The sequence below is a fragment of the Nelumbo lutea genome, chromosome 1 (genome assembly GCF_056320005.1).
Source record: "Nelumbo lutea isolate HS-2025 chromosome 1, American lotus-T2T, whole genome shotgun sequence".
Classification (NCBI taxonomy): domain Eukaryota; kingdom Viridiplantae; phylum Streptophyta; class Magnoliopsida; order Proteales; family Nelumbonaceae; genus Nelumbo; species Nelumbo lutea.
In genome coordinates, this window is record NC_142684.1 from 182,950,793 (window position 1) to 183,022,881 (window position 72,089).

A 72,089-nucleotide genomic window follows, 5' to 3' on the forward strand; every position below is an offset into this window, starting at 1 on the left:
TTTTAGTAAACCCATAAAATATGAGGAATATTTTAGTAAATATCTCTTTCTATTATTTAGCTTTTCCTTAATAAATCTGTCCCATTCCCCTTCTCTCTTTTCTCGTTAAACCTCTCTCCTTCTTCATTTACCCTTTATAGCTCTCTCATTCACTCCCTTTCTCCTTCCCTTCTCCTACCCAATCCTCCCAATAGGCCAAGTGGGAAGAGACTTTCCTTTTCAAGGTAGGTCTCTATTTGCCAACTTACTTAACCAATTAGGAAACCAATTAGTAAAGGTCGCAATGGTTACAAAAGATTAACCTTCTCCGTCTTTTTTTTCCCTACATCTCACAAGTCCTTTCCTTTCTCCCGTTATTTTTTGTTTTTGTCGTTATTATGCGCCAAAAGAATTATTCAATAGAATCAATACCCATGCTTTAAATTACAAACTACTGAAACTAGCAGGTGTGTTACGCCAATATTCTGATTTTTACCCTGTTTTGAAAACAGACATTGCCATGTCTGCAACCAAGTTACACGCATAATTCTCATGACAACAGCAGAAGCTAGGAACTTTGAGCGTGCGAAGCCAAGGAAGGAAGCAGTAGTAAAGCAGACTAGCAGAGCAAAGGGATTGGAAAATAACCAGATAATGTAGTTAGAATTGGATGATTTTTCAGTGGAGCTTGGATTCCCAAGCATCCCTTCCGACTTCCTACAAGCTTCGATGGCTTTGTATCGCCAACAAATCGCCTTTCTCTATATCTTTAATAAATAAATCGCACTCAATCTCTAATCTCTGACAAATCCATTGGCTTCGAGTATCACTGAAAACCATTGAACTGAGATAAATCTTTTTGAGAAGGATCGTAAGAACAAAGGTATGATATGAGTGATTTCACCTAAAACACCTTCACTAAGGGCCATTTAAAATCACTTATATCATACCTGATACCTCCGTTAATCAGTTTTCCCAGGTAAGTCACTCAAAGCACATCGCCACCAAGTTTATTAATTTGCTGATTTATACTCTATCTCAGATTCCCAACGTAATTAGAATGCCTTATTTGTATTTCTGGTTGGTCATAATTTCCCCTCTGAAATTTTTCTAAGAAACGTTCTAACCCATTCGCAGTTGTTGTGTTCGCTTAAAAAAGAAAACACTGTAGAAGCTATTCGGGCAAAAGAGATGGTTTAAATGGGTTGGGTATTGGTCAAATCTGTGTTCTGTTGGATTCAGGTCCGACCCATTACTCTTAAGTGACGTGTAACCTTGAATAATTATTTATTTTATGATAATTTTGAAAAATTACAATAACTAACAATAATATAAATAATTGTTTCCACATATTTAGATAATTAACAATAAAATAAATAATTTTAAAAATTTGTTGTTATTGAATAAACTAAATAATTGTTAGTAGTATAGAATTATTGAAAATAAAATCAATAATTATTTTATGATAATTTTGAACAATTACAGTAATTATCAATAACATGAATATTTTTTTCTCAATATTATTTAGTTTATGATAATTTAGAATAATTACAGTAATTAAATAATTGTTTTTATCATAATTAAATAGTCAATTTTCTCATAATTAAATAATTAATTATTCAAAATTATTGTTAAATTATTAAGACAAACTATTGTAATTATTTTCATTCATTAGTAATTATTAAAATTTATTAATTAATGTGGAATTATTCAACAATAGCTCTCACTAATTAATTAATGTGAAATTATATTTAATTTCAATTGTTAGTATAATACAACTATTTAAAATTTAAATAAGTAATGTGAAATTTAATTTCATTTTGAAAAAAAAAATTTATTCAATAAATTAAATAATTGTTAGTAATATAGAATTATTGAAAATAAAATAAATAATTGTTTGATGATAATTTTGAATAAATACAGTAATTATCAATACCATAAAAATTGTTTTTCTCAAAATTATTTATTTTATGATAATTTTAGCAATTATTATATTTAATAATATTTATTTGAAAACACCACACTCATGTAATCTAGATTAATTGATTATTTATTTAACTTAAGTGGATCTTAATTAATTGCAATTCTACATTGATGGGTAAATAATAGAGTGGATAAACACAACCTACAAAATGATACTTGGGACTTGGATAGAGAAGGCAATTTTCCCCATCCCTGCTAGGTACTGAGGATTATGAGGACTAAAGTCCCCAAACCGACCCAACCCTGAATGTAATATATTAATATATTAAATATTTTAAAAATTGGGGTAGTTACTTAAAAAATTGGGGTAAAAGATGGGGTGTATGATCCCCACCTTGAACATGACCCATTGCCATTGCTATACTTGAACCAATTGGGCCCAATTGAGAATATTATATGGCTAATATTTATCATATTTTGTTGTTTATTTTACTTTCCTTTGACAAATCCCAAGCATCGTGCAAAGGTCCCTTAGTATATATTAAAACAAGGAAGTCTAGAATTTTTTTTCTTTTATTTTTTTATTTTTTTAATCCATGTCATTTTCTAAACTATCAATTAGAAATTTTACTTTCCCCAAAAAAAGTCTTCCTAAAATCTCTCTTTCTCTCTCTCTCTCTCTCTCTCTCTCTCTCTCTCTCTCTCTCCCACACACACACATGTTCCAATAACCTAAATAATCTAATATCCTAAAATTTCTCCTAAACAACCTCCCCCACTATTCCCAACTTTCTCCTAAGTTATCTCTAATTTAGTAGAGAGTTTCTCTCATAAATTATCTCTAATTTTTATTTATCTTCTCCCCGCTTTTTATCTACATCTATCTAAAGAAAGTTTGAATTAAAAAATTTAAGAATTATTTAAATATTACAACAAAATTATATAATAACTTTAAAATATTTATTAAAATGGAAAAAAATATAATCAATTTAATAATATTCATATTATTAATAATTATATATTTTACAAAACTCATCACGAAATTATGTCAAACAATATAAATTATGATTTCTTCGATTATTCACTCTAAATGTTATTCAAATAATAAAAATCTAACATTAAAATATGAAATATTATTTAAATATTTCAATAACTAAATATTAAAATTAATATTTCAAATAGTTATGAAATAACTTTCAATTATAATAAATAGATCAAGATTTTAAATATTTAGTTAAATAAATAAATATTTTAAACAATGAAATATTTAACATAACTAGATTTTAAATAGTTAAAATAACAAAATTATATATTAATAGTACTATAATTTTATGGATTACTAAATTCAACGAGTAATTAATATTTTAAAATTTAAATAATGATATTATTGCAATAAATAAATAATATTGTAAATAACTAATTTCATTTATATCAATTAATAATTCTAGAGAATAACTTTCAAAAAAATTAGTGTTTATTAATAATAATTTTAAAAACTTAATCTATATATATTATATGTTTATATATACTAAAATTAATATTTATTGTATTTTAGTAATTATTTATTGTTTTTGTGATAAATATATTTTCAATAATTATGTATAAATCTATTTTTGTTTCTTATTTAATAGAAAATTTTCAATAATTATTAGAGTTTGAACTACTCTTATTTAGATTTTTAAATTTAATTTATTGTGTATTTTTGCTATAAATTTTTAATAATTATTGGAGACTAAACTATTGTTCACTGGTTGGTTTGGTTTAGTTATAGGTTGTTTGGCCAACCAAATTGACCTAGTCAAGTTAGGCAGTTGGTCACTTAGGTTATATCGGTTTGGGTTAATTTTCGATTTAGTAAGTCGGTTCGAAAGATTTAAACTTAAAAAATTAAGTTTAAAAATTAACTTTATATTAAAAAAATACAATGGCATTATTAAAAAATAAATTTATGATATAAAATATTTTAGCCTAAGAAATATTAGAATTTTCCAACTTTCCTATTTTAAAAATATAAAATATTAATATATATTTATTATTAGGTCATTCGATTTTAGTTAGTTTGGTTAGTTGGATAGGAATGGCATGGGGCGGGGACGAGGAGCCTCTCCTTATCCCCGTCCCCAAGAAAATCCCCATCCCCACTAATGGGTACAAAGTTATCCACATCCCTATCTCCACGGGGATCCCCTTCCCTACGAGGATTCCCACTCCCCTTGATTATTTATAATGTCAACCATTATGTTTTTGTTTTTCATTTTATTTAAAAAATAATAATAAACTAATTAAAATTTACAATCCTATTAGAAAAGAATCAAACATATTCAACCATATTTTTAAAAATATTAACATATAGACAATAAATATATATATATATATATATATATATTAGCGGGAATCCCATGGGACAGGGATCGGGGTCCCCGCGGGCAAGGAGTGCTCTCCCTGTCACCGCCAACAAGGATGAAAATTTCCCCATCTCCATCCTTACGGGGGGGAAATCATCCCCATCCTTGCCCCATTCAAGGCAAATCCCCACGGGGGTCAGGGAAGTGGGGAAAATTGTCATCCCTACGTTTGTATTGTAAAAAAAATATTAAAAGTAGTATATAAAATATAAATGATTATTAATTATTATACATAACAATTGTATACTCTTACACATTTCTATTGTATCTTTAACTTAACAAATCCCCACTAGTACATACTAAAACATAATAGTCTAGAAATTTTCTCTTTTTTATTTTTTATTCCATGTCATTTTTTGAAACAACCAATGAGATGCTTTCCTTCCCCACAAAAAATTACCAAATCTCTCTCTTTGTCTCTCTCTCTCTCTCTCTCTCTCTCTCTCACTCACTCCCACACCTTCCCAATAACCTAAATTATATCCTCTCTTAAAATTTCTCCTAAACTACTTCCCCTGCTTTCTTCTAAATTTTCTCTAATTCCTATTTATCCCTCGAATTATTTCTAATTCCTATTTATCTCATAATTTGTCTCTAATTTAGAAGAGAGTTTCTCTCCTAAATTGTTTAAATTAAATATTCTAAAGAAATTATATAATAACTTTAAAATATTTATTAAAAAAATAATTATAATATTCATATTGTTAATAATTTTATATTTTTACAAAATTCATCACGAAATTCTATACTTACAATATAAATTATGATTTTCCGGATGACTCAATTTAAATATTATTCAAATAATAACAATTTAACATTAAAAAATAAAATATTATTTAAATATTTCAATAACTAAATATATTAAATAAAAAACTATTAAAAATAGCTAAACAATTATATAACAAAGTATTTAATATTATATAATAAATTTAAAATAAATAAAATTTAAATAAGGAAAATTTTAAATAACTAAATATTTTAAATAATGAAATATTTAACATTACTAGATTTTAAATACTTAAAATAAACGAAATTATGTAATAAGTTTAAAAAAGTTTCTTAAAATTAGAAAAATAGTTATAACATAATATTATTTAAATATTTCAATAACTAAATATCTTAAATAACAAACTCTTAAAAATAGTTAAATAATTATATAGCAAAGTATTTAATATTATATAATAAATTTAAAATAAATAAAATTCAAATAACAAAAATTTTAAATAATTAAATATTTTAAATAATGAAATATTTACAATTACTAGATTTTAAATAGTTAAATTAACGAAATTATATAATAAATATAAATATTTTCTTAGAAGTAAAAAATAATTATAACATAATATTCAAATTAATAATAATTTAATATTTTACAAAATTAATAATGCAATTGTGTAATAATTATTGAATATTAAACTACTATTATTTAACTTTTTAAATTTAATTTATTGTACTTATTGGATTTATTGTATTTTTAATAACTTATTGAATCATATTTATTATATATTAAACTATTATTTGAGATTACACTATTTATTGACTAATTTAGTATTTTTTTAGTATTAATTGTATTTTTATTATCAGTATATTTTCAATAATTGTGTATTTTTACTATAAAATTTTGAATGGATAAAATTCTTAAACTACCTTATGGTTTATCTAATTGACTAAGTGCACCCTTATGTTTGAAAATTGACTGACGCTACTGTTTCAAAAATTTACCATCGCTGTTAAAATATTAAAAGAAGGGATAAAATACTCATTTTGCCCTTAAATCAAATTCAAAGATCTAGGGTTTCCCTTATACCGTCGTTATTGTTTTCACCTGTTTCAAGGATGTACAACCACTGCCACTACAACTTGAACCAGCGGCGGTAGCAACTTCCTTTTTTGGAATAATCTCAGTCTTCCTGGACGTTCTTCTTTCTTCTGACATCTTTCTTTTACGTCGTGCCCTTCTTTATTTCTTGATTTCTTTTTTCTTGAACCCAACCCTCAGTTCCTCACCAACCTTTGTCTTAGTCTCACTATCATCATCAAAAGAGAGGAGAGACAGAAATATAGAAATAAAGAGAAAGAGAAGGTCCAGAAGGAGAAGAGCAGCACACGAATAAAAAACTCATCTCCTAGAGATTAACTTAATCTCCACTCAAGGCCTCGAAGTCCCCACTGCTAACATTCGGTGCATGCAGACTTACACCGTCGCCTAGGTCGACTCCGCCACCAAGCTTCACACCCATGTCAACCATGTTGGTTGTGAAAACCCCACCTGGAATGACAAGTTCATCTTTCGCGCCTCCTTCGCTTTCCTCTCCATCGACACCTCCACCGTCTCCATTGAGACTTACGTTGTCGGCTACTTGAAATATGCTCTCATTGGTACAGTCTGTTTTCTCATTGGCAATTGTCTCTCCTCCAACATTCCCTCCTTCTCCGCCCCTCCTCCGGTAGATTTCATGGCCTACTGAACATTGGTGCTATGGTTATCAAAAACCGCACTGACTTCGTGGCCTTGAATGGATTCTCTACGATCAAGTATTGTGATCTGATGGGAAAGAACCACTCCCACTAGAGTGACTGCCAATCCATACAACCATCCAAGATCAATAAAAGCTCCTTTGAAGAATCTTGCGAGCATTCACGTAGAGATTATTTCGGAGAATATTCGGATGATTCAGAGTCCACCGCTTCTTCATGATACGCCACTGTTCCATCGTCGCTGCTACAACTCAAATGAAGGGGCCGGAGGTGGAGGGGGCAATCGCTGCCATTGGCTAAGGACCAACCAACTCAAATGAACAGGTTCCACTGTTCCATCGTCGCTACGTTCAAGTGTTTTTTTTTTGAAAATATGGTAAACAATGTTCATGCCTCGTAAATCACAATCTTCTCGATGCATTAAACGCCAAATTTGGTGTTTCGTTGCATTAGAGGGCCGTTGTTGACATAGTGCTGATTCGTACCAAATAAACTGCACATTCAAGAAACACAATGATGAAAATCACTTTACCAATTGGCTGTTCGATACCAACAGCCTTTCCTGTCGAGGAGCATGCATTTGTTTTTATTCAAAATAAATCAATGGGCAATTATTAATTTGCCCATTCTCATGGTAACATGTCCAAACCAAAAACTCTCACAACAAAAAAGGTTATTGACTCCAGCCAAAGTTTTTCCTTACCAAATATCAAAAAGGTGAAAAACATGTGACGGGATCTGCTCCTCACAAATGGGCGCCTCACAGCCATGGAGCATTTTTCCAATGCATGATGATGTTCGTATGAGACGCCTGTGAGGCGCCAGGGATAAGGAGCAGATCCGGTCTCGAAAAACTGGAAGAAACAAAAACATTACCAAACAGATTAACATGCGTGGGTCGGAATGGGAAACATCTGCGCCCCACAACGTCTCACACGCATCCCTGCCGTGCATTGAAAACATCTCCACTGATAATACCAGTTCCGGAGATGTTTTCAATACATGGCGAAGATGTGATGTGGGACACTGTAGGGCGCAGATCTGAACTCGTGCACATGTTAATCTGTTGCAAAGAATCCTGCTGCCACGTAGCCGAACCACAACTTCTTCTTCTGAAACATGTAAGGGCAAAACGTTAATTCTCTTCCGGGGCTTCTTTTCGGTTATTTGAGTCTTCCTCCATACTACAGTCTGACGCTCTCGTTTCGTCCATTATTCTCCCCGAACTGCATAGTCCGAAGAAGTAGAGGTCTTGTAAAGTCTGGAGGGGCAGAATCTCAACCTGTAAGCATCATTTTGGTTCTACCTTCTTCTTCTTCCTCTTTTGCTCATTTAATCTTCCTCTTTAATTAGAAACTCTGAAACCGCATCCGTTGTTCCTTGGGTTGAGTTGGGTTTCGAAGAACATTATGCTGTTGCATGAAGTTTTAGTTTGTTTTCCTTTGCTTTAGTTTTCCTCGTTCTCCATTAAAAGCTGTTTTTGTTCTTTCTTGTTTTGCTTTGTGAAACATGTCTGATGAAATGTACGAAATTAGGGTTTCTGAACTTGGAAGTCCCGTCGTGACCGCTGACATTGATGCGGAGGAGAACGAAAACCACAGCATTTCAGAAATATTTTCCTTCTTGAAATCGGTTTACAGGACTGCGGGTTTAGATGAAGCTCGATATAAAAGCTATGGAGGTCGAGAAAAAGAGAAATTCAGAGGAGTTTAAAGAGAACGGTTCTGGGAGACCCGAGGGTGAATTAGAAAAAGAGTTGAAATTCTATCGAACAAGGTCTAGTGAGTTGGAAGAAAAGAATAGGGAGGCTGAAGATCGTTGTAGGGTTTTATTAATGGAAGTTGAGCATAAAAAGAAAGACCACGAAACTCTAAAAGACAAGTTTAGTGAGTTGGAGCTTAGAAAACTTGATGTTGAAGATAGGCTAAGGGAGCACATGAGATCTTATGACGACATCAAGGAGAGGCTTACTCGTCTGGAAGAGGATTACAAAGTAAGTTGTGAAAGAGAGAAAAGTGCAAGAGAAAGAAATATTAATTTATCGGAGGAGATGAAGAAGATGGAGCAAGATACAAAGGAGAAACATCTTCAACTCAAGATGGAGAATATGGCCTTAGAGTCTGCTAAAAGGAGGGCTGAGAATGAGATTGAGATTTGGAAGAAGAATTTTAGAGAAATGGAGTTGCGAGTCTCAAGGTTGGAGGAAGTGGATTCGTCTTTGAGATCTGAGGAGGCAGGAGCTGACTATGACAAAGAGGATTTAAGTAATGTAATCAAAATACAAGATGAAGAAAATGCTGGAATCAGTAATTCTCACTTGGTCAATCCGCAAACCCAAGAGAGAGAGCTAAATGATGATGGAACGATTAAATCTTTTGGCAATAAAGGGTCTATTTGCTTTTCCCCAGTTGAAGAAAATGAACATGTTCAGGTCCGAGGTATTGACAAATTCATTTAGTTTCAGTCAGATTTTTATTCTTTATCACATTTATGCTTTAATCTGTGTTGTTTTTTTCCTGTACATTATATAGTCTGTAGGAGTTTATGTTAGTTTTCATGAAGAGACTTTTTTTGTTCTCTTATACAAAAGATAACTTTTTGTTCTTGAGGCTCAGTTTGGAAGGAGTACAAATGCAAATATGTAAAGTACAAATACATACAAAGTAATATAAAATGTATGGTTTTGTACTCTACAAATTTGTATTTGTACTCCTTCCAAACTGAGCCTGAGGATTCACATTATATGTTAATGTTACTCTGACTTTCAGTAGAAAGTAATTCACATGCATTGTCACACATGTAGGCCATGAAAGAAAATAGTAGTACAGCTTTCATTGTACCTTTCACTTTTTTTTTTGGACAGCTACAGGTTCACCTTCTATTAATATGCGACTTAAGTCTTTGGTTAATGATCAGGAAGAGAAAAAAAGCATTTCTTTAGAAACTGAGGTGCAATATGGAACTCGAGTTAGAAAGCAGTTAGTATTTGAGAGAGAAGAGAACAACAAAAAGACACCTCCATCCATGCTTAGTAATGTCATACCCAGACTCATACCTGCATCTGGGGATGTCATTGAGATCAGTGAAAGTGATGATGAAATGGGGGCTGCTACTTTGCCTACTTCTAACATCAGAAACAGCAGAGTGACTGCTACTTCTGTTGACTGTTCTCTACGTATTCTGAACAATGAAAGGGAGAAGAAGTGCTTGATGAAGGAAAACTCAGATAAGAGAACGGGGGAAAATGAGAGCAGTAGTGAGGAGAATTTCCCATTCACTTTAGCACCCAAAAGAAAACGGGCTTCCAATATAGTTACCAGTGAGAGTGAGGGTGATGATGATGATGAAGATAAGATTCCCATTGCTAAACTTAAGATGATGAAACACCAAGAGTTAGGCTGTGGACCCTTAGATTCTCCTACTTCTGGGGTTGTCAATCCTGAAGAATCCCTAACCCCACTGAGGCGGCGTATAGTTACTTTGAGACAGTGCGAAGAAAAAAAGGGTGGGGTAGAAAGAACCTCTCTGAATAAGTTGGCAAATTGTGGTCCTAAATATCAGAATCAAATATTTGTAACTGCTGACAATGTTGAGGAGGATGAAATGGAAACTGGATCAGATAATGAGAGTGAAAGTTTGTCTGGATTTATTGTTAATAGCTCTGATGATTCAGAAAGCAAAAATGATTCTAGTGATTCAGAAGATTCAACAGATGGTGAAGCCTTTTATCAGATATTATCAAGAATCCGAAGGAACAAAAATAATAAATCAGGATGGGAATATGAGGCTGATATGCTTTCATCATTTGAAAAGGATTCTGAACTGTGTTTGAAGGCTGTTTGTGCTCTTTATCGCCAACAAACATCTGAGGAAAAGTCAGCGAAGGGTTCTTTGTATTACAATAACCGAGGGTTTAATAAGTTTGATGCTCTCAGGTATGCATTAGGAAAGTTTCTTTTATGATTATTCTATATTGACAAAAACGAGCTTTTCATAACTATAATTGAAACTCTCTACCTTGATTATAATGAAGTGTCATCTCATTTATATTTTGTATGGATACCTTGTATGGATACGTCTGCATCTTTTCCTTCTCTAGTGTGACTCAGTAATTTGTTTACTGAGCTTATTAACAATAAATATTGTTAAAGTTATAACAATATGTGCTGTAACCAGTGTTACATGGACCAAGTGTTCATGTCAAACACTGACACTCTACGGATTCTTAAGGAGAAATTTCTTTATATGGTTTTCTCTTTCCTCTCACTTATTTGGCACAAATGGACATCTAATGTACATTATGAATTCCATCTTTTCTTATAGAATGTTTGCTGCAGGCATGAAAGCAGGGAAGGAATCATCATCATCTATGCCTTGTGTTGGCTGCATCAGTCCTGTTTTGTTCAGTGACATGTCCCTTGTTAAATTATGAGCCCTTAAATTATTTCTTACTACAACACATGTCCTTTTTGGTTTGCCGCTAGCAATTTTAGCTAGGGGTGTTCAAATTCAGATATTTAATTGAAAACCAAGCTGAATAAGTTAGTTTGTTTCGCATTCAATTTTTTTCAAAATGTTGGTTTTTGGTTTCAGTTTGGTTTGACTGAAATTTTCAGCTGAGCCAAACCATAAATCAAACAAATATAATATACATATTAGTATATTAAATATATAATATTTTATTTAATATTTGCATCTTAAAATGCGTCCTCTGTTATGCTCCATTGTCTTTCACCTCTATTCTGTTTAACAAGGATCATGAACTAAAACCAAAGACAACTATAGTTATGCAGGCTGTGTTTGGTTTATATCAAATTTCAACATCTCATTTATGGGACCAATTGAACCAAAACAAACTAAACTGAACTGAACTCCATTTGGTTCAGTTTTGAAATCTAGTTCAATTTAGTTTGGTTTATGATATTAGTTAAACCAAAAAGTCAGTCAAGTCCTTGATTCTAACCAAACCAAACCGACTGAATGTACGCCCTTACTTTTTAGCCCGTTCAACTTGTAACATATCACTTCTCTTTGGTAAAAAACATATAATTTCTCTTACGGGTGCAAGCGGGGAAGGAATCCATGGAGAAAATCAAATTTCACTTGATTCCTTGTTGAGTGGTAGTTTCATAATTTATGGATGTTTTTAATTTTGGTTAATTTCAGTTTTTTAATAGTTATTTTCTAGTTTGTTATGTCAAGATGTATTGACATCAGGACATGCAATTGGGGATGTTGGAGTCACTGCCATCTACACTGTCTCCATTTACAAAAGACTTTGCCTGCATATTAGCATGTTTGATCCCGTGCCTCCTAAATGGAGGGGGTGCCATCAGTGATTTAAAAGGCACACCTAGGTTCATAGGCGAAGTGCATTTCAAGGTCTGCTCCTCACCTAGTCCCAGGTGCAGTCCCTTTGAAAAGGTGCACACCTTTTGTGCCTAGGTGTGCACTTGGTGCACCTTATGCCTCAACTGAGGCATGTGCCTCAATCAAATTTTGTGCTTTTTGAGTCATGGTGGCTGGGCTGGGGGCTTTGCCCCCTCGGACCCCCAACACAAGTCCCTTGAGGCAAGCCCAAACAAATCTATGTTAGTGTCTTAAATTCTTAAAGCTGTACGAAAAATGGTTTTATAATTTTAATTATAGTTCATTATCTTTTAAAATATTCCGTGTATTAAGAAGAATAAATGAACAACATTAGAAAAAAAAGGGCTTGTTTTTTGTACAGTAAGAATTTAAGACCTAACATTAGACTTGTTTGGGCTTGCTCAAGGGGCTTGGTATAAAGGTGGCTCATAGAATTAGGAGGTTGTGTAAAAGTTGTGGAGGATAAGGTGACAGAGAGTGGGGGATGATTAAGTAGAAATTGATCAAGCATTTAAGATATACAAGAAAGTGGTTGATAAAGAAGTAGAGGTGGGAAAGAATTAGGGTTGTTTTTCTGAGGTGGTGAAACATACCTGGAAAGTGTATTGGAATTAGAAGTGGAGGCAATGGGAAGTCCTAAATTGACATCTACAAAGCCCAATTGTCCATCTAGTAGGTCAGGGTGTTTTCATTTTAGGGTGGATGGGAAAAAGATGGAATTTATTGAAGTATTTAGATGTCTCAAAGGTGTAATGGTCATGGTTTAAAGTATCGATACACCCAAATGTATCGGCATGGGTATATCGATACTTTTTACCCCACACAGTTTTTATTTTTGTTTTTTTTTTCAAAATTTCATTTTTATACATATTTTTACATTCTTAATCAATAAAAGGATTGGTTTCCTGAAGACACCTTTAAATAAGTGTATCGGAAACCCAATGATACGATAAGATACATGCGATACTTTGGACCTTGGTAATGATAGGGATATACTGAATTGGTAAAAAACTAAGAGGGCTGAAAAGGATTGTAGGTTGGGGGTTTATTTTGCATTAGTAAAGAACTATGAGTGGGTCTTGTTGGTAGGGGTTTTGTTTGTATTTTGAGGTTGTGGGTCTTGTTGAGAGGAGTAGGTGTTGCAAAGGATGTGTTTGAATGCGGTGTAAATACTGGCCTGGAGGAGTTCTGCATTCATTGGTTTAAAAAAGTGGTGATTATTGATGTAAAGATTTACATCGATTTTATGAGAGAGAAATTTCCCTCAATAACCGATGTAAAACTCAACCTGGTATTTACATTGATTTTTGGCGGTCATTTACGTTTCATCCAAACTGCTACAAAAACGGACTGCAGTGTAAAATAACACCGGTCTGGTATTTACACCGCAAAAAAAATGCAGCCTAAGGTGTTAGAGCAAGGGCCAAGGATTTATTTTAGTTGGGTGTGCCGCTTGATTCCTTGTCACCTAAGATTGTAACTTTCATCTTTTGTTCAGTTTTTTTTTTTTATGAAATTTTTATGTACCATCAGAAGCTCAGTCTGATTGCAACATGCTACATTTTTTCTTTTTATATTTTGCCAAAATACAAAGCGCACAAGAACATGGAATATGTACAACCGTGGTTATTGGCATGTGGTATGCCTACTTTGATTAGATATATTTGTGTATATGTAGTCTGTACCACTTTCCAAGATTTGGGAGCTTGCTGTCTCTCACGCCTCATGTTCTTATCAGAATAAGATACCTGTGAACATGTCCTATATCATTGATGTTCTGTTACTTACAAAATTTTAAAACTGTGAGCCATTTTTACTTGGCTTAATTATTTTGAAAATTTTCTTTTCTATTTTGGTTATAAAAGAGAATAAAATGTACTGAATTTCACAAAAGCAGTGAGCAACTGTTCTGGTGTAGTAAGTCCAGCACCTTTCCCTGCATTACTTAATGAAGTTGATAGTTTTCTTCCAAGTTGTTTCATTTATGTATTACACTTGCACCTTTAGGTTCATATAGGGACCCGCAATCTAGCAACTTTTCCCAAGTCTCTTGAGATAAGTCCCATCATAACCAGATCAACCTCTATCTGCAGCCCAACCTATGGTACAAAATTACAAATAGGAGATTAGAAGTTTAATCCTCCCATTTCTCATTCAGGGCTTTTATAATAGTCTGGATCTGCTAGCAACAAACAATGCTAGGTACGTAACAGTTTTGTGCAACCTGTCAACAGTTGTGCTCAATTGCATTTTCTCGTGTTGAGGTCCTCGAGGAGAGGTGGCATAAAACTATGATGTGCCTAGTATTCCGCTACTGTCAGATCTGGAGTCCAATGTATATGTAAATTCAGTGGTTATTGAATGTAGCTTTGTTTTATCCGTTTATGTACGTTTCCATCCTTGAACATTTCTTTCTAGGGGCACCACATTGGCTGAATTTCTTACAGATGGGGACCCACGTGGAGATCTGAAGAAGTCCGTTGAGGAATTGGAGAGGTTTGATCCTAGAGCACTCGAAGAATGCAAAAGACTGGCTGCTAAATACTCCAAACAGTTATTCAACATTTACCAGAACAAGGAGGACCCTTTATTTCTCCCTTCCTAATAGGACTGGTTGTGAATCTTGATCAGATAGGGCACAGTTTAGACATTCTGGTTTTCCTTAAAGTAAATAGAGTAGGATAGAGTGTTTGTAGTGTGCTTCAGTTCTTTGTTAATGTTATACAGGAGTTCAGAGAGGCTTGTTTTATTTGCTAATACGATCACTGCTATTAACAGCAATGGCATCCATCATTGTGGTAGCTCTTTATCCTCTTGTAGAATCATGTAACCGATGGATAGGTCCGTTTGATCATACCGGAGGGCTTCTTGTTCTTTGCGTCAAGCTAAAATCCCACCACAATAAAATTGGAAATGAAAATCCCCTAGCCCATGAAGGTATGCCGCTAGATCCAGAATTGATGGGAGACAGATTCCATGTTCGCCCCTTTCTTGGTTTATTTCCTGATCCAGGAATTTTATATTTGGTGGCATAGTCTGTGGTTGTAGATCACTGATTTTTTTTATTTTTTATTTTTTTTTTAGGTTCAACTATGATACCGGAAAGGCGTGATATTGAAAATTCTTGTGATCAATCAACTGGTATTATAAAGACATGGTTCAAGGTATCGATACGTATCGGTTGATGTGTATTATTCCAGGACCCCTCCAGTATGCCTTTATAGTGGGTGTATCAGGGGTCTGACTGGTTCAAGGGGGTAGAGTTGTCTTAAATCGGTTTCCATGAATCGGTTTTAGAAAAAAAATAAAAAAAAGTAAAAGGAAAAACAGTATCGATTCGTCCAATATGCCCTTATTGGTGTATTGGGCGTATCAATATTTTGAACCTTAAAGGTGAACCAATCAGGTGGTATTTGATTGATCATAGGTTCTCCCTTCTTTTTTCATGAAGGAATATACATCACGAGGGTTTTACAAGTCTGGGGTAGTTCGTCCCCATAAATCACTCGGACAGATAAGGCTAAAAGATCCAACTAGAATTAATGGAAGGAGGATCCTTGTGTCCATCATTACCCAGCCAATGTGCCGCCACATTTGCTACAGGTAAGGCGTACGAATAATGCATATTCACCTCAAAACTTGTGCAAATATCATGGCACATTCCAATAATTGTTTCATTCCCCATAAGATTATTCATGACCAGCTCCGAATCATTGTTGCACTTTTAAACCTTCAGGCCGGTTGATGACCTTCTAATTCGAGTAGAGTGGCATAAAAAGAATATCTGGGGAATGTTAATCCAGGTTCGTCAAAGAGATTTATTAAAGGAAAAAGAGCACATGGGTTTTAGTTTCTTTAATACTCTGCGGAGCTAGAGGTTCTTGGAATTGTATAGGCTGCGTTTATTTTCGTTGTAAATGAGAATCAATGTAAAACTCTATTGTTAGTTTGCATTTGTACGCATTTGTTTTCGGTGTAAATATGAATTAGTGTAAAATTCTGCATTCAGTCCGTGTTTTTACACGTTTGTTTTCAATATAAGGGTTACAGTCCACTAAAATTTAAAACTTATCAATTGAATTTTACATCGATGCATTTTCCACCGAAAACAGATGCCAGCCATAATAATTTTATAAAACCTGTTGTTGGTGTGGGTGACTTTGATTGCAGATGAGAAGTGGAGGGATCTCAAAGTGGAATTCAGTTCGGCCAATTTCTAGTCCCTCAGCATGAACTACCTTGCCAAGTTTTGAAACAAACCCAGAAGCATATAAGACAACAGGGGTGTGTAATTCAACTCTGAAGATGATCACATTCCAAAACCACATCCACCAGAAGGTGGGTTGTAGCTTCCACAGCTTCCATGAGATGAGGTTGGTGTACTTCCTGTAGAGCCGCCACTTGAACCGTGTGATGTGATAGTGTTCCTTGAGAAGAGGTCCTGTGAGAAGCTGCATCCCAATGTGGAAAGCAACATTAGGGGGTGTAGGACCTCATATTATCCATTACAAGTGCGACCAGAAGAGTGGAAGCAACTTGGGTTTGTATATAAAGAAGGTTTTGAGTCTTATGACTTCTACTCAACCACATTTGATAGCTGATGCATAACGATGCCAAGCAAGAAGTAGAAGGAAAAACTAGAAAAAGCAATTCTGCAACGCAAGGGGACTATGCAGTACCTATATGGGCTTGTTCTTTTGTGTCATCCGGATAAGGTGTTTTTCTAGGCTTGGCCAAGGATTATTTAATCACAAGGATTATTTAAGTAAATCATGAGAAACAACGTGAGTGGATTTTTGGCAGGTGGATAAATAATTTACCCACGCTTTAGGTTTTATAAAAAAAATTATCATGGACCCCATTGTAGTGGCAGACGAACATGGGATTATTGCATTTTCATGAAAATCACATACTTATCCCCCATTTTTACGCAAAATGAACATGATCTATACGTCTTTTTGCATTACATAAACGTCACACATAACAAACACATACAAATGAGGTCAAGGATTTAGAGAAGAAATTTTCCATGGATTAATGTATGGGAAAATTTATAAAACCAAAACCAAGACGTTTAAGGGGGTTGGAATTTATTTAATAAATGTTTGTACAACATTTATTTTGAAAAACGAAAAAATTGATTGAAAAACATTTTTTGATATTTTTTAGCAACAAGCACCATTAAGTGCATTACATAAGCTGAATACTGAAAAAATACCTTAGTGTTGGGGGGAAATATTAAAGGACAGATTCTCCAACATATGACTCTCACACAAATCGAAACAATCAAATACTATTTCAAATTCTATGGGAGGAAATGCCTATGTGGCACCAAGCTTGTACTGTTTTCTATATAAACGTCAACAGAACCAAAAACCATATAAACAACAAGATGGTGTTTGGTTCTATGGTTGTTTATTTGAAAAGTGATACCAATCTATCACCACATAGGCAATTATTTCAAAATGCTATTTGATAAGATTGTTTATTAAATAAACATTTTCTCAATTTGTGTGAAAGGCAACCATTGGAAAAACAACACTTTTAATGTTTTCCCCAACACTTAGCCATTTATTTATTATTGAGCTTATGTGGCACCTAATAGTGTCTATATGTCAAAAGCTCCCCTGAATTTTCCAACAATCATATAAACCTCTCTTGAGTTTTGATCTTAACAAATACCGCCCCTATAATTTAGAAAATATGTACAAACACATATCTTCTATAGGTTTTCAGGGGAAAGAAGTTAACACGATGCATTGATTATTTTAAAATACCATACTTACCCTTAACTTTGTCTTCTCTTTATTTTATTTTTCCACCCGGAACTTCATGCCAAAGGCAATAAAGAAAGACGATCTCAGGAAAAAAAAAATCTACCTCTAAGGTCTTCACTTTTAGTGGTGGACTGAAAACAACTTAATAGGTGATGACTGATGAGGTGGGTTTGGTTTAAGATAGAAGAAGGCGAATGGATGATAAAACTCCCAAGGAGGGCAAGGGTTGGAGTCTCTGTCAAATTGCCCTTGTGACTCCTTTGTCCTCTTCTTAGAATTTCTCTCAATGGAAAATTTCTCGCCCAACTTTTTCTCTTATAAATTAATGTCAACCCATTCATACTTCCTCAGCTTTCTTAGCCTTTCTACCTACTCTCATGTTCTTCTCTCAAGACTCGTCAATTCACTAAAATACTCTTAGATGTTGTACTTCAATTCTTTAAAGGCTTATCAGATCTGTTGGGTCCTACAACTTTTGCTTTATTGATCTTGAGGTGGCATTCTTTTTTCTGATTTTGAGAGGGGGAAGGTTGGTCAATGGGATTTTGGTTCTCATTGACCAAGAAAAATATATTCTTTTTTTTTTTCAGATTTATGTGGGGACCAAGGAAGTTTATTTTCTTAGGTATCATTTACTCGGGTAAGTGATACCTATCTCCTAAGTGGGTAAATAATTTTCCCACCTGGGGGGAAGTTGCCAACACTTGAATGGGACAAAAAAATGTCAATTTTAATAATGATTTTTTATGATTAAAATGATCATTGCCTTATTTACCTTGGAAATAAAAAACATGGACAAATGCACTTACCCGGGTAAATGCATTTACCCAAGTAAGTAACTTACCGAAAAGCGAACTGGACCTGAGTTTGCTCTTATTGGAAACTTTTTGGACATTACGAGGGGGGAGAAGGCGATGGGAGAAACCCTGAGAATGGGAATGCATGAATGTGTTAGTAAAGCCATCAAAATTCCATTTGCATTTGAAGAGAATATTTTGGCAATCATGGTTAGGGATGACAAGCCATCCTTCTTGGCAACACCCATTTCAAACTGATATCATTGCGTTCAAAGTTGCCAAACATGGCTTTTCAATGATTTTTAGGCTGTATATGGCATTTCTTATTTTAAGGGCTTATCTCTTTTTTGCAATTAAAATGCCCCTATGAATACTAAGTTTTTAACTGCAAAAAGAAAATAAATCCTTAAAATAAGAAATGCCAAATACAGCCTTAAAAACCCGGCCTTTTTGCACTTTCTATGCTTCTGTACTTGGAATACATGTTACAAAGGTTGTTCCAATAAACTCTTCGACTTATAATAGATTGTTTCTAAGAATGTGTATATGTATTCTCCTCCCAAACTACAAGGATCCGAACTAGGAACAGCCTGATTACAGTGGTCATGGTGATTAAATTTGAACTGTATCGAAACGTGTTTATATGGAATAACAGTTCCATGGCATCACTTGACCTTCCAACATGTACACAACAAGAAATAATTGAACTACAATGGATCAATGGCCTTTCACACAAGTTAAGACATACAGAAAAGAGCAACATCTATGTCATCAAACTTGCTACACTTGCATATGAGTGCATTTGTCACCATAGGATCATAACACATCTCATTTTTAATTCCTTAGCCGTGGAAATGCAATCCCAACTCGAACATAAGAATGATTAGCGAATCTGTCTATGGCAATTGAGTTTGCACTCTTGTCTAACTTCTGCATCTCTGTTAAATAAATCATTACTTCAGCAAAACTTAAAATGATTGTTGTTTCAAAAAGGAATCTTGTTGTCTATCGTCTACAGCTTTGCATAGGTGCAAGTTAGTGATGTAATAATAGATGCATTAGTGTCAAGACTACTTTTAATGGCAAAAGGAATAGGTGGAATTCAGATGAGCATTTGTTGGTAGAAGACAAGATATTCTCCTTCAAAATAACTAGTTAGATCGTATATAACACTCATTGTATTCCATGAAATAGAAGAGAATCAATTAGGCCATACTGAGAAAGCCAAGTAACCGGGAAGAAAACTAGAAAGTTACCAATTACCAAGTGGAGCATCAACAGAGAGATCCAAGAGTAAAGCCAGTGAGCTTTGTTCTATTTTCTTATCACAAAAATGATGATACTTGGTTTGGAAAGCTTGTATTTCAAGTTTTGATTTGGTTTCTGTTTATATGTGTATGAACGATTTAACCTTGTTGGTGAGGTTATGGAGGACAACAAAAGACCTATAATTCTACAACCATAGAGGAAAAGTCTAGGAGAAGGGTTATCCCTCATTGAAAAGGAAAGTTGGAATTTTAAAACTGACCAGTCCAGGTCAGAATTTTTTAGCCCCACCGTACAGGGGATGAATCCTGGCCGTGGATTGATGCTAAATCCATGGGCAGGATGCGGTTTATAGGGGGACTACTAGTAGACTATGGGGGGTTGTAATTCAGAATTCAGCATTGAGCTGAGTGTACTTAATCAATTTTAAATTGGTTGAAATCTCGAGGGCAATAAGGCAATTTTGTAATTTATAGGGGTGCTCACGGTTCGATTAACTGAACCGTGGGGCAATTTTTGGAACCAAACCGATACTACCGGTTTTTTGAAAACTGGTAACTGGAACCGTACCGAAGCTAGTCGGTTAACTGGTTGACCGGTTTGCTTAACCATTGGTTCAGTTCATTGGTTTTTCGATTTTTTTATTTTTACAATATATATTATAAAAATATATATAAATATATAATAAAATATTATAAATATATAAAAAATATTATATTTTAAATTATAAATAATATATAATATATTATAAATATATATATATATATTTATATAATGCATATTTATTAATTTATAAAATATAAAATATATAGAAATATATGTATACCGATCAGTTTAGTTAACTGCCAGTATTCTATATTGGTTAATTGAAACCGAACCAGTACCTTCGGTTTTTTTAAAACACTGAATTGAAACCGAATTGACTGGTTTGGTTAACCGATTTTTCAACTTGGTTTCAGTCGATTTTTCGGTTTTTTTGCTCACCCCTAGTAATTTAAACGTTACAACCACTGAAAAAGTAAAGGGAGGTGTTTGTATGGATGTGCCTTTCTAAGTAAAAGGAAGGTTTTTGTTAGTGCCAAATCATAGAGGAGGATTATATATTTGTTAAAATATTTAGGGGATTTTATATTTTACCTTAAAAAAATGGCCATGGTACTAGGGGTGGCAAATGGATGGGTTAGGTGTGGGTTGAGTACCAACCCACCCATATTGACCCACTAATCCATTTGCCACCCATGTTAGTGGGTCAAAGTGGGTCACACCCATTCAACCCTCTAACTCAAATTAGACCCAATTTTTCTCTATTCTAATTGCATAAAAAAAATAACATTATATATTTCCATTAAAAAACAAAAAAAATTATTTTTTTTTCAAATATAAAAAACATCAGAAATTGTAGAAAAAACTTAGGGAATAATAAAAAAAATTAAATAAAAGTATAAAAGAGAAGTTGTGAAAAACATAAAAAAGTTGCACAAAACATAGGAAAATTGTAAGAAGTTTTAGGAAAATTCAGAAAAATGCAAAAGTTTTGAAAATAAATAAATAAATGAAGAAAAATGGATTTTTCATAAAAACAAGAAAAAATATAGAAATTGTAGAAAATACATTAAATGATAAAAAATATTGCAGAAAACACATAAAATTATAAAAAATGAAAACATATATATATATAAGCCAACAGTAAGAAATTGCATAAAATACATAAAAATGGTAAAAAAAAATCAAAAGAAAATTATATATTTCAGTTAATGCCAAAAATACAGAAAATGATAAAAATTTAATATATATAACCAAAAAAGTAAAAAATCACAGAAAATACATTGAATGATAAAAAAATATGCATAAAACAAATCAAATAATAAAAAATTTCCAAAAATATATATTTAAACCAAAATAAAAAAATGGAAAATTCTGGAGAAAAAGCTTAAATGCAGAAATTAATTGAACATTGTAGAAAATTATAGAAAATGAAAATTGTAAAATTTACAAAAAAAAAGAAAAAATACAGAAACTTTTGCTAAAGAATGTAGACAATGCAAAATTGGGAGGTTGCTTTTTGAACGTGTGAGGTGAAACCCCGTTGTTGTAAGACATAATGTACAAAATTTTGGAGCTTGAATCATTAATCTCCCACATAAATTTGTAGTTAATTACCAATGTATAAAAATACAAGATTACAGTTTAGTTGATCCTATGACTCATAGGATGTCTCATGGTGTTGGCTCCACCATTAAACCGGGAATATCATCATTTACACAGAAAAGAAGGATGGAAATCCAAGGAATTTTATCCAAAAGAGAAGATATAATTAACTTGTAAGATAATTAGATAACTAGATAACTAGATACTCATATCATGGTTCTTATCATTAATTTCATTCAAGAAGTGAAACTTGGGGAGAAGATGAAGAGGATCTTTTTGCTTTTTTGGTTCTTATCCAACTTGAAGAACCATGTGTCAGATGATACAATTGCAATGACCACGCAATAGTTGTAGATCTGGAAATTTGGATCTTGAGTCTATTATCAAGGCTATCAAAGCTTTTTGATGAGGGCGGATTTGACCCTTCAATGACATCATGACAGATGACATCCTGAAACAGCTGGACGACACCTAGACACCATCTAGGCGATGACTTCCCCTAGCCAAAGTGATGGAATTCCAAAACGCGATCCGACTTTGCCATCAACCTGGCGACCTACTTCCTCTGTTGACCTAGCGACATTGACCACAACTTAGGCCGGCTATTAATACCTCATCCAGGGCCGACCTGTAGCACCTTGTCACCAACCAAAGTGACCCCGACGTGATGAGCGACCTCCCTCAAGGGCTTGTTGTCTTGACTGAGGTCTATGTGGCGACCTGCGAGACGTGCTTGCTGACCAATTCTGCATGCACAACCCGTCACTACCGGGTCTCTCAAAAGTTGGACCCCCATACCGAATGTTCCAGAGGAGACCGAGCAAGGCACAAAGGCTGGTCTACGTGTACGGCTACCTCCGTGGACTTTAGACCGGTTGGGCACGACCTCCCTGAGATCTCGAACATGATGCGTGAAGCCCACGCCAAGCAATGCCTATATAAAGACCTGACTTCTAACCTGACAAGGTAAGAGAGAAAAGATGCACAATTTAGCTCTCATAGCTCTCTCACATTTAGCTCTCTTAAAAAATCTTTGATTCACTGACTTAAGCATCAGAATGCCCACCCCGGGTAAAGCAACTTGGGCACTCTAACACTATCTCTTTATAGGTCGACCCGATAAACTAGCCAGCTCGGCATCTGAGCCACCTTCCAGTAGGGAGCCAAAAAGCCCATCATCAATTGGCGCCATCTGTGGGAACTACAACAAAAAGCTAAGTTCTCACCTTCTGAAAAGTTAAATTCTTACTTCAAGATTGCTACGTTTTCATCTTCTAATTTTCGGTTCCATCAACCAATGATACTTTTGAGCAGCACCAACATCAAGAACAAGAATCAATCACTGGGGGGCAAGAGCATCTGTGATGAACCTTGAGAACCCCCTTGTGACAACCAGTAGCATCCATGCCAAACTTAGCACTCCTAGTACCCTAGATAAACACTCTGCCACCTTATGTGAACGCCCCACTCTCCGCGGTAGAGCCATCAGCGATTCCCACCAGGATTGAAGCGTGGCAATTTTATGAGCTGAAGCATGGATCTCCAGATGTGGGCACGGGACTAGAAGTTTGGTGCATTCATACCGCCATAGAATAAACAACAACAAAATGATCTTGACAACCAGTAGTCCGATGATAGGCACCTCGGAGTGAGACCACCCTCGCAGGTCGAGCCTTCGTGGTTCTCGTGGGAGTTGATGGCCAATAGACTATGGAGAAGCCCTGCTGACCTCAACTCATTCTACGTTTATTCTCAACAATAGTAAGCCCGGACAAAGCCTCATCATCTCTGTTTCGTGAGGTTGCCTCTATTGGTTGAGCCCTTCATGGATCCCACGAGAGTTGGAAGCCAACGGATGGATGCCCTTGCAGGTCGAGTCTTCCAAGGCTCCCGTGCGAGCTGGCGACCTATAGTTAGTAGAGCTGCCCCTGCAGGTTGAGCTCCTTGTGGCTTTAGTATGAGTAAACAACCAACGGGCTGATGCAGTGCAGTCATGGCATCGAACTACTGGCCAATGCTGACAACAACATACGTACCAGCAACCATTACAAGGGGAGCAAAACATGAACGACTAGCTCGGGCAAGTTTTAGTGATCTGGCCCAAATTGTCTCCCAGCCCGAACTGCGAAGCCTCACTACTGATCGAGCTTTATATGGCTCTTGTGAGAGTTGGAAGCGAATTGGATGTGGAACCGAGCTCACAGGTTGAACCCTTCGTGGTTCCCGTGAAAGTAGGGCGACCCACAGACAATAGGGCCATCCCCTTTAGGTGAGCCTCCCATGACTCTGATAGGAGTAGGCCACCAACAGTTCCAGGAGCAAGTGCAGTACATGTATGCCATGATCTCGCGATCACCTACCCGAGGAAGCAATTCCTAAGTGACAACATAGAAGCAACCACCTTTAAAGCTACAACAGAATGACTATCCACCTTGGCGACCTGGTTAAACTGAGCTCTAAGGGAAAGCCATACTACTTTTAGCTAAGGCTCCCTCAAGCCAACCTCGAAGCACATCGACAATAGGAAGACCGACCTCAGAAGGACAACCCACCCGTTTATCTAGCTCGGCATCATGCCTCAATCGATCTCAAAGGACGTTAGCATCTCACCACAAAAAAAAGAAAAAAGAAAAAAAAGGAGAAGGAAAGAGAAATGGAGGAAAGGAAGACTAGTTCGCTTTCAGCATCGTGGTAGAAACGCAAACTTGGCCGATTTCTTCACAATCAACCTTCACCTCGGTTTTAGGCTCCACATCAACCTTGCCAGCTACTCCTTCAAGAGCTGGCTTGAGGGATATTGCATCGAAGTCTACCTGAGTGGAGCAACCTAATGAGGCAGTCACATAGTTAGAACCCTCTCTTGAGGATGGCATGATGAGCTTCGCTCTTGAGGTACTGAGTTAGATTGCAGAACCCCTTGATGGTTGCATCCCTGATAAGGTAGATGTCCTCGGGGTACCTGCTCCACCTCTTCTTGAGCGGATGGATTCGCTCTTGTGCCTCGATAATCAAGACGACAAGGTGTTGCGTAAGGTTGCATTCGAACACTTGGACTCTTTCGACCTTATGAGCAAATTGGACTAACGCCAACGACTACAAGCTCATCAGATAGTCATTCCAGGCCAAAGGAACAATCTACTCCCTTTATCGAGTTGCCCTCAACTCGGGAGTGGGGGGCAATTGATGAGGGTGGATTTGGCCCTCCAATGACATCATGACAAATGGCATCTCGAAACAACTGGATGACACCTAGACACCACCTAGGTGATGACTTGCCCTAGCCAAAGTGATGGAATTCTAGATTGCAATCCGACTTTGCTACCGACCTGGCGACCTGCCTCCTCCGCCAACCTAGCAACCTTGACCACAACTTAGGCCAACTAGTAGCACCTCGTCTAGGGCTGACCTGTAGCACCTCGATGTGAGGAGTGACCTCCCTCGAGGGCTTGCCGACCTGATTGAGATCCAGGTGGCAACCTGCGAGACGTGCTCGTCGACCAATTTTGCATGCACTACCCGTCACTATCGGGTCTCTTGGAAGTCGGCCTCCATACCGAATGTTCCGGAGGAGACTAAGCAAGGCGCAAAGACTAATCTACGTGTACAACTACCTCTGTGGACTTTGGACCGATTAGGCATGACCTCCTTGAGATCTTGGACACGATGTGTGAAGCCCACGCTAAGCAACGCCTACATATAGGCCTCACCTCCAACTGACAAGGTAAGAGAGGAAAGATGCGCAATTTAGCTCTCACATCTCTCTCACATTTAGCTCTCTTAAAAAATCTTTGATTCGTCGACTTAAGCATTGGAGTGCCCACCCTGGGTAAAGCAACCCAGGCACTTTGACATTGTCTCTTTACAGGTCGACCTGGCGAACTAGCCAGCTTGGAATCCGAGTCACCTTTCAGCAGAAAGCCATTGAAAAGCCCATAATCACTTTTCAAAAGTAGCCGAGGAAGTGATCCTGTCACTCACTCACTCACTCTCGTTAGATCCAAGAGCAGCGGCTAGAGATTGGAGATTTGTAACTTGATTAGCTATTTAATGGGGGTTTCTTTGGAAACTACCATTACAAACTTGATTTGCAACATGATCTGTAACTCGTAAGCCAAAGTCAACAGTGACGCCCATTACAAATATAAATGCATGGTCGGAGGCAACATCTCTACTGACTAGAGAAGGGTTGGAGACGAAGAGATGAAGGTAGAAGAGTGGAGACAGAGAGGGTGGAGGCGGAGAGAGTGAGGTAGAGGGTTCGGTTTTTTTATTTTCAAACCCTAAGGCCTAAACAAGAAGTGGGACTATGGGGTAATCCATGCTTACCCATGACCCACCCTACCCAACCCTTTTTCACTTGACCCTAATGGGTTATTTGACCTTTCACCCATCTTGACCCACATTTCAAATGGGTGGGTTGGATGGGTCAGATGGGTTAGGGTCAAAATTGCAAGCAAAGCAAACTTTCACACCGGACTTCAAACTTCGGAAAAATAAGGACATATGGAGTCCAAATCTGCTCCTCACATAGCACTCCTCTCAAGTCACAAAGCATCCCAACCACATGTTGGGAGCATCTCCCTCACTTTGTATTGTTATTCAATGGGAGATACTTTCAATACATAGTGGAAAGGTCGGTATGAGGTGTGCTATGTGTTATGTGAGGAATAAATTCTAATTCGGACAATTAACAATTGAAATCATCTGCCAACAAAACTTGAGTTCGGATTTGCTCCTCACACTGACATCATAGTATGTCTTGGCCACACATCAAGAATATTTTTCCTCACACTGACCTCATAGCTTGTCTTGGCCACACATCAAGAATATTTTCTGTACCTGTATTTATTATTCATGAGAAGATATTCCCCATACATGTTAGGATATGGCTGTGAGGCATTTTCTATGAGGAACAAATTCCTATTCACGTCTACTGGTGTCACAATAGATATTAAAAGAGTTCCCCAACCTCGTGTCTGTATTCTGAAATGTATCATTGCATCGTTCCCAGTTAGATCAAACCCTAACCTCTGCATCTTACCATGCAACCTCTCCTCTCAATTACCTAGGCGGTCTCATTGGGTTCACTTTTGCCTAGCCTCATCACAATGCTCATAGTGAATTATTTCTCTACAAACCTCCCGCTCTATTGTTTTTCACATGAGCTATCACCTCCAATGGAATCAAAAGAAAGTGGTAAAGTAGTGATTTCCACAAAAGAATCAATACAACCACATGAGAACATTGAAGAGCAATTCACTCTAGCAGTTACCATGGGGGAGGAAAAGTCACTACCCTCTTTTGACCCTATCGAAGAGGCCATTAAAATAATTGAACTAACTTTAAAGGATTGAATCTTCCCACGCCAATAGGTGCCTGAAGAAGCTCTGGTAAATCATGTCAAAAACCTTTGGAATATCCACCTCCATCCAAGTGAAGTTCATTGAAGGAGCTAGCATTGAATTCCCTTTCCAAGAGGAAAAAGACAGGATGAATGCCTTAGAAGGCGGATCGTGGTTCTTCCGTACTAGCTAGATCCTCCTCGAAGAATGGAAGGACTCATACATAGGAACAATAGAAAAAGTTTGAAAGCAAAAAGTCTGGTTGCAGATCCACATGGTCCCAAAAGGCATGGTGGAAGACAATCGCATTTGCTTTCTGACATGTTACGTAGGTCTTATTGTTCCAGACCAGCCAAAAATCAACACAGGTCAGCTCGAAAGGGGTCTTTTTTGAGGAAAAGAATAATAGTGGACCTTTAACAACCACTATATCTAGGGAGATTCATTCTCTATCAAGGTAAACCAATATGGCTAAGATACTGCTATGAACAACTCCCCCGCTTCTGCGTAAAATGTGGGTTAGTTGGACATGTCTGGACAAATTGCAAATGCCTAAACTTCTCCATCCCATACCAAAAAAAAAAATTCTTAGAAGAAAGAACCACCGATAACCTGGCGAATGGCTTTCGAGCGGAGTACATATCAGACAAGCCGTTTAATCTTCTTGTTTACAAAACAATTGCTACAACATCACCTCCTTGCATAATTAGGCACAATGACTTTGGATTAGATGAAGACAGTGGAGAGGACACTGGTAATCACAAATTACGATGCATCGTGAAGGGAAACCAATCAGTGTGGACATTGGCGACGAAGAATCCTGAACGTGCCTCACACAAACTCAACCCACTAAGTCAACTCGGCATGCATAGGAGTGCAAGCAACTGACGGCAGTTGTTCAACATCAACCATCACATAGCCCACATGCAACAACAATGCAATGCCATGCATGGCTCGGAAACTCAAGAAGCACTTCACCTGGACCAATGGACAACAAGGAACGTCAAAAGTCTTGGAAAGACTAGATCATGTACTATCCAGAACTCAATGGTTGGATCTCTACCCAAATTCCATACTCCATCACTTTCCCATCCTATCCTCTAATAATGGCCCCATCAAACTTCTTTTTCAAACTAATGCCACAACACCATCACTGGTTGGAGAAGGAAGAACAATTATGGAGGTTGAAATCCCGTGAAGTCTGGCTGAAAGAAGGGGACAAAAATACCAACTTTTTCCATCATATGGAAAATAAGAAGAATGCAGAGAATGACATCTCTTGGATGAAAGATGGGAATGGGAACTAGGTCACTTCAACAACTGAAATAGCCAAACTATTCAAGGAACACATGTCAAGCTTAGGAGATTCCTCAGAAAACCAGTCAAGTCTTTCTCTTCTCAACCTTTCACTCCCTTAGCTGAACCCACAACAAATAGAGGATCTTCTAACTCCACCCTGTATTGAAGAATTGCATAATGTCATTCACCAAATGCATCCCCACAAAACCCCATGTCCATATGGTTTTACTGCTTATTTCTACCAACACTATTGGAACCTACTGTGTGATGACATATTCCAGTTGGTAACTCACTTCTTCGAATCAGAACACCTTCCAAGAGAATTGAACAATACCAACATAATTTTCATCCCCAAGTTTGTTGTAGCTTCAGTTCCATCAGATTATCGACCCATCAGTCTCTGTAATATCCTGTACAAAATCATTTCTAAATGGTTGGTTATAAGACTCCAACCCATTCTACAGGAACTAATCTCTCCTCAACAAGTTGGCTTCCTAAAGGCTAGGCAAATCATAGACAACATTTTGTTAGTGAGGTTACTCACTCCATGTACCTACAAAAAAAGGGGAAGGGTTACATTGCACTGAAAATCAACATGTCTAAAGCCTTTGACAGAATGGGATGGACATTCATTAAAGACACCTTGCTGAAAATGAAATTCCTAGAGAAATGGTCCAACCTCATATATTAGTGTATCTCTACCCTATCCTTCTCAATCAAGATGGGGGGGGGGGTAGTCTTTTGAACATTTCAATTTGAGGAGGGGCTTATGTCAAGGTGACCCATTATCCCCATAATTGTTCAACATTGGAATGGAAGTATTCACTGCTCTCCTCCAATCGGCTTCTCACAATGGTTTACTTGAGGGGGTAAGAATTTATAAAAATGGATCTCCCATCACCCATCTGATGTTTGCAGATGACTGCATCCTCTTCTGTAAAGTAGAAATGACCAAATAAAGGTTCTTAGTCGGATCATTTAGCAATTCGAAGAGATTTCATGCCAAAGAGTGAATTACTAAAAATCTCAAATCTTGTTCAACAGTTCAGTCTCACGACAACATAGGAAGATCATTTCACATGTTCTCAAAGTAAAGAACTCAATGGTAGGATCAAAATACTTGGGCACTAGAATTCATCAACAACACAAGCACCACCTGTTGCCCCAAGATGTAGTCAACAAAATAAGTGCAAGAACAAACTCATGGAGTTCAAAACTTCTGTCACAAGTTGGAAGGACCACCCTTGTAAAATCATCCATCTAGGCAATCCCAACATGCTCTATGATAAAGTCCATGACAAACTGGACAAACTGTCTAGAGACTTCTAGTGGCAATGAGATTAGGGCAAACAAAAGAAGCACACTATAACATGGAGGAAATTATTGTATCCAAAAGGAATGGGAGGCCTAGGTTTCCGTCATTGGTCTTCAATGAACCAAGCACTCTTTAGGAAACAAATCTGGAGATTGCAACACTAACCTAGTTCACTTTGGAGTAAAGCAATAAAAGAAAAATATTTTCCCAGTGGTGACTTATTCTCAGCTAAAAAGAAGAAATCTAGTTTGTTGTGGTGGAAACAAGCCCACAAACTTCTACCCTCTCTAAAAACAAACTCACTTTGTTTGATCAAGGATGGTCAATCCATATCGTTTTTCAAAGACCCTTGGGTTTGTTAGATAGTTATGCCTTTAGCTCCAATCAGATTGATGTATCTTTTGACATTTATTGTAAATGAATAAAGTGCATAATTGATTCATGTCATTGTGATGTGTTTTTGTTAATACCCTCAAGCATGACACTTATGAGACTCATGTTAGTTTAGAATCTTTACAGCCGTTGGATAGATCTAGGGAGATTTATCCTGCCAAGGCCGATACTGATGTCCCGCCAAGTTGGTTGGGGTGGCTTATCTCAGCTGCTAAGGTGAGACCTGAGGTACATGCAGTGTGGGTTTTCTTGAAACCTTGAACTGGACTGAATTTCAGTATTACCCTGGACCTTTGAGATAGATGGGAAAAATTGGAATGCTACACCTAATCTCTAGACTCGATTATGGTACTGCACTAGGTGTTGGATTGGGGTGTCTTTGATATGACAATCAGTGAGATCCTTAGAGGGGGTCAAAACCTGGGTATACTGGGGCAGTCTGAGAATTCACTTGAATGGGTGATCATAATGACAGAATCAACCCCTTTGTTGGACAAAGTGAATGATCGAGTAATGCACTCTCTCTCTGATGGAAACTTAAACTACCAATAGTTGATTTCAAACGTTGAAATCAACGTTTTAATTCCCGGGATCCATGTGAGTAGAGAGTGCAACACTATAACTTGCAGCTGAAGGACATGTCCTCTCTTGGCGGGCAATGTTTGATCATTATGGGTTGAGAGGTTAAGTGTAAAACCATTGAGGGTAATACATGATTTGCTAATCTTGCATCTACCCACAGTTTTTGGGTTTTCATAAGGTGGCTGGATCCAAGAACCATTTAGTGTAAATGTTAGGCCCATTAAGAGCCCATGGTGATTCACCATGATATACAGTGAATTCGGCCAGGCCTTGCAACAAAGGCTGGGCTGAATCCATGTAGCTGATGTGTAGATCAATGTTAGGGTCCCACGCCATACAAAGAGAGCCAACTAAGCAGTAGGTTAAAGAGTAAGTAAGCATATAAGCTTAATGGGCCTAAGGCCTAATTCGAACTGGGCTTAAGTTAGTTAATTAAAAAGGGCGAATTCAGTTTTAAACTGATTAGGATTAGTTGAAGGATAAGATAAGTCTTATCCATTTAAGAGTCCAGATCCAAATATAAGATTTAGATTAGGAAACTCTCTCCTAATTAGATTAGGAGGCTGATCTAGAGAAAGCTATAAATATGGGCGAATTCTTCAGATTAAACACACAACAACAAACTGCAGAATTCTTCCCCAATTATTGCCGCCCTTAACCAGTTCGATCTCCACTTATGGATCTGATCAAGAAGTGTTATTGATATTGTTTCTTGGTAGAAGAAACAATTTGAAGGTGTGCTCACCAACCCTTGTTCGATTCTTGTTGAAGAATTCAGGTTCTTGCTGAAGAACACCCTGTTGATCCTGCTTCACTACACACTGTGTCATCTTTAGTGGAAGCGGGTTTTGGTCTTTTCTTTGGGCGTGAACACCTGTGTTGGGAGTTACTACTACTTCGTTTCAGGTATATCCCTCACTTCCCTTTGGTTTCAAATCTGGTCCGGTTTTGGATTCAAGAACGAACTTTGAAAATGCAGTTTTAAATTAGGGAATACGATTCCTGGATGAGAGAGAAAGAAATTTTTAAAATTTTGCCCAACCTTCTTGTAGGGTTCGGACATCCATATGATGGATCTCCCATCCCTTTAGGGTCCCCACTATTACTGGAGGTACACCAAGTCCTATTCACCACAATTCACAACCTGTTGGTCACCAAAAAGTTTCCGACTTCCTCATTGATGGACGGTACTGAAACCATGATCTTCTCAATAATTTGGTTGATGAGGAATTGGTTTGTAAAATTCTCGCTCTCCACCCAAACCCACAACTCAATTCAAACACTCTAATCTAGAAAAGGAACAACAATGGAGATTAAATAGATAAATCAGCATATCAAGCTTTCCTCTCCACGAATCCAACATCATCCACTCCACATTTCAGTTGGTGTGAGCATCGGAAAATGGCTCACTTGCCACTTGGGCTAGAAATGGAGTCGCCACCCATCAAATACAAAATTGAAGGTGATGGAACCTCCGAAATCAACATAAAAAAATGTGTTCGGTTTAATTGTGACTCCAAAGCCCAAGGCACCGGTTCAACCAGTCTTGGTAAGACTCAGATGGGAGAGGGAAGGGATTAGGCACCCCTCTCCCGGGTCCAATAGGTGGTGCCCACATGGAATAATAACAAGCACAAAGAAGCAATTATTCAATTGATAAAAAGCATAATAAGCAAAACAAATGAGAAGCAAAGCAACACAAGAAAAAACCTTCTTAAAAAATATATATATATATATATATATATTTGCTTTCTTTACATCTTTCATATTTGTATATATTTTTAATATTTTTTATTTTTATTTATTTTTCATTTTTTTATTACTATATTTTTTAAAGCTTATTTCCCCTTTGCAAATATATTCTTACCAAATTGAAAAACTAGATTTGTTAACTAAACCTACGGTTACAGTTTTTTGTTCTTCTATTTTCTATTTTCCCTTTTCTCTTTTATTATTATTTTTATTTTATTTGTTAATTTCATGTTATTACCATTACTTTACTTCAAGTATGCTCGATTTTCACCGACCTAATCCCTCTTCACTCTTCTAAATTGCAAAAACCAGATATCAGTGTTTGTTCATTTCAAGTATACCCTGTTTTCATTGACCTGGTCCCTCTTCACTCTTCTAATCTACAAAAGATCGAATCCTCTCTACCCTCTCCTCTTTTATCTCTGATCTGGTATTAAAGGAAATCACCCCTATCTCATCCCCCCCTGTCCAATCCCAATTCAGATAAACAGATAAACAGAGAGGAATGGAAAATAAGACGCAAATAGCCTAATTGATCCACTATTATCATACCATAGTTCCATTATAAAAGGAAATGTCGGAAAAATAAATCCATATAGCTTCTGGTTACTGGTTATAAGTTGGATATGTACGTGACAAGTAGGAACCTAGCTACCCGAACAATTCATGGTTAGAAATATTGTTAATAGAGAAAAAAAAAAAAAGAAACGAAAAGAAAAGTAGTTTCCATTTCTCTCCTCGTGGGGCAGAAGTATAATATATTTGAAATTACTTTCGCTTGTTTTGGTGTGAAAACTGGCAAGTGCACTGTTTACCATAGGAGATAGGACATTTTGGTCCTTTTGCCAGAATTAATGGAGTTGTTGTCAAACCAAAATAAAGGAGTAATTAAGGTTTCTAAAGCTATGAAGGCATGGATTCTAGTTTCAAGCTGATGAGTCGTGACAGTGTGTTAGCTGCAACTGTTAATGCAGCTAGAAAGGGCATAAGTCAGGAAGGAGGTGTCGTGGAATTAACTAGACACTATTCCGAGTAACAGCGAGTAAAGAAGTTGAAGATGAAGAAATTCTTATATCAGTAAGTTCAGATGTAGGAACCTACATAAATTATACACGAAGGGTTAAAGTGGCAAAAATAGACAGTAACATAGACGACTAAACTTAATTAGTTTGTTATATATGTGGAAGAAGATAAAACCAAGAATAATTTCGGTATAGAAAAAGATAAAGAAAAAAGATGAAATTGCTAGATATTGATTGAATATAATAGAAGGAAGATAAAATCATATTCATCCAACTCGGCTTGAAAGAGTAGATAATTAATCCAATCAGCATTTACCCACCCGAGTACGATTAGATGAAAGCATTAAGATGCATTTATAAAAAAACAAAAAAAAAAATCATATTAATTTATGTAATTACCTAATCTAAAATAAGATAATTGTACATGTCCATTTATTTAACACTGTATGTATAAATAGTTTGTTTCCAAAATAAAACTCTATGCAGAATCATATCAAGAAAGTATGGTTTGAATGATTCTTGTTAGCAGGTAACAATATAGGATATTTTCTGAATGGAGCCTTTGAATAAGACGTTTTTGATAGAAAAGCAGAAGAGGCTACCCATTATAATATACATGGTAGTGTTACGACGGTAGGGCTACCAAAATGTCCTCAAATCAAATCAAACACATCCTTTCAGGTATGTATACACGAGACAGAAAAAAAGAAAAGAAAATGTCAGTCATACACCTTGCATGGGATAAGATGAAGGATATTCTTTAGCATAAATTTCTTAAACTATCCTTATAATTTAGTTAATTGATTAAGTGTTCTTTACTGTTCGCTATTCCTACTGGTTCAATGGAGCCGATTACCAGTTCAGTCAATCCTCACTCCTTCCAACTCGTAATCAATTCAAACATCAGACAAAGACAAATAAAAAAAAAAAAAACCTAAAAGAGAAACTACTATGTGAAAGAGAGTGACGAAGTTTACCATATGCCGGCCTGAATCTAGACGATGGATGAGCAAGGGAGGCCTCGATCAGCTAAGGTCCGTGTATAACGATGGTGTGGATGAGGATGACAGGATCCGAAAAGAAAACGATGAGATGAACCACTGAAGATCCAATGAAGTATTGCTCTGAGTGCTGCCTTTATGAAAGATCTCTTGCTACTTACCGGAGTTGTGTGTCGAGGAGGACCGAAGACGAAAGATGTGTAAAATGAATTGATTTGGGCATATTGGGACTAGAGGAAGAAGAAAAAAAGAGGCGGAAGAGGATAGAGAGAAAGAGGGAGATCGAACAAGTTACGAATGAAGCACCGCCGCTGTTGAGAGTTGTAGTGGCGCTTATAGAAAACATCTGGTCGGTCTTAGCTCTCAACGATTTCGCCTCTGAGCTGGAGCGATGGGGAGCCTAAAACGGGAAAGATGAGGGAACTCTGGGGAGAACCCAGTGAGATAACTCCGAAGTTCAAGTTAGTAATCTCTCAAAGGCAAAGTATAGACTAGATAGCACAAAGTTCACATACCTTGTTTGTTGGGGGTAGGGGGCCTTTTATAATCACTTCGTGCACTCGCTCCGAGGCTCTTGTCAGGTCGGGTATGATTACCCTTGCATCTGTCAATTCGAGCGTCGTCCTTTTTGCTGGGACAGAACTGTCACTGCCTTTTGTCGGAACCGTCTCTCTAACTGGAGATGGCGGTGTCAGGAGGCGGTGGCAGGTGGCCGTTTGGAGTGCGGCCGTCAAGCGTCAGATCCCAAGTCAGTCAGGTGCGCCGCCCTTGGGTACAGACTTCCTTGGTGTCAGGCATAGTGCGGTTTATTTGGTTTTGGTGCCCTGAGGGCGATGTGGAGTGGTGAGCGAGGCGAAGTCTTGAGTTCGAAGGTGTGTAGGGCAGGTCAGTTTGGCGAGGTGTATCCCGAACTATTGCACGACAGGCCAGTTCGGCGAGGTGTATCCCGAGCTGTTACAAGGCAGGCCAGTTCGGCGAGGTGTATCCCGAACTGTTATAAGGCAGGCCAGTTCAGCGAAGTATGTCCCGAACTGTTACAAGGCAGGCCAGTTCGGCGAAGTATGTCCCGAACTGTTGCATGCAGGCCAGTTCGGATTACTCTGGTTTGGGGCCAAGGGTGAGGGGCCCGTAGTAGGGAGTTTTGACCGCTGGTTTCTCCCCTTGGTGCTCGCGCCTTAGGCTTGCTTTTGTGCCGAGCTGTTGCCTTTGCCACGTGTCGGATAACTGTGAGGTCGGGCCAAATCTTCCTTCATCAATTGCCCCCCACTCCTCGTGCCAAGGGTCTTGCCCTGGTGCGGAGAGTTTTGCGAGGTGGTAGGTGAATTTGTCTCGTTCTTCGAATCTTGACTGCGCGAGTTGCTTTTGCCAGGGTTCTTCGGTTTTCTGGAGTGTCCGAGAAGGCGGGAGACGTGCCTACTGCTCATAAATGTTGACGGATGTGGCAGCGCGCGTTTATTTTAAATTTCAAAAATTCACGCCGCTGGGACGTGACAGCGGGTCATTCAATTTTGAAAAAAGCGCGCCACTGGCGTTCTGAAGGGATGTGCACTGGCGGTTTTGTCAGTTATAGGGAGACGTGCAGCGCGTTGTTAGTTTCAAAAAGACATGCGCCGGCGCGACGTCGGTTTCAAAAAGACGTGTGCTGACGTTTCGCCCTTTTCGGAAAGACGTGTGCCAATCACGTCTCGATCTCAGGGGACGTGCGGTCAGCGCGAATGCGGGCTGTCGGATTGTCTTTGATCTACACTGTCGGTTCTTGGTTATTGTAACTATAAATAGTGGGGGACCCCAGTCGATTTGTCACTTCTGCGGTTTTCCTCTTGAGCTCGCGTCCAACTTTTCAGCTCGCATCCAGGTTTTTCAGCTCGCGTCTAGGCTGGTTACTTAGCCTTCAAGGTTTTTGGCTTGTTCCCGTCTTCGGAGCCTTCAAAACTTTCTTCCAGTGAGTACCTTCCTGAATCCACCTCTTTTCCTCGATGTCTAGCTTTGATAGCTCAGACGACTCTTCAAATAAGACTGGTGTAGGTTCTACAAACCGAGCCGCTTCGGGCAATTTGGCATCTACCTCTCGCCGAGGTCGGATGCTAGACAGGTTTGGTCCCTCGACCATGACGCCCGAGGGGCTCCAATCTATACTTATGTCTTACAATCTGCCTGGGGGGTATACATATTTCATTCATTCGAGTAGCTTTCCTTGGGAACACGGTCCTGATGAGATCGTGATTTTTCGAGAGCAGCTCACTACGGGGTTGCGACTGCCTTTCCACCCCCTTCTCGTCGAAGTTATAAACCACTTCGGTGTTACCATTGGCTAGCTTCATCCGAACTCTATTCGGAACCTAGTGGGGACAGTTTCCCTTTTTTGCGAGCAGAATTTCCCTTTAGACTTGGAGATATTCTCCTCCATCTTAATAATTAAGAAACAAGCGGGTTCTCTTCCTGGGGGAAGACGGGCGTATTACCTGTCTCCTCGCCCTGGCTTTAAGGTTTTGCACGAACTTCCCAATAAGGTCCCGGCGTGGAAGCGGGACTACTTCGGTGTGCGAAGTGCACAAGGATAGCCCTTTCAAACCGGGTGGAGTGAGATCGCTCCTAATTCTGGTGTCACTCTCGACAAAGAGACGGTGAAGGGCCTCCGGCAATGGGCACGGCAAGGTTTAAAGTGCCATCAGTACTTAACGGAGGCCAAACTTATTGGGGTCAGCCTGAGTTCGGGTAGGTTTCTAGCTCAAAGGTTTCTTGTTTGCTCTGTTCCTTCGTTTTTTCTGATGTCGAACTCTTTTTTGTAGGTGTGATGGACGCAGAGAGGACTCGTGGGGGCGCTTGTTCCAAGGCATGAAGAGGAGGAAGCGGGTCGCCAAGCGAACTCGTACCGAGCTGCCCCCGGATGAGGAGCCTCAAGTTCCCGGCCACACGCCGGAGGATTTGCCCAGGGAGCCCAAGGTGACTCCACCGATGCATGAAGCTGCCAGGGCGCCTTACGTTGAGACCACTCATACGGGTGCTCCTACATACTCCAGTGCTCCTACTCACTCTGGGTCCGCTCATACGTGGGCTGGGCCCTCAGGTTCGGGAGCTCAAGGGGAGTTCAAGAGCGTGTTGACGCCGAACTACGCTCTTCAGAAGAGTAGGGAGGCTACTTTCCCCGTGGAGATTGCGGCGTGCACCGATCTTCCTTTAAATCAGGTCGCCTGCCATGCCGTAACACATGCTATGGTGGTAAGTCAAATTTCGTCTGCCTTCATTTTCTATCATTCTTGCTGTTGTCACTTACTTGTTTCTTTTGGTAGGTGAATTCTTCTATTCACGCCTTAGCAGCCCAGGTGGAGAGGAGCTCGCGACAGGCGCGAGCTGCTGAGGCGGCCGCTCATGCTGCCGAAGAGGCTTTCCGTGCCGCTGAGGCGAATACCCGAGCTGCTGAGGCGGCCGCTTATGCTGCTGAAGAGGCTGCTCACGTTGCCATGGCCAGGAAGGCGATGTCTCAGCGGGATGCCGAGGCCATGGGGGTAGTCATCAAGCACATGGCGGACTCAAAATTGGACCTGCAGCATCAGGTTGAATATCTTCAGGAGGACATCAGGGAGAAAACACATATTTTTTCCCAAGGTATTGAAGACGCCAAGAAGAAGGCCGTTGAAGACTATATTGCCTCTTCGCGTTTTGACGACCTAATGGTGGATTCTTACAGAAGGGGATTCAAGCTGAGCCGGTGGATGATCTAGAACACGTACCCCGACCTCGATGTTAGTGCCATATCCACTTCGCGTATAACTCAAGAGATGGCCAATGCTGTCGATGGCGAGCTGGATTCTGAAGGAGAGGCAGGGCCTTCGAGTGTTGTTGAAGTGCTTTCTGATGGCGAAGAAGTAGCTCCGGGCATGTAAAGATTTTTTTTTTCTTTTTTTTTTTGGAAGTGCCTTCTGATGTCCAATGTACTTCTGTTTCTTGCAACGGAATAGACAATCTTTTTGCCTAAGTGTTCTTTTTCCCGAACTGATTCTATGTCAAACTGATAATATGCCACGACGCTAAGGCTTTTGTAGCGAACTGATTTTTTGCCGAGCTGATAATATGCCCGACTTTTCTTTGCTTGCTTACGCCGAGGTTCCTCTTGTTGGCTCTGCATCATGGCCCTTAGGCCCTTGTATCGATTTCGTCCACTTTGCTTGGCGGTTTATAGGTAGTATCGCCTTAAGTTCACAATGTTCCACGCTCGGGGTACTTGTTTGCTTTCTAAGGTTTCGAGCTCGTATGCCCCCCCGAGCGCTCTCTTTACTTTATAGGGCCCTTCCCAGTTTGGTCCAAGTTTTCGCACGCCGGGTTCGGGCGCCATAATCTTACAAAGGACCAGGTCACCGACTCGGAAGCTTTGTTGCTTTATTTTGGCATTGTAGTAGCGAGCTACCTACTGCTGGTAGGCCGCTGTCCGGATGTGCGCGAGGTCCCTTACCTCGTCCAGTAGGTCAAGGTTGGTACGTAACTCATCTCCATTTGTCCGATCGTCGTATGTTTCTAGTCGCAATGTTGGTACTTCGATTTCCGCCGGGATCACTGCTTCAGTGCTGTAGGTGAGGTTGAAGGGGGTTTCTCCCGTGGCGGTTTTTTTTTTGTAGTTCGGTGAGCCCATAAAACACTTGGTAGCTCTTCCGCCCACAATCCCTTAGCTCGATCTAGACGTGCTTTCAGTCCACGCAGGATGACTCTATTCATTACTTCTGTCTGACCGTTTGCCTACGGGTGCGCGATTGATGTGAAGTTCTACCGAATCCCCATGTTCTGGCACCACTCTTGGAACTTGATATCCTCGAACTGCTTGCCATTATCGGAGATTAGTACCCGAGGCAACCCGAAGCGACATACTATGTTCTTTCAAAAGAAGTTCTGTATGTTTCGGGCCGTAACTGTTGCCAGAGGTTCAACTTCTATCCACTTCATGAAGTAATCCACTTCCACAACTAGGAATTTTCTCCCACCTGTTGCTAGCGGGAATGGCCCCAGGAGGTCAATGCCCCATTGTGCAAAGGGCCACAGGCTGGCGAGGTATTTGAGGTCGGAAGCAGGCTGATGGTGGATATTGGCGTGTTTTTAACACTTGTCGCATTTTCTGACGAGCTCGACTGTTTCTGCCTTCATCATTGGCCAGTAGTATCCTTGTCGAAGTGCTTTTTGGGCGAGTGCTCTGCCACCCAGGTGTCCGCCACATAGACCTTCATGAGTGTCGCGAAGTACGAACTCGGCTTTGGCAGGTCACAGGCAACACAAGTAGGGGAGCGTGTAGGACTGTCGGTACAATCGTTCGTCAATTATGACGTATTTGGCTGCCCGACGCTGCACCCTCTTGGCCGCATTGCGTTCTGCAGGGAGGGTTCCGTCTAGCAAGAAGCTCGCGAGTGGGTCGATCCAGCTCGGCTCTGCTCTGAGGACGGGAGCGACCTCCTCTACCCCACCGAGAATACTAGGCCGAGGTAAGTTCTCTATGTACACGGTTCTCATGTTGTTGTGGCTTGTGCTGGCTAACCGGGACAGAGCATCGGCCTCAGTGTTCTCTGACCTCGGGATTTGCCTGATGAAGTGTGAATGGAAGTTGAGCAGGGCCTCTTTTACTTTCGCCAAGTACGCGATCATAGAGAGCTCGCGTGCTTCGTACTCGCCCGTAACTTGGTTGACCACGAGCTGGGAATCGCTGCAGATGACCAAGTGCTTTGCTCTTACCTTTTGTGCTAGGTTCAGGTCGGTGTAGTCGACACACATGCACCACTTGCTGTTCACTTTTTTCACCAACACTGGGTTGGCTACCCAGTTCGGGTAATGGACTTCCCTTATGAAGTCCGCTGCGAAGAGCTTTTTGACATCTTCGTCGACCACCCTCCAGCGCTCCGGGGCTAAGTTGCATTTCTTCTGTCTAATGGGTCTGACTACAGGGTCAGTGTTAAGTTTGTGAGTTATAAGGCCGGGGTCAATACCGAGCATATTTGCCACGGACCATGCAAAAATATCTAAATTTTGAAGTAAGAAACTCACCAGTTCAGTTCGCAAAGGCTCCTTGATGGAAGCACTAATCTGTAGTGTTCACGCCGGATCTGTAGCCGAGGTCGGGACTGCGACTGTTTCCTCAGTGGGCGAAGCTCGTTCCTCGCCCTGCTCCGCAGGTCGCTCTAGTTCGAGGTCGTCGGCTGCCTTGGTTTTTCCCTTTAGGGCGGCAACATAGCATTTGCGGGACTCAAGTTGGTCGCCCAGCGCAACCCCCACACCGAAGTCCGTGGGCAACTTCATTGCCAGATAATAGGTGGAGACCACTACACGCAGAATATGCATAATTGGTCGCCCTATTATGACGTTGTATGGGAAGGGGGTCGCGACCACCAGGAAATCGTGGTTGAGTCTTATCGCGCACGGCCTTGTACCGACTTCCACAGTTACTGTTATTTTCCCCAGGGGCCTGACTTCCTCTCCGCTGAAGCCTACTAGAGGAGTGTGATCGAGTTTCAACTCGCTTTTCTGCAACTGTAATTGGCCGAACGCTGATTTGAATAGAATGTCCGCCGAACTGCCTGAGTCCACCAGTACGTGCTAGACTTCGAAGTCGCTGATCCTTAGCTTTATGACGAGCGCGAAATCGTGGGGGTAGTGAACACCTCGCGCGTCGTCTTCTGTAAAAAAGATCGGTTCTTCTGTCTTTGGCCTCTTGGGAGGGTTCTGCTCCTCTCGGGCTGCTTCGCGAACTGACGTCCGTGCTGCTGCCGAAGTGCATCCTGCCACCACCGAACTGCCCACTATCACGTGGATGGTTCCCCGGATTGGCCTCTCTTCTGGGGGAGGTCGCTGCAAGGCTTCGACCAATCTGCTGCTCGGCTCGGGGACATCCTTCCCGTGTTCCCCTTGTCGACCCGCTTTATTACTATTGTCATAATGTACAAAATTTCTCAAGTACCCGCGACAGATAAGTCCCTCTATCTCGTTGCGGAGATTATTACATTTCTCGGTGCTATGACCGTGATCTTTATGAAAACTACAATATAAATTTTTGTTCCTCTCGTTGGGGTTGCTCTTCAGGCAAGGTGGCCACTTTACGTAAGGGGCATCCTTGATCGTCATCAGGATCTCGGTCTGCCTTGTGTTCAACGGCATGTAATCCATCCGAACTGCTAAGGGAGCTCAGGACGGCTGGCTTGGCATCGCCTCTCAGTTCTGGCTTCTTCTATCGCCGGGGTTGGAGGCCTCGCCTTCTCTTTTTCTTTTCTCAACCCCACATTCGGCTCTCTGGTTGATCTCTTCCTCTGTTCTCATAAACTTGTCCGCGAGCTTGAGGAAGTCGGCTACGGTTGCGGGCTGGCTGGCCACCATGTGCCATTTGAATTCTTTGTGCGTCACCCCTCTTTTGGCCGCGGTGAACTGTACTGCGGGGTCTAACCGAGGGATCTGCAAGCATGCTTCATTGAACCACTTGATGTAGCTCTGGATGAGTTCTCCCTCTCTTTGGATTACCCCGAAGATACTTTCCTCGGTTCTGGGGCACCTCTTGCTGGCAACAAAGTGTGCGGTGAAGATCTACACGAACTGGGCCCAACTTCTTATTGACCCGAAAGCAAGGTTCTGGTACCAGGTGTGGCCCAACTTCTTTTTGACCCATCATACTTGTAAAGAGATGGGAGTTTGAAATCTCTAGGCAAGGGGACTGCCAGAAGTTCTGATGAAAGGTGGGAAGGAACTGAGAGAATGGGGATGGTTTTTACCTCGCTCGAGCTCGTTTCTTCCTTGCCTCTGAGCTCGGGTAGCACACGGGTAGCAGTTCGGCGACTCGCCGACGCCTTCTTTGAGTGGGCCTGGTGCTGGCACTGCTGGCCTCCGTGTTGCCGAGCTCGATTGGGCCGGAATGCTGGCCTGTTGCTAAGGCGCTGAACCGGTTCTCCGTGAGTGGGAACTCGGGTTTGGAGCGTCGGGGTGACTTCGTGGGCGAGGTCCCTGACCCACCCGCGAGCTGCGAGGCGGGGGTGATCTTTCTTTGCTTTCGGCCCGGGGATGAGGCATGACTATTAGGGGGGTTCTGTGGTCGGGAAGCCTCTCCTTGGTGAGGTCGTCCACCTTGAGGGGAGGCCTTGACCGGCTTTGAAACAGGGTGCCGAGGGGGGAAACAGTGGCTGGTTCAAGGGTAGCTGAGGGATCTGTTGCTGATAATGGTGTTGGGAGAGGTGGTGCAACACCTGGTGTTGCTGGAGTTGGTGCTGTTGGAATTGCTGCATTTGGGCCTGCACTGCCCGCATGCATTGCATTAGATCATCTAGCTGGTTTTGGCGGGCTGCTAGTGGGACAGCAGTTGGTTCCGTGAAGTTCGTTTCAATGGGGAGTGGAAGAGGAATGTTCAACGAAGGAGTGTTTAGAGGTGCCACCGCTTGTGGCACATTCAAACTTGGGATCCCATCCACTGAAAGGGGGATGGTGAACTGCCCAATGCACACCGCTGGAACATGGAGTTGCTCTCCGGTAGTGGTTGTTTCTGTTCCACGTCCGACACTGTTGGAGGAGGCCATTTTGGTGTTAGAGTGGGTGTTGGAGTTTTTGAAAGAAGGGTAGGTAAGAGAGATTTAGAGGGAGGCTTTTAGAAGCGTTCCCACAGATGACGCCAATTGATGGAGCGCAATTCGGCCGGTCTTAGCTGTCAACATTTTGCCTCTGAGCTGGAGCGACGGGGAGCCTAAAACGGGAAAGATGAGGGAACTCCGGGGGAAACCTGGTGAGATAACTCCGAAGCTCAAGTTAGTAATCTCTCAAAGGCAAAGTATAGACCAGATAGTGCAAAGTTCACATGCCTTGTTTGTTGGGGGTAGGGGGCCTTTTATAATCACTTCGCGCACTCGCTCCGAGGCCCTTGTCTGGTCGGGTATGATTACCCTTGCATCTATCAATTTGGGCGTCGTCTTTTCTGCTGGGACAGAACCGTCACTGCCTTTTGTCGGAACCGTCTCTCTAACTGGAGATGGCGGTGTCAGGAGGCGGTGGCAGGTGGCCGTTTGGAGTGCGGCTGTCAAGCGTCAGATCCCAAGTCAGTCAGGTGCGCCGCCCTTGGGTACGGACTTCCTTGGTGTCAGGCACGGTTTATTTGGTTTTGGTGCCCTGAGGGCGATGTGGAGTGGTGAGCGAGGCGAAGTCTTGAGTTCGGAGGTGTGTAGGGCAGGTCAGTTCAGCGAGATGTATCCTGAACTATTGCACGACAGGCCAGTTCGGCGAGGTGTATCCCGAGCTGTTACAAGGCAGGCCAGTTCGGCGAGGTGTATCCCGAACTGTTATAAGGTAGGCCAGTTCGGCGAAGTATGTCCCGAACTGTTACAAGGCAGGCTAGTTCGGCGAAATATGTCCCGAACTGTTGCATGCAGGCTAGTTCGGATTACTCTGGTTTGGGGCCAAGGGTGAGTTCGGGCCCCTAGTAGGGAGTTCTGACCGCTGGTTTCTCCCCTTGGTGCTCGCGCCTTAGGCTTGCTTTTGTGCCGAGCTGTTGCCTTTGCCACGTGTCGCATAATTGTGAGGTCGGGCCAAATCTTCCTTCATCAGATGATGCCAGAAGAAGAAGAAGAAGAAGAAGAAGAAGAAGAAGAAGAAGAAGAAGAAGAAGAAGAAAGGACTGAAAGAGTGAAACAGGGGGGCCGGAGATGGGGAGAGAATGGCCGATATGGGTGAGGAGATCACCTCCACTCTGCCGCTGGTTCGAGTGAAGAAGAGGATGAACACCCTTCATTTGAGTTCTCTGGATTATGGCGAATGTAGAGTTTAGATTGGATTTATATGGGGGACGGTGCAATTCCATAATTTTAGGGAACTCAGGGGGTATTTTTGTAATTTAAAAAAAGCTCAAACTCGGTCAAAGGGTGGTCAAATCGGGGTTCTTGATGGATGGCTGAGATTTTGGGTAAAAAATGAAGGGTTGAGATGGGTCGACTACAAAGAGTGGGTTTGTGTGCATGGGCTAGCAGGATTGGTTGAAACAAAATCTTTTTAGATGAAAGGGTAAATAAGGGTGTTTTTGGGTAAAATTTCATAGGGTAGGGTTTTAAGACATTATGAGTTGATTGGTGGGGTCAGATTGGCCTAACTTATTGGGCAGATCTGGAAAGGGCTCGGTTTAGTTAATTTAGGGCTTCGAAATAGAATCTTGGTATGATTGATGGTAAATGGAGGTGTTTTGGGCTGAAATTTCATATGTAGAGGTTTTCTGGCATTCTGGGGTGCTTGGAAAGGTTTGATTGGTTTAGATGTGTTCGGATCAAGGGAATCTGGGTTCTAAGTGTTTTGGCTAATGATAGAGGTTGAAATGGAATCTTTGTTTGATGGACTAGTGAATGGAGGAATCTTGAGTTGAAATTTCATTGGTTGGGTCTGGTAGTTGTGTCTGATTTAATGGTTGAGGTGTAAGTGGGGGTCAATTGAGGCCATCAGATTGGTATTGGACAAGTTTAATGGTGGATTTGAGGGCTCTTGGGATGAATTTCGAGATTTTTGGGTTTTGTGGTATTTCAGAGTGGTCGGATGAATTTGATTGGGTGTTTAGGGTGAATTGGGGGTAAAAGTGATGAACTAAGCAAAAATCGGGTGCTAATAGTTGGTCAATACCATGGACCCTCAAAATACCCTACCATTGTATTTTGTTGACATGGAAATTAATTTGGGATGGACTACTAACAAGGACAAGTGTAAGCAATGGCTCAAGGGGGAAGATCTTCTCTACATTTTCTGCAAACAAAACATAGAAACGAGTACTCACCTCTTTTTTTCTTGTCCTTTCACAAGAGCAATATGGTATGAGAGTCAAGTGGGTATCAACCCCAAGTTAGCCGAAAACAAAGCACTACTGTCTTCATTTTGCAATGGATGAAGAACTTGGAAACACACTTGGATAAAACCACAACATCCAGTTACGCCGCTAAGTTTTGTATCCTGCTATACATGATCTGGACTGTTAGGAACAAGGCAACCTTCCAAAGCAAGAAATATTCACCAACAGACATTATCAGGAAAGCTTGGTCTTATATTAGTCCACAAAACCAAGATGTACCCTCAACCTCAACGCCTCACTTACATTTTGATGGCTCTTATGATGTAAAACAGGTCATGCAGGAAGAAGTTACATCATCCAATGCCCCACACAAAGAACCATTGTGGCTCAAGGAAGACCTTGCTGGGCCATCTGCGGTTATGATGCAGAAATCCAAGCTCTCATAGATGGCCTAGAAGCAGCCCGAAAGGAAGGAATCTGAAAGCTAAGTATATTGTCAGACTCTCTACATTTAGTAACTTTTTTGAATTGCAATATGAAGACCTCATATTGGATAGAAACATTGTACTGGTCTCGTATTAGAAACATTCTATCTACTTTCCAAAACTTTTCTATTAGTCATGTAAATAGAAGTTTAAACCTAGAAGCTCACACCCTAGCCTACACGGCTTGCAAGGGTCAATTAGTAATCTTCCAAAAAGCGATGAATGATGTAACCTAGCATATTCAGTAACGAATGGTAGTTTTCTTGCGAAAAAAAAATCCCTATTCACAAAACTTCATTATCACCGCATATTTCACTATGAAACTAGGGCTCATTATAAAACCGGAACCCCCACATTTATCATTGGTTGCTGACAAGAAAAGTATTGACGAAAGGGTTAGAATTAAAGATAAAAAAAAATGATAAAACATTAATTAAATCATAGTCGTCATTAACCATTGGTAACCGTGAAGATATATGTCTGTAATCGCCATGCTTTCATATGTGCTTCTCAAAGCAATCGGGCAATCAACGCACGCCAGTCATCTCTTTTGACACACAAGGGTAGCTAGACAATAATAGTAATTGCGTTCAGATAATGCCAAATATTGAAGGGAGAATGACTGTTCACATATAGAATGAGATTTATAAGGGGCTACTAATAGATTATAGGAGACTGTAATTTCAGAGTTCTGCAGCTCAGGGCTGCAATGCATTTCTCGAAATGTGTGATGACATAGATATTATGGTGTCAGAGGTTTCATGTGGGATAAGAGGGCAGTGGTATAGATGACTGGGGAAAATCTATGATGTGAAAAAGGTATATGAATTTTTATAAATAATACCTAATTGGCTATAACGTTTATGACTCCAGTTGATTGATAAGAAATTTTTTAGATATCATATATTTTCTATGTCATAATCGAACCCACATGAGTGATGTTGATGTGGGAAATGGGAAGAGGGAAGAGTGACAGATGTTTCCCAATCTAGAGCATGTGAACCTGTGAAGGGTCACGCTTGTCACGACCGCATCTTGCATAATGAGAAAAGGCCACTTCTGTCTACCGTGTTTAATCACTATTTAACGGAGCCGAGACCGTTAACGAGTCTCGATTCCAAAAAAAAAAAAAGAATTAAATTTTTTTTACTATTGTTACCGTAATCAGCGGCAGTTTGAGGACTGATGAAGGGTGATTTGGCCCGACCTAGTAATAGAGGGATACATGGATACGGCACGTCTAATAGATGACATCTTAGCCCGACATATCAAGACTGCAATAGATCAAACTCAAATAATCAAACCACCTCAGCATGGGTCACCTTGGTACAAGGTCGCATCAGGACCACCTCGGTCCCAAGGCACTTTGAGGTTCACTCTAGTTCGGGACTGAAGAGCATCGGTTCGGGGATACCAATTCAGACCACTACTTGACAACGCCGAAAACCTCGCCATCAGATTCTGAACCTTACGGGATCACGCCTCATAACGGCAAGCCTTATCTTCCTCCCTACCCGGTTCGGGTGGAATAGATAAGCCTTATCAGTTGGCAATGTTATCCCCCAACTAACACATAAACGAATGTCGTCGTAACGAGGATCTCGGAACTGCTCCGCGAAACCCGCGAGGACTTCACTATTTAAAGGCTCCAACCCCAAGGGTACAAGGTATGCGTGATTTCTCTGCTCTCTAGCTCTCTATATTCTCAAGCTATTTCAACTCGCAACAAGTATACTAACTTAAGCATCGGAGCGACCTCACCGGGTTCTTTGATCGTCTCCTTGCAGATCAACCTCATCCATCATCTGACTAGAAGCTAGGTCACCTCCAGCGGGGAGCAGCTAGATCGCGCTACATCATTTGGTGACGTCTATGAGAAACGTTACATGAAAGCCTTTTCCACCAACAACAACAGCAATGGCATCTTCCAGCAACGCCGAACAAAACAATGAGGCGAACGTTTCCGGGGGTAGTCTCAGATCCCGTATGTTTGCATATGTCAGTTTATCATACCGCTTATTGTGGCTAGGGTCCCAACGCTGACCATGCCCCAAGCGACTGCACAAGTGAACGCGCCACTACCTCCTGTAGTCGGCGCTACATTCGCTGAACCATCAGTGGTTCTCCTTGGAGTCGGGCAATCCCAACTTGACGACCTAGTATGCTACGTTTGGGCCATTCAGGTCCAAATGCAACAGGTCCAGCAATTCCAGCACTATCAACAATAAGTCCTCCATCATTTCTACCAGCAATAGTTCCCTCCACTGTAGTAGAGTCAGCAGCCGGTTCCGCATCAGCACCCGACAGTGCAGCAGAATCAATCCCGTCAGCAGAACACTCGCCCTCCCCGCTAAGGCGAGACCTCCCAGGTCCCACTTCCTCTCAGGAGCCAGGTCTCATCCCGCGGTAAGAGGAATGGGCAGACCACTCTGCCTGCTTCGCAGAACTTGAACAGATCAAGAGATACTCATCCTGCCAGGGCCATGTTACCTCGTCCTTCTCATCAAGAAGGCTCACTCGCAGGCAACCAGTTCGGACCCCTGGCCGCGGGCTCAAAGCAAGGCCCTTCCATTCATGGTAGCCAGTCTCAGCACCTAGAGCCACTCCGTGCCAAAACAATACCCGATCATACAGAAGTCAACAGCACTAATGCGGAGCCGATCAAGAAACAACAACAAAGGCGTCGCAAGGCACGCCGAACTATAACTCATAGTCAGCTTGTCAGGCCCAGCCAACCAGAGCAAGTAAAAGGTAAAGAAGAGGCGAGCTCGGCAGCCGCTAAGACTGCTCCTCACCTGTCTGGGTTGTCTCCTCTATCCTCTGAGCTCCTGGCGGCCTCAATTCCAAAAGATTTTAAAATGTCTCATCTTGACAAGTACGACGGATCATTCGATCCAAATGATCATGTAGACTCCTTACAGTCCTAGATGCACCTAGCTGGGGCTGATGAGTCCTGCATGTGCGTAGCCTTCTCCACAACATTTAAAGGAGTAGCTTGCACGTGGTACGTGAACCTTGCTCTAGGGACGATCAGAAGTTGGGCACAGTTCGTAGAGTTGTTCACCTCACACTTCATCACCAACAAGAAGTGTCCAAGGTCCCAAGAAAGCCTCTTAAACATAGTTTAGAGAGAAGGGGAGTCAATTAGAAGCTATATCAAACGCTTCAACGACACCTGCTTGCAGATCCCTGATCTAGATCCAGTAGCGAGGCTCACGATGGCGAAGAAAGGTATAACACACAGAGAAATTAAGTGGCATGTGGTGGCCAATAAGTCGAAGGACATCACAAAATTCCTCAAGCTCGCCAATCAATTCATCGGAACCGAGGAAGAGATGAACCAAAAGACCGAGAATCCAGTAGAAAATAGGAAAGAGAAGGTAACAACGCAAGTAACAGTGGCAGCAAGCAAAGAAAGAGCAAGTCCCCAACTGGGGGAGGAAACAAGTCCGGGATCCGATCTCCTTCACAATCTCATAGGTTAGGTCGGCGTTCCCGAACTCCTCCAGTTGAACGGGTAAGCTATACACCTCTCAACGCGAAGCGAGGAGAAATCCTTATGGCAATCAAAGACTCCTCCTATATCAAGTGGCCACCTCGATTGAGGGGGGACCCCGCCATTGGAAACAGGAACGTGTAGTGTCACTTTCACAAAGATCACGGTCATAGTACCGAAAATTGTTGAAACCTCCGCGACGAGATCAAAGAACTCATCCGTCGCGGATACCTAAAAAATTTCATACAAAAAGAAAATAAGAACCAAGCAGATCGGTAGGAGGAGCAAAGAAGAAATGCTCCCGAGTCTAGTAGCAGGCAGAATGAGCAGCCACAGAGGCAGTTACCAGACGAAAGGCCGATCCGCGGAGTAACCAACATGATTACTGGCGGGTCCATCATCGCAGGCTGCACCTCAGCAATGAGTAAAGATTCAGTCTGCGAACTAGAGCATGAACAGCAGAATCCACCGAAGTGACCCAGGCTCGAAGATCCCATTTACTTCATAGAAGATGATGCACACGGGATCTAGTAACCCCACGACGATGCACTGATAATAAAGCTGAGAATAAACGAATTTGAAGTCAAGCACATCTTAGTGGATTAGGGCAGTTTGGCCGGTATTCTGTTCAAGGATGCCTACGACAAGCTCCAGCTCCAAGAAAGCGATCTCAAGCTGACAGATACTCCCCTGGTAGGTTTCAGCGGCGAAGAGCTCAGACCTCTAGGGTGAGTCTTAGTACCTGTAGAGGTCGGCACATGGCCCAACATTGCAAGGTTTGAGCACACATTCCTAGTGGTCATGACTCCCTCCCCGTACAACGCCATAGTAGGTCGGTTTATTACCCACGCACTACGAGCAGTAGTGTCCACCTACTACTTGACCATGAAGTTCCCGATGGACTATGAAGTAGGGGTTGTGCAAGGCGACCAACTCGAGTCTCGCAAGTGTTACGTTGCCGCCCTCAAGGGAAAACCCAAGCTAGCGGCTGACATCGAGCTTGAGCGACCTATGGAGTACGCTGAAGAGTGAGCTACACCAACGGAAGAGACGATCCATATCCCAGTCTCAACAGATGATCCAGCTAAGACTCTCCAGATCAGTGCTTCAATCGAGGAACTGCTCTGCTCTCAGTTGGTAAGTTTTTTAATTAAAAATTTAGATGTATTTGCTTGGTCTATGGCAGAAATGCCTGACATAGATTCTAGAATCTTAACTCATAAGTTAAACACTGACCCCTTAGTCAGACCCGTTAAACAGCAAAAACACAACCTCACCCCGGAGCGCTGGAGGATAGTCAATGAGGAGGTTGGGAAGCTCCTTGTAGTCGATTTCATCAGGGAGGTCCATTACTCGAGCTGGGTAGCTAACCCAGTCCTAGTAAAAAAGGCCAACAGTAAATGGCACATGTGCGTTGATTATACTGACTTCAATCGAGCTTGCAGGAAGGACTGCTTCCCGCTGCCCAAGATCGACCTTCTAGTGGATGCGACCTCGGGGTACAAGTTGCTAAGCGTTTTGGAAGCGTACTTGGGATACAACCAAATCAGGATGGACCCTATCGACGAGGAAAAAATAGCCTTCATAACCGTGCTTGGACTGTACTGTTACAAGGTTATGCCCTTCGGACGAAAAAATGCTGGGGTGACCTTCCAAAGACTTGTAAATAGAATTTTTGAGTCGTTGATCGGCAACAAGGTTGAATGCTATGTAGATGATATGGTCGTTAAGACCTAGTTTTCAAAATTTTTAATGAATAATTTGCAAAGTGTCTTTGAAATTTCGTGTAGGTATAACATGAAACTAAATCCTAACAAGTGCGTCTTCGGTGTCAACTCGGGTAAATTCCCGGGCTACATAGTCAACCGATGTGGCATCGAAGCGAACCTCGAGAAAATAAAGGCCATCCTAGATAAGGCCACCTCACAAATTGAAGGAGGTTCAGAGGCTGAATGGTCATATAGCCACTCTGAACTGCTTCATGTCTAAATTGGTGGATCGCTTTCTGCCTTTCTTTAAGGCTATTAAGAAAAGTAAAGACTTCGAGTGGACTACAGAGTGTCAGTTCACCTTTGACAAGCTGGAAAAATACCTAGTTAGTATCCCGGTTTTGACCTGACCCGAGGAAGGGGATATTTTAAAGTTGTACCTCTCCACGAGTGATGAGGTAGTCAGCTCGATACTGATAAAGGAAGTAGATAAGGTCCAACGGCCCAACTACTATGTTAGTAAAATTTCTTACGATGCTGAAACAAGGTATCCAGAGATCGAGAAACTAGTGTACGTGCTGGTTATAGCAGCTCGGAAGCTTCGTCCGTACTTACAAGCCCACACCATCGTTGTCCTCACCAACAAACCTCTGAGACAAATCCTACTCAAGCCCGAGGTGTCTGGCAGATTAACGAAATGGGGCATTGAACTCAGCGAGTACGACATCCAGTATGAACCTCGGACAGCGATTAAGGCCCAAGCCTTGGCCGATTTTGTGACAGAATGCACATTCAACACCGCGACCCCTGAACTGTCTGAGCTCCGGCACACGGAGGAAGCTTCAACCAGTGCGACACCAATCCCAATTCCAGAAAGTCCGACCTGGGACGAGGAGCCCTGGATCCTCCACGTCGATGGCTCTTCCAATCAACAAGGAAGCGGAGTGGGCATAATTCGGGTTTGCAGCGTCTAACAACGAAGCAGAGTACGAAGCGCTAGTAGCCGGGCTCGCCTTAGCAAAGGAGGTGAAAGCCAAACATCTCATCATCTGCAATGACTACCAGCTCGTGGTCAACCAAGTCAGCAACGAGTATGAAGCACGCGACCCCACCATGGCTGCTTATTTAGCCAAGGTAAGGGAGGTCCTAGGCAACTTTTAGTCTTATTTCATCAAGCAGATCCCAGGATCTGAGAACACTGAGGCTGACGCCTTGTCCTGGTTAGCCAGCACGAGCAGTAACACAATGAGGACCATATACATAGAAGACCTACCTCGGCCTAGCATTCTCGGGGGGGTAGGAGAGGTCGCTCCAGTAGTACAAGCAGAGCTGAGCTGGATTGACCCACTCGCGAGCTATCTGCTTCACGGGACCCTCCCTGCAGACCGCAATGCGACCCAAAGGGTAGAGCGCCAGTCAGCTAAGTACAACATTATAGACGGACAGGTGTACCAGAGATCTTTTACGCTCTCCTACTTGCGTTGCTTGCGACCCTCAAAGGCCGAGCTCGTTCTCTGCGATACTCATAAAGCCTTGTGAGGTGGACACTTGCGGGGCAGGTCTCTCACCCAGAAAGCGCTGCGATAGGGGTACTATTGGCCCACAATGATTTCAGATGCACTCGAGCTCATCAAGAAGTATGATAAATGTCAAAGACATGCCAACATCCATCACCGATCTCCTGCCAACCTCAAATATCTCACCAGCCCGTGGCCCTTCGCATAGTGGGGAATCGACATTCTTGGCCCATTCCCGCCAGCGATAGGACATAGGAGATTCCTGGTGGTATCAGTGGATTACTTCACGAAGTGGGTGGAAGCGGAACCCCTAATGATGATCACAACCCGCAACATACAAAATTTCTTTTGGAGAAATATAGTATGTCGCTTCGGGCTACCTCAGTTATTCATCTCCGACAACGGAAGGCAGTTCGAGGACATCAAGTTTCAGAATTGGTGTGTTGAGATGGGAATGTAACAAAACTTCACCTCGGTGGCACACCCTTAGGAAAATGGGCAAGTAGAAGTCACGAATAGAGCCATACTCCGTGGACTGAAAGATCGCTTAGCGAGAGCCAAAGGACTGTGGGTAGATGAATTGCCCAGCGTATTATGGGCCTACTGGACTACTGTCAAGACCGCCACGGGTGAGACCCCCCTCAACCTCACCTACAGTACGGAAGCCGTGATTCCAGTAGAGATCAAGGTGCCAATACTACGCTTGGAGGCCTGCAATGAGGAAACAAACGACAACGAGCTCCGTATCAACCTTGACCTGGTGGAAGAAGTACGAGACTTGACATACATTCGGACTGCAGCCTACCAGCAAAGAGTGACTCGGTACTATAATGTTCGGGTCAAGAAATGACATTTCCGTGTTAGCGACCTGGTTCTTCGGAAAGTTATGGTAACTGAGCCCCGCGTCGGTAAGCTCGAACCGAACTGGGAAGGTCCGTACCGAGTAAGGTGGGTACTCAGGGAAGGTATGTACGAGCTCGAAACCTTAGAAGGAAAACAAGTACCTCGAGCATGGAACATCGTCAACCTAAGGCGATACTACCTGTGATCACCGAACTAGAGAGAGGACTGTGAGTCACTCCCAGAAGCCCAAGGGCCATGATGCCGAGCTGACACAAGACCGCGGCACCACGACAAGTCCTAGTCACCTCCTCGGCATGGGCAAACAAGTCCCAGTCGCCTCCTCGGCATAGGCAAATAAGTCCTAGTTGCCTCCTCAGCATGGGAAAATCACTCCCCACGCCTAAGGCATAGATAGTTTGGGTATAAACCTTATGATGTCTAGCCTAGTTCGGTGTATAATAATAGGTTGAACCCGCTAGCTCTACGGGACAATCGACATTTGAGTAGCCCATGCGTAGACAGGTCGGGTATATACCCTACAATGTCCACGTACCTCGGTGTACATCATGTGAAGTTACCCCTACTAGTAGTCCAGCTCAGTAGCTCAATAGTTCAGGGTAACCAACACTTAGAAAAATTTTTAGATATTCCTACTTCTTTCTGGTTTAGTTCGCTAATTCGGAAATTGCTCACACTTGGAAAATTTTCCTTAAAAAGTCAAAATGTTCTCATTTTATTTCTTGTAAAGATGTCGAGTACAAAGGAAAAACAAAAAGCAAAAACTTTCATTATAGTCCGAGCTCAGAGACTTGGGGTGTACATCAAAATGGTCTAAGGAGAAAGACAAGGATCATGCAGTTGGACTGCCAGGTAGGTCGGTCTCCATGTGTTCCACTTCTGTGTCCTCCTGACTTGATGGGCCCGCCTTTGGGACTTTGTCATGGCTTTCTTCTTCGAAAGAACCAGGCTCTTCATTCGCTGCCTTCGCCACTTCCGGGGTAAGATTGGACATAGAAACGACTTTGAGGTCCTACTCGGGGAACTTCTGCCTAATCGGATACTTGCACAATTTGAAGCCGGAACGATACGAGCTCGATCCATATTCGACCTGGAGGTTGTGGAACTCCAGAGACTGCTTGAAGCTCTCAATGGCATGCTTATTCTCTTCAGCCCGTGCCTCTTGTATGGCGGTTTCGAAGATCTCGGTGCGCTCTCGAATCATTGCTTCAAGGTTCTCTTTTTCCCGTTGAAGCTTCCTCTTCTCCTCAGTCAGCACTAGGATCAGCTCCTGTTGGTTCCGAGCTCCCTTCTTGGCCCGAAGAACCTCGCCCCGAGCTATGTCCAGCTCATGGTAAAGTTTCTGTGCCTTTTCTTCGGCTTCTCGAGCTTGCTTCAGGCGGGCCTCGGACTGGTAGACCAATGAATGAATGGCGGAGTTCACCTAGTAAAGGAAATAGAGGTAAGTACTTTTAAAAGACTGACGAGGAAATGAATTGTAAAGTAAGGTACTTACCACCATGCAGTAGCTGGCAACCCGGCCTCTGAGCTGACTCGTAGGCATGTCAACCCACTTCGCGACCTCAGTTGGAAAAACGACATCCTTTCTCTTGAACAGCCCGAGCCGAGGGGTCATTATACTTTCCTTTGGGAGCTGAGGCTCGGATGCCAAAGTGCTCTCCGGTTCATGAGGCAGAACGCCTTCCGCCTGGTCTTCATCCAGGTCCACAACGGGAGGCCGAGGGCGGGCCTCCTCCTCCTCCGGGAGCTCGGCGGAGATCGGCTTCGATGCGATGACCTCAGATGGAACAGGAGCAGAAGAACCAGCCTCCCGATGAGACTTCTTCGAAGCCTTCCTCTTCTTCCACATCTCTAGAAGCTCTTCAGAAGGTTCTCAGCATCGACCTTCAGCATGGCTATTGCAAGAAGAAAAGAAAAGGTTAGTCATGAACCAAGGAAAACTTAAAGTAAGTACGTACCGAGGTGAAGACCTACCAGGAAGGCAGAGTCCAGCTCGCACAAGCTTCTCCTCGGCCAAGAAATCTTTCATCTCCAAGCCAAGGTCCCTCCAAGAATTAACAAATGCCCTAGTCTTCGCGTCTAAGCTCACCCCGAGATCTTTGATAGCCACCCTCCAATGAGTCGGGAAAGGCCATCCCTCAGGATTCTAAACAAAAAAAGTACCTTCTCTTCTAGGCCGACACTTTGTTCAGGCTACCGAACAGGATTTTAAACCCAGGCCGAGGAGAGATATAGTAACTTTGTTGGACATCCCCGCGTAGACAAGCGGAATTCTTTTTAATTGAACAGATTGAGCTAAAGACGTCTAAGGACAGAGGTCGGTTGTATTCGTGGAACAAAGAGATGGTACCTACTATAGTCCAGATTGAGTTCGGGTGAAGTTGATCGATAGTGATGTTAAAAAAATTGACTATTTCTATAATGAAGGGATGGAGCGGGAAGTGAAGCCCGAATACGAGCTGCTCTTCGAAAACTGCGAGCTCATGGTGATCGTGAGCCCAAGGGTACTGACCCAGGGGAACACTAAAAACTAAACTATTAGGGAGACGGTAGTGAGCTACCAAAGATAGTAGCCTATCCGAGGTCTTGGTAGAAGGACCGAAGTCATCTGGATCCCGACCTTGAGAAGAAGATGGGACCTCCTCTCTAGAGGTTGGTCCCTCCTCCCGAGCTTCGGACTCCTTAGGCCGAGATGACCCAACTTCAGGTAAGGAAGTTTCCTCTATGGGGCGAAGGGGGGAGCTACCTAGCGAGGAGCTGACCTTGCCAGCGGCAGCCAAGGACTGCATCTCGGCACCCTCGAGCTTACTAGAATCACCTAGGAGCCTATCTATGCTAGCACTAGACATGATTAAAACAAGAATAACAAAGGAGAACAAACTAAGAAAAAATGAACTCACCAAAAGAAGAACGGATTTGGAATACAAATAAAGAGCGAGCTAAAAGACTCTGACGCGACATCGGAAGAGCTCAATCACATAATTTTTGTCGGAGAAGAGGGGTCCCTCGGCCCCCTATTTATAGTTCACCACGAGGCGATCAATGGCTGAGATCTACTTGATCCAACGGTTCTCATGAAGACCGGTTGCAAGACGCCCGAGGATGAAATTGGTTGAGCGTGTTTTTGACGTTTGCGGAGTCCATAAACAACGTGACATATGCCCGTACACCCAACGTGACCTAGGCTACTACTGGTTAAACCGAAGGTTCGAACAGGTCCGATCGGCTGATCTGCTCGACAGACCGCCTAGACCTTGTGCCACATCCACCTGGACTCGCCACGAACTCCCCGCACCAGGTCGGGACCCTCGGCTCGGGGAATGAGGAGCAATTGATGAAGGGTGATTTGGCCTGACCTAGTAATAGGAGGACACGTGGACACGACCTGACTAATAGCTGACAACTCAGCCTGACATACCAAGACCGCAACAAATCGAACTCGGATAATCAAACCACCTTGGCATGGGTCACCTCGGTACAAGGTCACATCAGGACCACCTCGGTCCCAAGGCACTTCGGGGTTCACTCCAGTTCGGGACTGAAGAGCATCAATTTGGGGATACTGACTCATACCACTACTTGACAACCTCAAAAACCTCGCCATCAGATTCCAAACCTTATGGGATCACGCCTCGTAACGGCAAGCCTTATCTTCCTCCCCGCCCGGTTTGGGTGGAATAGATAAGCCTTATTAGTTGGCAATGTTATCCCCCAATTAACGCGGAAATGGATCTCGTCGTAATGAGGATCTCGGAACTGCTCCGCAAAACCCGCGAGGACTTCACTATTTAAAGGCTCCAACCCCGAGGGCACAAGGTACATGTGATTTCTCTTCTCTCTAGCTCTCTATGTTCTCAAGCTATTTCAGCTCACAACAAGTATACTAACTTAAGCATCGGAGCGACCTCGCCGAGCTAGCCACGCCGGGTTCTCTGGTCGTCTTCTTGCAGATTAACCTCGTCCGTCGTCTGACTGGAAGCCAAGTCACCTCCTGCGGGAAGCAACTAGATCGCGCTACATCAAAGACCATCAACATTTCAAACTTTCTCCTCTTGTTTTTCTCTTGAGATTCTCTCTCTTCCCTTTTTTATTTTTCTCTCCCCCTCCGTTCTCCTTCAACCACCATTGTCCCCACCTAAAACGGTACTATCACCAATGATGCCTCAATGTTCTCTCTTCAATTTTACAACTTCACCTCAACTGCCTTTCTGAGTTCCTTTTTCTTCACTCTCTCCCCTTCCTCCGTATCTTCTGATTTCATAGAAGAAGTTCTAAATCGGCCAAAAAAAGTAGAAAGACCCTCCTCCCTATCTTTTGCATAACCAAAGACCCTCCTTGTTCATTGTCGCCGATTTATTTATTACTTGAGGATGATGAGCGTACCCGTGGCACAACTAAATTACTAATGCATGAAACTTGCTGATCCAATATGCAAAAATAAGCAACAGAAAATGATCTGAGACTCAAGCCCTTGAAGCAAGGTGCAAATGAGGGACTAGTTAATCCGAGTTGAGTTTTGACCTCTCTTGACTCTTTTTCACACATAACTTTTTCATGTGTTTGATATAAGCCATGTACCCCTTATATAGCAGGCTCCGTCTCTAACATTTCCTTGTGCATTTAATGCTAATAGGGACATTATAAAAGAACCGTTGGTTGACTAGGTCAAAGCTCCTCCGGATTGAAACAAGTGTTTCATTGACCAAAGATCTTGTTACTTGATCATCCAATCTACATTGGGCCAAATGGTCCACCATTGACTCCATAAGAACTGGAATGGATCTGCTTAGTATTCCAATAATAATATCTTTATGCAAGATATATTTGTGCAGAAAACAACTAAAATGTTTTTTTATAGAAAAATAGATTAATAATAATACAAAAAAATATTTGATTGTATGTACAACTTGTACGTGTGAACAGCATAGAGATAATTTGTTCTTCATCAACATGTGGCTTGTCAACATGTTGAAGATTAGCAACTGAGAGCCTATGTCCACTTCTCTAACAGCTTTTCAAGGTTCTTTGAACTCATTCCTCTTTTGTACAAGGCATTCAACGCGATGGCATTTTCTTTTCTTCACCTCAAATCTAAGTGCCGAAGGAGGGCGGTGGCGAGAGAGAGAGAATAGGGGAAAAAGAGAACGAAATATTGGGTTAAGCAGAACGAATGGGGAGACACAGAGAACTACTGAGAGAAACGGGGAGGCAAGGCGAATTTAATTTTTTTGGAATACAGACTTTCGTTAAATTGTGATTAAATAAGGGAGAGTGATGTCGCCCTTTTTCATTCGCGGTTGTAGAAAATTTTCTGCAACGTTGATGCTTGCTAGTTGCGACTTACCACTTTTTAGAATCTGGACTGCCGTGGAACGTCGCGGGCCACGCAATCCCTGTTAGCACCACGCACCTGCAGCCAGCAACGACATTAGGAAAAACAGTTGAAGACAGAAAGAGGATATACATATAATCGTGTCGACACTGCAACGACGATAGCCATTAAGGAAAACGGGTGGGGATGGGCTGTGCTGCCTGTCTTCTATCTATAGAATCCAGCTGATACTACTGTCTTCAGTGAAGGGGTTTTGATTTTTGTGAAATCAAAGCTGATCAATTGAATGGTTCTCACTTGTCCGTCGTTCTGATATCCTTGCAAGTTACAACGAATATTTGTCCAATCGAGGATATTTCCACCATTTCATTAATTTAACACATTAAAAGTTCTCTGCTCTCCGTAGATTTTGCGAACCATGTGAGCAGGTGTTTCACGCATCTCCTAGAATGTCTCATCTCCTTTATTGAAGATCAAAACTAATACCAAGTACCAAGCACATGGTACGCATCCACACATTCCCCAGGGTATATGAGAAAAAAGATGCTGATGCTTTGGCCACTCGAACAACGGCCAATCATGGAGGTGAGACCATAGGAATTGTTGTCAACGGATTGAATGGACTAGATTTTTCTTTTTCATTTTTTTTGGTTAGAGAATGGACTGGATTTGCTTACTTTCAATTTGTGGCTTCTGGGAGGCACGAAATACCATTCGAATCACACTGCTCCCTGGTGAGTGGTGAAGGTAAAGCCAGCTAGAGACTAATGATGAAAATAGATAGCCTATAAGATACAATCTACAAGACTACGTTGGATTAGAATCTCGTTTCCCTGTTACAGACCTGTTTTTCTTCGCCATCGGGTCCCTACCAGTAGACTCTCCTGTTCCTTTTGATAGACGCGAGGGTCGTTGCTTGGCACTTCAGTAATTTCTGGCCGAAGCAGTTGCATTTCACAACAACAACGACAATTATTATTTATTTAATTTTGATTTAGAACGAGTTTGACAGTTTCTTAAAATTATATCCGGTTTGCTCTTTCTTCGGCACCTCAGGGTTTCAGAGATCTGGTGGGCGGGGAGATGCCTGAGGCCCTGAGCAAAGTAAGGTCGTAAAAATGTGAATCGGTCTATATATAGATATGCTTCGACATAATTGTCTTGAGCCATTTTATTTTCCTGTAAAAATCCTTTAGACCCGATTAGACGCACTGTTTTTATTTCGTTCTTCCCTTTCTGGGTTTAGTTCTGACTCTGGAAGGCTTAGCGACACTGAATGACAGATGTTTTCCATTTCAGGAAAGTTTTTGTCCCCCTTCTTAAGTTAAGTTTAGGTTTCTAGGGTTTTCAAGGTTTATATTTTCTAGATTAATTTGGTTTTATGTTCAAGTATGGAGAACTGAGCTTCTTGCTGTGGTAGGTTTCTCACTTTCTTGGCCTTGTTTTCCACTCTTAATCGTATGTGATTGTTTATGCTTTCTTCTTGGATTGAATTTACGGATAGGAGTTGTATATTGTTGAAATTGGGTTTATTATATTGGTACCTTATTGTCTCCTTAAATCTTAAATTTTCAACTTTTTCATGGACTTTTGAAGTTACGAGCTGTTTAGACGGTGTTTATATTCTTAGCGTTTCAGAATTTGGTTCTGATATGGGATTTATTACTAAGTCTGTCAATTCTTTTCCTGTTTCCGATTTAGGTATAGCTTTTGGGCTTTTAATTTTTTTCTTTATTTAATATTATTTGTGGTTTTGATGATAATATCTTTGTTATGTCAATTGGAGGATGATTTAAGATTTGGGTTATTGCGGATTCTATACGTTTTCTATTTTTCTCCTGCATGCAATTTTTTTTTTTTATTTATTCCTTTGCTTCTATGTATTTACTCAGGAGTAGTTTTTGATGGAGTGCACTCAAATTTTGTATGCCTTTTCTTTCTTCTGCTGATGTTATTATATATTTCTCATGTTTCACCATCTATGATCTTCGCACTTTCTGACTCCACCTGTTCATTTGCAGGGCACTTTGCACTTTTGATTGAATGAAGTCTGTTTGTAAAGCATGGAAGGAGCTGGTGAAGAAGTTACAGAAAATGATGTGGTAGACTGTGTACACCTCAGAAGGAAAGAGAGTGATCATTTGTTCAAACCAGGGTATCACAATATGTTGGAACCATCTCCAATGTTTATACCTTTTGGAAGTAATTGGCTTGAGAGCTCACCCCAAGGATTTATAGATGCTTTGCAGGGTCAGAGCCTAAATAGGTGTTTAAGTTCTGCAGTTGGATCAGAACCCATGTGTAATTGCTATCCATCATTCTTTTAGTGATGCAGGGGTGATGGTTGAAGAATTAACACTGAATAGCTACAAGAACCCAAACTTATCTGTGGTTGATGGCTCAAATGAAAGGGAAGGACCGGTGGTTAGGCAGGGCCAATGGCAGCTCCTATATCAAATAGCAGGTGGGCTGGGAATTGAAAGCTCACAGGGAGACATGGTGTCCAGAGATAAGGAGCCAGTAACATGAAGTGGTGGGGAGGATATGGGGAATATGTTTCTCCCAGAATTTTGGGGACAGAAACCTCATGTCTATAAGGAATCAATTCAGAACTCTGAAACTCCTAGACATTTAATCAATGGTGATAACAATGCCACCTTCAATAATGGGTTAACCCCAGGAGGTATTCGGACAAAAGTTGTCTGCATCTGGATTTTCTCAGTTTTTTGTTAAGAATACCTTAAAGGGGAAGGGGGTTGTATTAAGTTATCCAGAAGATCATGATGGCATTGCCTCCATGGTTCAGAATAATGACAAAACTGTTTACGTCAATAGGATAGCTTCTGATCCATCACTTAATTCAGGCGCAAAAGCCAAAAATCCATCCCCAGATAGTGTTGCTGGGCTTTGCCTTGATTCATGTCATGATGAAATAAGTTTAAGAGAATGGTTGAAACCTGGGTCTCGTAAAATAAACAAAGTAGAGAATCTGCATATATTTGTGCATATTGTGGAGCTGGTGGATCAATTGCATTCTCAAGGAGTTGCCTTGCAAGATTTACGGCCATCTTCTTTCAAATTGTTGGCATTAAACCGGATTAAGTATCTTGGTTTATTGGCCCGGAGAAAACTGTTTGAGAGTGTTAAAGGCCAAGATAATCCCTACTTGGATCATCTATCCTGTAGGAAGAGGTCCTTGCATCAGGATCTAGATGTCTGCAATAGTTTATACACAAAGCATCAAAGGTTTAATTATAACATGGCATTTGCTTTACGGAATTCCCAATTTCCAACTCAAGTTAAGCTACAATCTATAAATGTTCAATTGGAAGAGAAGTGGTATACCAGTCCAGAGGGGCAGATTGAAAGGGGTTGCACATTTTCTTCCAATATCTACAATCTTAGGGTTCTTCTCTTTGAGGTGTGAATGTTCTCCTTAATCTGCTTGCACACACTTGCATAAATACATACCATGTGAAATTTCTTTTCTGTTGTTAATTTGCTACTTACATGTTTTCATTCCATGTAGTATGAATGCAAGTTTTTGATGTTGGAGTCTGTTACTGCATATGCTTAGAAAATGAAACTTGGCAAGTCTATGTACATTCATGTGCCATATGATGCACTCCTGAAACTACTCAGAAGAAACCATCCAGGTCTAAATCATGAAATGGATATCTTTGGTCTCCAGGACAGGCAACTGAACTCTGTCTAGAAACACTTTGTGGGTTCCTAACCAAGAATACAGCATTCCTTGAACTTTCCTTAACACCACCTCTTCAGATTCCTTTTTTTTTTTTTCAAAAATATGGGCATTCCTTTCAGCCCAAAAAATTTCAAAAGGCACCAGCTGCCATACCAAAGATCCCTTCTACTTGGACCATAGTGTTGCCAGCTGTGCAGAAAAACAATCACTGATTCAGGAGAACAATCTTCCACTTTTCTTTTTTTTACTCCAAACTTATTCATGGTGGAGGGGTGGCCACTGTAGATTAACGACCTTCCACTTCAAAATAGCTTTCACCCACACACAAAGGTGCACTGCAAGACTGAAATGCAGAAGATATAATTCACCAATTCCTTAGCACTATTCCAAATAACAAAATAAATTCATGGTCACGTGTTTTTTTTTGATAAATATAAATTCATGGTCATGTTCAATAGTCTACTTATGATGCAAACATTATATCAGCACTGTTTAGAGTTGTAACTTGATTATGTATTCTGCTGCTCAATTGCTTATCCAATGCTTTTACTTTATTTATTTTTTTTAATTTTTCAAAATCATTTCCTCCCTGAATTTGATTAGAAAGCGTAGATTTGGAACTAATTCTGGGCTATTTCAATCAGCTATTTAGCTGTTTTGAATCATGGGAAGTGCATGCTGCTGCAATGATGGATCTCCACAATCGGATTCTTCCTCCAGTCTTCCTGTCAGAGTAACCCAAGGAGGCTGGGTTCTGTCTTTGGCTGCTTCATCCCGAACCTTCTTCACGGCCAACAACAAGGTATTGCATCTATCCTTCAACTTACCACTTCCTTCTGTAATTTTTATGGTCTGGGTAATTTAGAGATGTATGTCAAGGGTTGAGAATGGTAAACTCAAAATGCCTGGCATGCAATGATATTAGAGTTATATGATAAAATTGGAGTTGTTATTAGCCAAATGCTAGTGAATGGAAGTAAATATAATATTAATTTCTCCATGTTAGAGTTTTGAGACCTTGTTTATGCTTCCATTTGGGGTTGGATTAGAGTTTCTAAGTAAGCAGTTCCTGGTTGGGTGGGATCTCTGTCAATGTGGAACTTCCCTATTTGACTGATGAAAAGGGGAATGACACTGGAAAATGTCCAGTGTGGTCTCTATTGGAAATTTTGTATGGTGTGGAGAGGAATAGGTTACAGCCGGTTGTGTCAACCAAGGAAGAAGGAGAAGGGGCAACTGATTTAGCAGGTTGTCGGTGGAGTGTAAAAGAAGAGGAGGGGGCAAAAAAGACAAGAATTTTAGGGGTCTTATGGAAATTTCCCTTTCGTCTTCGAGGAAGGGAGAACAGGCTTCAATAGACTCTCAGAGCAGGAAGTGGAAACTGTCCAACAGTGAAGGTTGGATCTAGGTCATTATGAGATGCAAAGGCGATGGGAAGAATGGGGTTTGGGAGGGAGGGAAACCGAAGCTCCTTCGAACAGATATAGATGAGAGTGAAGAGGGAGAGATCTCAGCAACACCAGGAAGAAAGAAGTCTCTAGTGAATGACAATCACACTTCAGATACAATTGTAACAAAGGTTACAACTGTTTCTGGAGTAAGGGAGGAAGAAGTTGGGGTGGAGACAGTAGATGAAGGCAAAGAGGATAAAGTGGAGGTGGCTGTAACTTCGAACGACAAAGCTCCGCCTCTGGTAGGGATTGAGGCAGTTCCAGGCAGATTTGAAGATGTTTTTTGTTGGCAGGAGGTAAGTGACTCAATGAGGAAGGCCTATCCCCTGGCTCTTTCCCTCATCGTTCTTCTCCCCCTGGAGCATCTTCTATCTATCTCTGCCCCACCTCTGTTTTGGAGTAATACTGGGGCTGTTTCCGATGGGGTAGGGAAGATTGTATCCGTGTCAGGGGGCAGGAAGTCTGGTACAAAAAGAAAAAGGGGGGGGGGGTGTGAAGGAAACAAGTAGAGTCTATACTAGGAAGGAAAAAACAAAGAAGCTTTGGGGGAGGAAGCAGGGAAAAAACAATCAGTAATACTGGGGCTGTTTCCGATGGAGTAGGGAAGACTGTATCTGTGTCAGGGGGCAGGAAGTCTGGTACAAAAAGAAAAAGGGGGGGGGGGTGTGAAGGAAACAAGTAGAGTCTATAATAGGAAGGAAAAAACAAAGAAGCTTGGGGGGAGGAAGCAAGGGAAGGAGGGAGCTGGAGTGGAGGAGCTGAGGGACGTGGCAGAAAACAATCAGGAAGGAGAGAAGGTGGTAGAGAGGAAGGAGACATCAGTGGGTAAGAGGAAGGTGGGTATCGAAGAACTAGCAGAAAGACAGATAGAGGTAGGTAAAGCCTTGGGTCTGTTTTTTCTAGGGTGAGAAGTGGTGAGAAAAGCTATTGATCAGTATGAGAGGTCTAGAAGGGAGAAACAAGAAGGAAGAGATAACGGGGGAACCGCTGAAGGAAGGGGAAGAGGAGACATGCAGGGCTGACGGAAGAGGAATAGAAGGGCAGATAGAGGGGGAGAGGGGAGATGCGGAAATGAAGCTTCTATCTTGGAATGTAAGGGGTCTAAGAGATGGGAAGAGGAGAGAGGTGGTCAAAAATCTTTTGAGAAAACACAATCCGGATGCTGTATTATTGCCGGAAACAAAATTGGAATCTTTTGATTTAAGGTTGAAAAATGAGACCTTGGGGTCAGATAGAGGAGAATGGGCTGAGGTGGATGCAGTGGGTCTGTCAGGGGGTATGGTGGTATTGTGGAACATATGGAAGGAAAGAAACAGGACTTTTGAAGACAAGGTTTGTAGCATGGAGAAGATGGTTGCGGCTGTGGGAAGATCAGTGGTAGAATGGGTGTTGATTCTCCCCGAACTCAGTCAATTAAACAAGGAGGATTTTGGGAGTGGGTTAGGAGAGGTCATGGGATATCAAATATGTAATGCAGAGCCTGTTATCTAGTTTGTTAGATGACTCTTTTGTTTTGTTTTGTTTTCTTTGTTCTCGAGTGCTGTCTTATCACCCTCTTTTTGCAACTTCTTTTCTTTTAATAAAATTCTTGTTATTTACTTATAAAAAATAATAATCTATTCTTGCATTTCCCTTTCATGCAAAGCTGTGGAATGTAATCATGAATACCTTTGGGTGTAGTTGTTTTCCAGCGTCGATATCCCTTTTCCTGCTAGGTCAGCAGCTTGGAAGTTTAAGAAAAAGAGGGAAAGTGCTCTGGGATTTTATACCTTTGGCTATGTTATGGTGTATATGATCTGAAAGAAATGTCTTATTTTTTTATGAATTATGATCTGAAAGAAATGTTCAAGTGAGTGAAAATAAATCTAGCACATAGGAAGTGGTGATAGGAAGTATCAAAAGCAAGCTATGTTTGTGGATGGCTTCTCACAAAGACTTCAAAAGACTATCGTATATTATATTTTTTTTGAAAGGTTACTTTGTTCTTATGTTTATATGTTCTCCCTTCTTTTTGAATGAAAATTTAATTTCCTCAAAAAAAAAAAATCACACTAACTAAACTGTGTATTGATCCATGCACAGTTCCTTGGTATACATGGTAAATGGATATGTAATTACCATTTTCTTAGTAGTATATTACATTACCTTTTCAAAAAGAAAAAGTCTCAATGTATACCAACCTTCTTCAAGTACAGAGCATGTGGCATACCTCTAATTAGTGTTTAGAATGAAGGACATGGAGGAGTAACCTCTTTTTCTGACCAACCTGAAGAAAAAAAAGGAAAAGGATGGAATCACCCCTCTCCTGCTCCTTCACAAAAGTGTTTAATCTGCTCATATTCCAGGGAAAGCACATATAGACATGCAGAGAGACTGCTAAGATCTGCCATTTGATAGGTCCAACTAGGGGAAAGGACTTTCTTAGTTTTTTTTTTTTTTTTTTTTTTTGAATTCTTTGATCAATTAGTCCTCTAGAGTGTTTTCTTGGTCAAAGAAGAGGAACGAACCTAATGTCCATACATCTAAACTGTTTGCATTCTTTTATGTCTATATCTATCTATCTACACACACGCACACGACACACACAATAAGAAGGGGCTAATTGTGCAGGAAATAAGAGAAGGTATACTTGGTTATTTTTAATTATTTGAATGTCTAGATTTTTTTCAAATAGGAGGTTTTCTTAGCTGCAATTCAAAGGTGATGTCTGAGTTAGAGCTAAAATGTTAAACCACCATTTATGGATTATAATTCAATCTATGTTTCCTTCAATCTGGATTCTAATTTAATCCATTTACCCAAATTTAAATAAATATAAAATGACATATAGGTATTTGTCAGGTTTTGGAGGACTATTATCATGCTAATTCTAATTATGTGACTAAGTTGGTCCTATGTATTTTGGATTATGAGATCAAATATTCCAAGGAAAATGCACTGAGAAATCTGTTGTGTTGTAACAGGGAAATTCTACAATCTGATTTAATTTGTGAATCTCGAGATTTTTCAACTGGAGGTGAAGAAGGAGCATTGTCTGTTGATGAAGATGATGCTGAGTCAGAGTTGTTACTACATTTTCTCATATCTCTGAAAGAACAAAAGCAGAAGCAGGCTTCCAAGTTAGTTGAAAATATTGGGTGCTTAGAGGCAGACATCAAGGAGGTTGAGAAAAGGCAGTTATCAAGAACAACTTCTGTTCTTTCTCAAACACTTAAAATCTTCTCCGATGCAAGAGAATTTGGGTTCCTTCTTAAAGAACCTTTAGGGTCAGAGCCACATAACAAGCTACCCCGTGTCAACTAGGAATGAGGCTAGGTTAATGAAGAATATCAGTCAGCTTGAAAGTGCATACTTCTCTATGAGATCCCAAGTCCAGCTTCCAGAAGCTGATTCGACAGCACGCTTTGATAAGGATCTGCTAAAGAATCGGGATAGATGGTGTTCAGAACAAAAATGGGTACTGAACCAGAGACGTAGTGATTGCATTGGAGCATTTTTTGATGGTTTATGCAAATATGCTCGCTACAGTAAATTTGAAGTACGTGGAACATTAAGAAATGGGGGGGATCTTGTCAACTCTGCAAATGTAATTTGTTCTTTGAGTTTTGATCGGGATGAGGATTACTTTGCTGCTGCTGGAGTAGCGAAGAAAATTAAGATATTTGAATTCCATGCCCTCTTGAATGATTCTGTTGACATCCATTACCCAGTGATTGAGGTGTCAAGCAAATCTAGGCTCAGCTGTGTTTGCTGGAACAACTATATCAAGAACTACTTGGCTTCAACTGATTTTGATGGTGTGGTCCAGGTTTGTATTCTTGTGCCTGAAAAGTTCCTTTTTACCAAAAGGGAGTACATGGTTCAGGATGTCATAACATCCAGCCCTGATTTCTACCTGCATTATATGTGGGACACAGATGCAAAGATGAAAATTTTGCAATGTATCAGCCAATACGTGTTGTATCAGTGGGTCACTAATACACGAAATGCTTGGTGTTTTGGGGTTTTAACCTATTTCAGGGGGGGGGGTAGACAGGCCTTATACCGACCCTTTTGAACAGGCTTGAAAAAAAAACTAAAAAAAAAGTGTCCTCTACAAAAGTCTGATATGCCCCATCTGGTGTATTGGACTGTATTGGTATTTGGAATTGGAACCTTGCACAGATCCTGGGCGGCTGGGCCACAATTGGTTTAATTGAATTGTCCCTGAACTGCATTGCTTAAGCACTCTGTATCCAAATATATTAGACAAGTGGATGATTAGTGGAGATCTAACATAAAGAATATTCTGGCTTAAGTAAAAAAGGCCATTACCAATATTCTGTTCTTAGACTCGAACCCTTCTTAAGTATATCTCTTATTTTAGAGTTATATATATATCTTAAGTATTCTTTTTTAATTGAGCAACTTTATAATCTCTCTCTCTCTCTCTCTCTCTCTCTCTCTCTGTATATAAATGTAAGTACAAATATAATGTATCAATGTTTTGAAAAGTGGACCAGCTCCAGATGGTTGAACCACGTCCAAAGGAAATTTGATCCTTTCCGGTTCCTAGACATGAACCAGCTGGGATGTATTAAAAAAAACCATTGATGTGGTCAAAACATGGTGGAACTGTTAACTTGTTGAACTACTTACCTTGTTTTTGCCATTTTCTTATTTTTATTTTTATTAGCCTACTTATGGTTGTCATGCTGATGTCACAGCCAAACATGTTGAACTCTGAGGAGAAGCCTTTCCAGTTTGATGCCTGGTCTGGCTTTCATATATGTATGTATGCATGTGTGTGTCTACATAATTCATACATACATAGCCTGGCAAATATTGGTTGGTAAGAATGTGTTTTGTATTGAAAATGAAAGTAAATTTGTTTCTTCTGACGTTTTTGCATTCAAAGTGAGCAAAATTTACGTCCAAAAAATGGAAGCAAATTTTTGCACTTGAAATTTGTCAATGTAAGAAAAGTAAAGTATAAAAGTAATTCATAAAAAAAAGTATAGTCCAGTCTTGAAATTGTGTTTGTACCCATCACAACCAAACACAATATAAAATTTATCACAATGCAAAACCAAACCAAGTTTGCATTTTTTTTTTATAAATAACAAAATTTCATTAATATGAACAGAAATATATGCACAACTTCTGCATCCCTAGGAGAGATGGATATACCTACCTCACTCCAATACAATAAAATGATAATGGAGTCCGATACAAATGGTCCCTATTAACCCCTTAGTAGCTAAAGAATTAGCCAAACCATTTGCAGCCCTTGGTACACAGTGAGTTCTTATCACCATGTTCCTTGTTAACCATTGAATCCAAACTGCTTTCTTCTTTATTCTTATATCCAACAACCACCACCTGAGAGTTCCCTTCAATGATAGCCCTCTCCAAATTCATTTGTTTTGCTTTTGTACTCCATATAAAACAGCATGAATTTCAGCTCTTGTTGAATTCCCTAAATCATCAGGACTTGAAAACAAACGAAGTTTGCATTTTCATGAATGGAACATATTTGCATTTGCACTCTTACCAAAGACAACCTTAATTGCATTGGTTAGACATAGATGGTAACTTAAAAAAAAAAGTCCAAAATAGAAAAGCATGATACGAGTATATTATATAGGATACCCATATCAATATCAATGTCTGGGATTTTTGGGAAATGGAGAGTTGGATCCCTGTTTCCCATATTCATGTCTGTGTGGGTATGCATATCTGGATATTATAGGTTCACAAAAAAAAAAGCCCAAAATAGAAAAGCATGATACGAGGATACCCATACCAATATCTATGTCTGGGATTTTTGGGAAATGGAGAGTTGGATCCCTGTTTCCCATATTCATGTCTGTGTGGGTATGCATATCTGGATATTATAGGTTCACAAATATTGGTTTACGTAGGAGTCTGACTAAACCTTCAGTTAGCTTTTAGTTTTTCTTGGTAATCATTTCAAAATACCGAGGGAAAAAACAAGGAGATAATAAAATACTACTAATCAATTTCTTAACCTCACTTTTGTTGTTTTAGACTGATGCTATTAACATTTATTATTATTTAGTCAGTTTAATGCATGGTTCTAATCTTCATTTGTCTGGATTGTATGTAGTTATGGGATGTAAGCACCAGTGAAGGGTTTTCTCAATATACAGAGCACCAAAAAAGAGCTTGGTCTGTTGATTTTTCTCAATTAGACCCCACAAAACTAGCCAGTGGAGGTGATGACTGTTCAGTGAAGCTTTGGAGTATTAACGAGGCATGCTCTCTCTCTCTCTCTCTCTGGTTTCCTTTCTGTACCATTTATAAAAATAAGGATGGTAACAATTGTTGCGTCAAAAAACCTGATTTTACTTTCCCTTTTTACCCTCTATATTTTTCGTTTTCCCAATATTTAACTACCATAAGGCCGTACACAGTTCATCTAAGTGGGGCAAGGACAATGGTCGAACACCCTGATAAAAAATTCCAATATTGCCCTTGGAAAGTGGAAATGAGAGTGGGGCCAAATAACAAATGTGTTTTTGTCCCATTCTCACCCCTGATATATAATTCCAATATATCCAAGTAAGATTCACCTCTCTGAAGTGTTGATTTTGTCAATTCCAGTACAATTTTTCTCTCTGAATATTTATTAAAATATGCCAGCATTTATTGTTAATTAATGAAACTGACTAGATATACCCAAACCCATCTGAAACCACTTAATCTTAAGTCCAATTAACTGTCAATTCCTTGTAGGAGTTTATCAGTTTTTTTGTTTTTTACTTTTTTTTTTTTGCAAATTCCAAATAGTCTGAAACATTGTAGAAAGCCACGTATATTCTATCCTATTTAGCATATATCTGATTTTTATTAAAATAATCCCTGAAAAACATTGTTTTTTTTGTTTATATGATACATCAATGCTGCCTTTGTGTTTTGGTTACAAACTTTCTTAATTTAGACTCCCCAAGGAATTCACTATTCATTTGTATCTCTCCATAAATTTCCTACTAACATTATTTCTTGTATCTATTGCAGCAAGATTTGACCATTTCTTTTTTGAAACTTGTGCAGCATGAATTCATATTGTCTAAAATATTTGCACGTTCATTTATATTTCATTCTGATTATATCATCATTTTCAAACTTGCAGTTGATATCCTAGGTTGTATGTAAATGAAGCTAACTAGATATACCCAAACCCATCTGAAACTACTTAATGTTAGGTCCAAATCCAATTAACCGTCAATTCCTTGTAGGAATTTTATTAGTATTTCTCTTTCATTTTAGCACAAGGTGATTGCTTAAGAAATTTTACACTTTATTTTCAGCCCCAATCTTCCTTGTATAGGTTTTTGCTAAGAAAGCTGGAAAAGATACCCACATACTGATCTCTGCCCAATGTAATCCTTTAACCTATCAAAAATTTGAATTTTTCAGATATACATTTGCTTATTATTGTACTTTGCACAGTTACAATGGTTGAATTGTTTATGAGGAATAGTCTATACTATACAAATTACAAACTCTTAAGTTGCAAGTATAGATATTAACCTGAGTTTGCCAGATGACAATCAACTAGACATTAACAATTCTTCAAACGAACCAATCAGAGACCTCCTGACTGGAAGTCCACTCAACCTCCTTACCAACTTGATACATTGAGGTGTTGGGGCTGAATTAGGACCCTAATGCTTCTTGTGGATGTTGGGGCCATTCTACTAGTCCTAAGCAAAAAAACTGAACTTTGTTGGGACACAAATAAAGGGAATACAAGCATACAAGAAAAGGCCACGCTAGCCTTTAAAGAATGTAACTAACAGCCAACCACTAGAACAAACTAGACAAGTGGACTGGACAAGTGAAGAGGCTGGTATAACAGAATTGTAACAGCAGTATATAAATAAGGAAAGGAGGTTAGGAGGGGATTGTCGAT

General features: G+C 40.7%; 2 protein-coding genes, 1 long non-coding RNA gene and 1 pseudogene across 9 annotated transcripts in view; 3 read left to right on the plus strand and 1 right to left on the minus strand.

Moving 5' to 3' along the window:
* The first annotated feature begins 7,770 nt into the window (after positions 1-7,770).
* LOC148879680 (uncharacterized) lies at positions 7,771-14,956 on the plus strand. 6 transcript variants are annotated; one of them, XM_088961297.1, is made up of 4 exons: positions 7,771-8,069; positions 8,321-9,223; positions 9,649-10,720; positions 14,574-14,956. In XM_088961297.1, exons 2-4 carry the CDS (start codon positions 8,440-8,442, stop codon positions 14,758-14,760), a joined length of 2,043 nt encoding a protein of 680 aa, XP_088817423.1. In that variant the 5' UTR covers positions 7,771-8,069; positions 8,321-8,439; the 3' UTR covers positions 14,761-14,956. The 6 variants fall into 6 exon arrangements, with proteins under 6 accessions (XP_088817423.1, XP_088817427.1, XP_088817424.1 ...); XM_088961301.1 differs by having other exon boundaries at positions 14,603-14,956; XM_088961298.1 differs by having other exon boundaries at positions 9,655-10,720.
* LOC148879681 (uncharacterized) lies at positions 14,936-16,157 on the plus strand. The gene is made up of 4 exons (XM_088961303.1): positions 14,936-15,092; positions 15,240-15,319; positions 15,607-15,758; positions 15,892-16,157. Exons 1-4 carry the CDS (start codon positions 14,936-14,938, stop codon positions 16,028-16,030), a joined length of 528 nt encoding a protein of 175 aa, XP_088817429.1. The 3' UTR covers positions 16,031-16,157.
* A 3,055-nt stretch (positions 16,158-19,212) lies between these two features.
* LOC148879682 (uncharacterized) lies at positions 19,213-35,177 on the minus strand. Its single transcript, XR_016105736.1, has 2 exons — positions 34,826-35,177; positions 19,213-19,667 (listed from the first exon to the last, which is right to left on the minus strand). It is a non-coding gene; the product is annotated as an uncharacterized LOC148879682 (long non-coding RNA).
* A 24,814-nt stretch (positions 35,178-59,991) lies between these two features.
* Positions 59,992-72,089, plus strand: part of LOC148879683 (protein SPA1-RELATED 2-like) — a 20,083-nt pseudogene continuing 7,985 nt past the window's right edge. The window contains exons 1-5 of the transcript XR_016104306.1: positions 59,992-60,123; positions 61,036-62,435; positions 63,365-63,522; positions 67,135-67,979; positions 70,281-70,427. The product of XR_016104306.1 is annotated as a protein SPA1-RELATED 2-like (transcript). The remainder of the gene's footprint in view (positions 60,124-61,035; positions 62,436-63,364; positions 63,523-67,134; positions 67,980-70,280; positions 70,428-72,089) is intronic.

Coding starts and splice junctions, on each gene's coding strand:
- LOC148879680 (XM_088961297.1), top strand. CDS start 8,440: ATGAAGCTCGATATAAAAGCTATGGAGGTCGAGAAAAAGAGAAATTCA. Junction 9,224..9,648: donor TGAACATGTTCAGGTCCGAG/GTATTGACAAAT, acceptor TTTTTTGGACAG/CTACAGGTTCACCTTCTATT. Junction 10,721..14,573: donor AATAAGTTTGATGCTCTCAG/GTATGCATTAGG, acceptor ATTTCTTTCTAG/GGGCACCACATTGGCTGAAT.
- LOC148879681 (XM_088961303.1), top strand. CDS start 14,936: ATGGCATCCATCATTGTGGTAGCTCTTTATCCTCTTGTAGAATCATGT. Junction 15,093..15,239: donor AAATCCCCTAGCCCATGAAG/GTATGCCGCTAG, acceptor TTTTTTTTTTAG/GTTCAACTATGATACCGGAA. Junction 15,759..15,891: donor TGCCGCCACATTTGCTACAG/GTAAGGCGTACG, acceptor TTAAACCTTCAG/GCCGGTTGATGACCTTCTAA.